This window comes from Xyrauchen texanus, chromosome 41 (assembly GCF_025860055.1).
Source record: "Xyrauchen texanus isolate HMW12.3.18 chromosome 41, RBS_HiC_50CHRs, whole genome shotgun sequence".
NCBI classification, from domain to species: Eukaryota; Metazoa; Chordata; class Actinopteri; order Cypriniformes; family Catostomidae; genus Xyrauchen; species Xyrauchen texanus.
In genome coordinates this window covers 8,012,621-8,084,709 of record NC_068316.1, presented here as the reverse complement: position 1 = coordinate 8,084,709, position 72,089 = coordinate 8,012,621, and the positions used below count along the sequence as shown (strand labels likewise).

At 37.5% G+C, this 72,089-nt stretch overlaps 1 protein-coding gene across 2 annotated transcripts; it reads right to left on the bottom strand.

Moving 5' to 3' along the window:
- Positions 1 to 24,670: 24,670 nt before the first annotated feature.
- Positions 24,671 to 41,008, bottom strand: ptbp2a (polypyrimidine tract binding protein 2a). Of its 2 annotated transcripts, none has more exons than XM_052114038.1 (14): positions 40,885 to 41,008; positions 39,619 to 39,646; positions 37,286 to 37,355; positions 36,263 to 36,447; positions 32,920 to 33,060; positions 32,510 to 32,632; positions 31,887 to 31,997; positions 31,578 to 31,776; positions 29,758 to 29,873; positions 28,230 to 28,263; positions 26,884 to 26,976; positions 26,386 to 26,602; positions 26,227 to 26,304; positions 24,671 to 26,145 (listed from the first exon to the last, which is right to left on the bottom strand). In XM_052114038.1, the coding sequence occupies exons 1-14, from the start codon at positions 40,890 to 40,892 to the stop codon at positions 26,016 to 26,018; spliced, it is 1,533 nt and encodes a 510-aa protein (XP_051969998.1). In that variant the 5' UTR covers positions 40,893 to 41,008; the 3' UTR covers positions 24,671 to 26,015. The 2 variants fall into 2 exon arrangements, with proteins under 2 accessions (XP_051969998.1, XP_051969996.1); XM_052114036.1 differs by having other exon boundaries at positions 24,677 to 26,145; positions 31,566 to 31,776.
- Between the last annotated feature and the right edge of the window lie 31,081 nt (positions 41,009 to 72,089).

Below are 72,089 nucleotides of genomic sequence, written 5' to 3'. Positions count from 1 at the left end.
TTCCTCTGTGCATATGAATGAACTGCTGTCTGTGAATCTGTTCAGGATTTCGTAATTATTGAAATTGCCCACAGCTTATTGGTTGTACTGCATTCATGTGTATTGAGAAGCTGACGTGTCCACACATGCTGTGTCCCTCTCTTGTTACATGTTGCCAAATCGGATACATCTATTTTTTGATGTATTTTGAATATGCTGCAACTTTACATTAATAATCAATTTCGCACTTGGTGCAAACATTACATCCCTACTGGAAAAAACTGCTAAAAACTGCTTTTTTTAGCTGGTCAACTAAAGCTATGTCCCAAACGACACACTACACTATGCACTTTTAAAATATACTATGCACTCAGCCATGTAGTGTATGAATTTTCAAAGTGTAGTATCGTCCCAAATGGAACACTTAATGTTTTTTTACTACATGGAAGCATTCGCCATTTAACGTCACAGCTGATGGGTGTGACGTTTCAAACGCATGTGATATGTTGTCACTAGCTTTAGCAGGTTAGCCAACATCAGTTCAACACTTGAATCTTAAACAACATACACATTTACACCGCTTGGGGGTGATGGTAAAGCATCCAACTCACATTTGTAAGGTGCTGTATTCATTGAAGCATCGCCATCTGCAACATTCTTCATTATTTACAATTGCTTTGTCAGAGCAGCAGTGCAACCATGACTCCGCCCCTCCACTACTGAAGTGTCCAACATTCCAAACTCTGTTTTGACGGTTGAAAAAGTGCATACACTGGGTACTTAAAGTACACTATGGCGTAGAATAGTGCAGAAGTGTTCGGTTTGGTATGAACCTTCAGACTGGTTTTAGCTATGGTGGTGGGGGGGTCACAGACTTGTGTTCTTATGAAGACTAGTCTTGCCAAGATACCTTGGAAGAACGAATTCTAAATGACAGGAGAACATAGAACTCATCTATTGTGAGCTTTTCCTGTTGCGCAATATCCGGGGTTCACATAGAGTCTTTCTACCCCTGCTTAAATCGGTCTGTGTTTACCGCAATTTGAATCACTGTCCCTCAGTGGCCAAAGCTGGAAGTTTTTTTTTTATGTATGGGCATGTGTGAGCTCCAGTTTCCAAAGAGTGGCACCAAAAGCAACTTATTATTTGTAAATAATGTAATGCAGTTAACAGGAATTCATATTTTATTATGTATTCCCCTAACACAAACCCCAACCCTAACTGTTAGTGGAGTAAATATATAATTTTTGACTGGCAATGGAACCTCAAAATCACCCTCACCAATGTTTAAGTGTACGCAATGACTTACTGGTTTCCTCAGAACAAGAATCCATGTCTAGTGTAAACTATCAGTAGTGCTAGAGAGAAATGTGTTCATGCTTGAATCAATGAAAAAATGCCTGATGGAGGATGTGCTTGTCAGTTATTTGGCTGAGTTGATTTCAGGGTACATAAACCTTTGGAAGCAACATGTCAATTTCCCATGTGACGATGCAAATTTTCCCAAAATTTGTGTGTGCAACGTATTTCTATCTTAGCAACATGTGCAACAACTCTCTTGACAAAACTCACTTTTGTCACCCTCAAGACACGGAGAAATGCATATGATGCAGCTTTCAAGTTGAAGGCGATTGATCTGGCTGTTGGAAAAGGATATAGAGCTGCTGCACTGGAGACGTTGGAAACAGCAGCGTGATGAATTGACTCAGTGCAAAAAGACAACTAAAGCTGAGGCTATTCAACTCCAACACCGAAGGAGATGACTTCAGTGGTTTCATGTGCACAAGAGGAGGAAGATAGTGACCGATGACTTTCTTGCTAGGCTACTGTTTACTGCTAATTTTGTATTTTTTGTTACAAGCCGTGTGTGGCAGCGGGGGCGTGGTCAAGCGCCCGTCCGGGAGAGAAAAGCGGTAAGGGCGCTTACACCTGAGCTAATGTCTAACACCTGTGTCTAATTTCAGTAAGCGTGGGGAGAGCGGCATAAAAAGGCAGCAGAGAGAGAGAGTGAGTGAGTGAGTGACTGACAGACACACGTCAGTCTAGTGTTGGTGCATAGGAGACCAAGAATTGAGAAACTTTATAAAATTGATTGTATGTAATGTATGAAATAAACATTGCTGTGGCCATTAAAATCCTTACCTGGAACGTCAAGTGCCCTGCTTCACGTGTCCTTCTTGGGAAAACTGGCACCAGTGTGACAGTTTTCAGCACTTGATGTAAGCGCCCTTACCGCTTTTCTCTCCCGGACGGGCGCTTGACCATGCCCCCGCTGCCACACCGTGTTTCGTTAAAGCCTATTTATTTTTGTTACAAGCCGTGTTTCGTTAAAGCCTGTGTAAAGTTAATTTGTTTCTATGTACCGGTAGGCACCTGCGGCTTATAGACAGGTGCGGCTTATATATGTTCAAAATAATAATTATTTTAAAATTCAGTGGGTGCGGCTTATATTCAGGTGCGCTCAATAGTCCGGAAATTACGGTACTGTTGTCATTCTTGATGACCAATTTAAGTGCTCCAATAAATATTTCACAAATTTTATCTTATTCCAATATCTTTGCTTAAGAACTGGCAATGTAACGTCTGCATTAGATACTTACCTAATGAAAGCTAGATGAAAAAGTGGAAGGGACAAAAATGGCCATGGCAAAAAGTGGTAGGGACATGACCCACCCATCCCACCAATAAAAGAGGCCTATGGACCTATGTACTCATTTTCTATCCCAACTTGGTCTCATAGAATCACAATACTATACCTAGATTTTTGCAAAAGGATTTTTACATGGCTCATTGGACAAGGCACTACAGCAAACTACTTTTATTCCTTTTCACACAAATCCTACGTAAAAAAACAACAACACATTATCAGTATAAACACAAAATCTTATGACATCTGAACATTTTCATTATAGAGCATGACTTGTAAGGTGATGCATTTTAACATTTGCTTAACATTACCAACTTTACTTAAATGCTTGTTTATGCATGATCAAACTGTGCAGTAGTTCAACTGAGAGCGTTGCACTCTCAATGCAAAGGGCTGTGACTCGACGAGAGAACCGAAAGTTTAATAGAAGCACCACAAAAAGACATGGTTTAGGGAAGGGAGGCAGGTTTGTTGATTTAACACTCCATATAGCATTAACCTTAAAAACTTCAAAGTGATGTGACAACCCTGAGTCTCCTCCTGATTCTATTGGAGCAGAGCATGGGAGTTTTTGACTGGTTTTCCCCATGTTAATTGATAATTAGTTAGAGTATATAAGAGTGTTGTGGGGTATTTGGGGGAGACGCTCTTTGTGGGATAGTTTTCTTTAGGAGTCTTACGTAAGTCCTTACTGATACTTTTCTTATTTTGCTTCTTATGTTTTTCTTAAATCCTGTAGCACAAAGATTTTATCATAGTTATATTGTTTGCTAACTCTTTGTTTTTCCTTCATGATCCCTAGACTTGTGATTATTAATTATTGGTTGTTGTGGTATTTGTTTAATTAAAATAAAACCATTTGTATTTATTAGACTTTGTTGTCTGATCCCTCTTTTATGTTACGGCTTGAAACGAGCTGGTGGACATTTCACATCAGAACTGCCGCAATGTGTGCAAGAAACCACATAATATTATTTAGCAAAAATGTCACCAGGTTGATCAGACTGGTCATATATATTTTTGTCTTTTTTTTTTATATACCTCAATTTCTTTCCTTCAAATCAAGTGTTGTATTGTTGTGAGGTTTCTGAGCTGGTTGGTTTGCTTCAGTTCAAGACTTGGAACTCTTTATTTAAATTTGTTTTTAATGAATGGGATTTAAAATAATTTGGTTGTGGAAATGCCACTGTGTCAATGCCACTGAAAAAAGCAGGTGTTTACTGTTGCACTTTATTGGAATGACCTTTAATCAATGGATAGACTACCTATGTAGACTATCACATCCAGTCTAGACTATCACTATCAGTCCCTTGGGTTCATTTTCGATTAGCATGTTACCTTAGAAGGTAGCCATCTTTGCAGGCAATATTTAACGAGTCAGCTCACTAGCTTTTGCACAAAAGCTATTGCCTTTCAATTGGTAAAAATGTAACAAAAATCATCAGGTTTGCACTTATGACAACACATATAATTATTGCCTTTTGAATCTCTCAATCTTAATATTTTTTTATGTGATCTTGAGCACATAGAAACTGAGCACATTGAACAAGCTTTTTTCAGTATGACCTCCCGTTTTCGTTTTTAAGTTCTTTTTCTCTGTTCTTTTGGCACCCATGTCTCCCAGAAGAAGTTTGGAAGAGGGAGTCTTTGCACCACCTTGGTCCATCAGCGTAATTGTTTTGTGGGCTGGGGGATATATTTAGCCCACCAAAGGTCTTTCCCTTTTGTTATCACACAAAGGCTCGACAACCCTACTCACAGTCATGTCTCTTTGAAGAAATAGTGCTGTTGAGAATTACCTCGGCCTTGTGTACCGTGGTCTCCTGTGTGGCGAGGCTTTGATCAGAGTGAATCTGTTGGTCCTAACATCTCATTAAAGCCGTGTAAGGTCTGTTGCAGCTTTGCTACAGACATATCTTGAATGATGCTACACTTGTCTTGTCAAGTGTTTGTAATTGCTTTTCCGGCAGGTCTTGACTCAGGTTTGGTGGTTCTTAACTTTACCACCATGTTAATGCTCTGACAGGGTCGATACACAGTACGGTGTGTGTTCCTTTACGCTGATGCCCCTCACTGTCTCACAGATTATAGGTACTGTCACTCAGCTTTTCACAAGATCTTAACATTCCAGTGTTAGATGACCAATAGAAAAGGTATTTAAAGAACTGTATAGAAAGAGAGAGAAGCGCTGACATTTCTGGTTGTGGGGCTGATTTTGGGGTTTAGAAGAAATATTAAAGGAACTGTTCACCCCAAAATTACGGAGGGTGGTAATTTTTCCTGAAATAGTTTTGTGTGCCCTTGCAAATTACCCTGGTTTTACTAAAATAACCATATTTTAACCTTGATATTTGTAGTAAACCATAGTACTAATACAGGAAAACCAAAACTCTGGTAATAAAAATAATAATTTTGTGATTATTTTGATTTTACTATAAATACCATGGTATTTGTAGTAAATTTATAGTAACCACAAGAGGGTTAATCTATAGTAAAACCATTGTTAATATATGGATACAGTATACAGTATATAAACCATGGTTTCTACAAAACAATAATTATTTAACTGACTTTTTATTGTTACTACAATAGTACTATAGTAAAACCATGGTTTCCGTCAAAAAACCAAAATAAATGCATAAATTAAAATAAAATGATAATTAAAAAAACAGTTAGCCTAAAACAATCATGGTACAATATTACTCTAGAAAAACATGTTTTCTGCCAAAAAAACAGTTTATTGGTACCACTTTATTATAAGAATACATTTTTTTTACATTAGTAACTGCATTAGGTATCATTAACTAACAATGAAACCCTAACCATTTTTTTCAGTATTTATTATTCTTTGTTAATGATAATTAATAAAAAATAACAGGTAGCACAATACAATAAGGTTCCATTTGTTAAAATGAGTTAACAACTTTAGTTAACATGAACTAACAATGAACAATACTTTCACAGCATTTATTCATCTTAGTTAATGTTAATTAAAACATACTAATACGTTTTAAATCAAAAGTTGTATTATTTAATGCACTATGAACTAACATTGAACAATTGTATTTTTATTAACTAACATTAACTAAGGTGAATAAATGTTGTTTATAATACATTGTTAATAGTTTGTTTATTATACCTAATGCATTAATGATAGCAAATGGAACCTTATTGTAAAGTGTCACCAAATAACGTTTTTAATTGTTAATGTTAGTTCATAGTACGTTAACTAATGTAAACATTTCCAACTTTTGATTTTAAAAATCAGATATTTAAAGTAACATTAACCAAGATTAATAAATTATGTAAAAGTATTATTCATTGTTAGTTCATGTTAACTAATGTTGTTTATGTTATCAAATTGATACTTATTTTAAAGTGTTACCACAATATTACTATAGTAAAACTACAGTTAAACTATGGTATTTGCATAGTAAAACCATGATACCCACAAAATAGATTTTTATTACCATAGTTTTTGTTTTATTGTATTATCACTATGGTTTCTCTACGAATATCATGGTTAAAATATAGTTACTAAAATATAGTTTAAAATATAGTTTAAAATCTAAAATTGAAGATGTTTTTCGCTAATAATATTCCCCTCCGCCGTAGCTCTGAAATCCCATTCATGTTTGCATTCAATTCATTCAACATTCAAATGCTCACATTGCATTTGGTCATGACACGTTTGAGAACTAATGATGTTTGACACCAGCATTTTGAGGCACTGGTCAAAATTCACACTCACATTCTGAAATGTTCCATTAGTTTGTCTTGTTCTTCAAAAATGTGTTACTCTGTCCTCAGATCAGCAGTAACTGCACTCGCATGCACCTTATATGCTTGCACGATTTAAAAGCAATACTGAATTAAATCAATTTTCATTTACAGAGAAAGGTGTTTAACTCTCCTACTGGAGACAGCTGGCATGGGAAGGCTGTCGGTGGTATCCTATATTCTGCAATTAAATGTTTGCCAGTCTGCCAGTAGGCCCTGCTCAGAATAGTGCCCAATGCCACCATGCCTCATATGAGTTGGCATCAGCTTTCCCTGTCTCAGACAGGGCTGTGGCACCATGCACCATTAAAAACCTTCTGGAATTTCCTAGATTTTGGCAAAGGCCTAATCTTTTTCAGAGTGACTATTTGCACCCAGGTTTAAATAACACCTGCCACACAGCATGGATATTTGCACCCCAATAGTCTGCTGGAAACATAGAAATGTATGACAAACTGCATTATGTGTCACTTCAGTGGTAATGCCGGTGAATCTGTTCCTTTTCGATGCGGTTTGATTCCGCATTTGTCGCACTCTTTTTTTTCCCCATTCTGTTTCCTGTCTCCTCTCTTCATAGTTTCTTTAATACTTCTTATAATAATAATACATTTTTATATAGTAATATTGTAGTAACCAGTTTGTTTGTTTTTTGTGCAGAAACAATAGATTTGATGCAATTAACAATTGTGATTGTACAAAATAGATACTATGGTTAATGTAGGAAAATCATGATCATTTTTCTAAGGTATGGGTAGTATTATGTTTTGGGTTAGGGGTTGGTGTTGTGTGTCGTTGGGACTCTAGTGAACATAATAAGCATGCGGCCTATACTGTTATTATTTAATTATGGGGGCAGATAGCATCTGCCTATTTTTATTTTTTATATTCCAAAAAGAGTGTCAGGGCCAAGGGACACTGTAGAGAGACGGTAGAGTGCAGAGTCGGGTTTCCACACCCCTCTCTTCAGGTCTTCAATCTACCCTTTGGGGATGAAGCAAGAATCGAGGATTGTTTCAGATGGTTTAGCCACTAATATCTTAGCAAACCCTAAAAGACATCAATTAACGGTCGCGTAAAGCCCTGGTACTCTTGTGTCCGTGCAGCGGATCCTGCGGGGCGGCGCAGGCAGCCTTTTAGAGCGATTGAGAAAGCAGATGTCTCTAAAGTGGTCCCTGGACAGGCACACTGATAAATGCTAATGGAAGTGATTACCTCAGATGGCAAATGGAGCTCTTTGACACAGAGTATCGACAGAGGCCAAAACAAGCTTATGGGTTCAGTTTGGGCTGTGTGGCTGAGTGACTGTTGACTGAGACATTCTGCCTAACATCTCCTTTTGTGTTCCACAGGGAGAAAAAAAAAGGGTCATAGGGGTTTGGACAAATTGGGGGTAAATATAGGACCCTAAATCCAGAAACCAAGAAAATTGGCCTCACCAATGTGAATATTGCCATAGCTTTTAAACATCCATAGAACCACTGCAAATGTAATTAGTGGATGTTTTTGTAAAGAGAAATTATGTGTCTAATAAATATTTTTCCCCAACATGAAGATAGGTAAACATTTTGATGAATGTAAAGGGTAAAGTGTGTTATTTAGGTGCTGTGACAATTTAGCATTTCTGCATAAATGATGTACTATTTATTGTTTTCCAATTTGATATACGCTGCTGTTTTTGCAAATGTTGTAACTTCTAGTTATTTGTCATTTGGTGATTATTCAGAGCTGATCTTATTCTAAATATGTTGTTTTTGGTTATCACTATCATAGTGACTTGTATGTTAAATGGTGAGGTCCACACACCTTGATACCATGAATGTGTGAGCTGTGTAAATGAAAGTAACCCTTAAAGCCAATGGAAGTTTCAAAATAAAAGTTGCTGATGTTTCTCAATATTATTGTGAAATGTTCATTGACTTTACACATATTTGTAAATACTTATATAGCTTATAGGACGGCCCAGCACTGGGTAAATATATAATAACAGAATTTTCATTTTGGGTGAATTATGCCTTTAAACACGTCTAACACAGTTCATGTAAAAGATAAATTAGACATGCTATTACAGACCATATGGAGACGCAATGTTGTATGGCACGACGAGGAATCAGAGCCAGTCGCTGCTGTGCATTTAATGACCCTGAGCGAGACAAACCCGGAGCACGTATCAACTCCACTGATCCTCTGTGCACAGCTGAATGCACACAGAGAGAGAGAGAAAGAGAGAGAGAGAGCTGTATCCTTAACCTGTAGGAGGTGAGAAATACCCTTGGGATTATCCTCCCTACCCTGTGCGCAAACAACCTGAGCCCAAAGTCGCTCTGCAGGGGCGCTCCTAGAATGCCAGAGTACCACAGATTTCTCTCTCTCAGGAGCAAACTGAATATGTGCAAGTTTCTCTCTGGCTTTTTCTGCTGGAAACAATCAATACTTCTGAATTCAACAGTTCCTTATTATGTCTGCAGCAGTCTGGTTTCCTCTACTTTTTAAAGAGTTTGGACTCTGAAAGGAGTCTTGGGGCCTATGCACACCGATGCTATAATGTGAAACGAATCGCAGACAAATGCCCCTTTCACATTAAAAACAAGGCAAATGACTGCCGTTAGCACATTCATGCCTTTATGATAGGTGATGTTAATCAACAAACATTTAACATATATTACATAATAATAATATTAATTTTATTTTGGAAATTCTGGCATCATTCACCATCATGTTGTTCCAAACCATATGACTTACTTTCATGCACCACAATTAAGGAGGTGCTAGACAGAATGTTATCCTTAGTCACCATTTACTTTCACTGCATGTTTTTTATTTTCACTCCATATTTTAAAATGATTGGTGACTGAGACTGTCAGTCCTTATCATTATGTCTCTCACATCTTTTGGATCACACAGGTTTGGAACAACATGAAGGTGTGAGAATGACAGAATATTAATTTATGGCTGAAATATCTTCTAATCTGTCAATTAGAAGAACAGTTTGGAAAACTTTCTAGTATTTATTACTGTGAAAAAACATGAACAATGTTCCACAGGCCAAAATATATATAATGCTGATTAAAATGAAGCAATATCATGCTTTATTAATGCCTACTATGGATTCTTCACAGCTATTTAAAGTCCTACATGGATTCTTAGTTCAGGGTGGTTACAATATTTTACATTTACATTTATGCATTTGGCAGACACTTTTATCCAAAGCGACTTACAGTGCACTTATTACAGGGACAATCCCCCTGGAGCAACCTGGAGTTAAGTGCCTTGCTCAAGGGCCCAACAGTGGCGTCTTGGTGGTGCTGGGGCTTGAACCCCAACCTTCTGGTCAGTAACCCTGAGCCTCAACCACTGAGCCACCACTGCCCCATATTTCCAGTGTCTAAATAATTTAGATCATTATTTCGGCACACTAAGGGTAAACTGCACCTTATATGTGTGTTTGGAAGCGTGTTAGCCTTATTTAACTTCAAAGATTGTTCTCTTTTGTCCATTAGAGAAATGTGTCTGTCAAAAGTAGAAATACTGTCGGAAACACATGATCAGCAGAGCAAAAGGCATTTACCCTCACCCTCGCCCTCATGCCATCCCAGATATGTAGGACTTTCTTTATTCTGCAGAACACAAATAAAGATTTTTATAAAGATATCTCAGCTCTGTAAGTCACAATGCAAGTGAATGGGTGGCTACATTTTGACAAAACGCACATAAAGGGAGTATAAAAGTAATCCATATGACTCCAGTGGTTACATTTCTTCAGAAGTGATATGACAGTTTTTGGGTGAGAAACAGATCAATATTTAAGTCAATTTTTGCTAGAAATTCTCTATGAAATGTGAATCACCAAAAAACAAAAGAAGAATAATCTGAAAGTCAAAGTTGAAGTGGACATTGACTGAACAGGGAGGAGAATTTATAGTAAAAATTGACTTGCATATTGATGTGTTTCTCACCCACACCCATCATATTGCTTCTGAAGACATTGACTTGACCACTGGAGTCATATGGATTTCTTCTATGCTGACTTTTGTATGCTTCACAATGTTGGCACCCATTCACTTGCATCGTATGGACCAAAAGACCTGAGATATTCTTCTAAAAATCTTAATTTGTGTTCTGCTGAAGAAAGTCATACACATCTGGAATGGCATAAGCGTGAGTAAATAATGAGAGAATTTTCCTTTTTGGGTGCTCTATTCCTTTAATGTGGATGTTTACATGGATTTATACAGTAGACACTGATATAATGCAGCACTGATGTCATAAGAGCCTATAGTTACAGAATTACCTTGAAAATGACCCTCAACATGACACAGACAAGTTAATGTTATCACAATCGCCAACACTTACCGCAACATACTATCTTAAATTGTAGCAGTAATTTAGTCTTAAAATATCTACATGTCTTTGTGTGAAATGAAGGCATTACATGACAAAAAGAAAGTGTTTGGTTTGAGCGTTGCTGCTGAAGGAGTGATGAGGTCCACTCGAGTGACAAAGGATCGCTGTAAAGTTCCGCTGTCGTAAAAGTCCCATTTAAAAAAAAAACTCAATAAATTACACATTTAATAACACTCATTGAATTAAAACCAGTTATGTAACGACAGGAACATCGCCCATTGTAACAAAGTAAAATTAATTTTTTTTATTAGAAATTTACTTGAGTAAAAAGTACCCACAAATAAAAGAAGTCAAGTCAAGTGGTTTTTATTGTCGTTCAACCATATACAGTTAGTACAGTATACAGTGAAACGAGACAACGTTCCTCCAGGACCATGGTGCTACATAAAACAACATAGGACAAACACAGACCCACATGAGACTACACAGACTAAATAGCATACTTATATAAAGTGCACGTGCAAATGTGTGCAAAAAGTACAGGATGGTACAATAAATTACTAAAAACGAACAGGACAATAGGCACAGTGAGAGACATTGCAGCTCCGACCAGTACACAGTAGTGCAAAAAGATGACAGTTTCTAAAAATGCCAAATGTAAACATAACATACTATGAGATAATGTTCTATGGACATTGAGGTAGCAGCCAGGTATAAAGTGACAATAATTAAAGTGCAACTCAGGAAATGTGTGTGTTGTCAGTCTAGTCTCTGAGTATTGAGGAGTCTGATGGCTTGGGGGAAAAAGCTGTTACACAGTCTGGCCGTGAGTGCCCGAATGCTTCGGTACCTCTTGCCAGATGGCAGGAGGGTGAAGAAGTCGTGAGGGGTGTGTGGGGTCATCCACAATGCTGGTTGCTTTGCGGATGCAGTGTTTTGAGTAAATCTGTTTGATGGAGGGAAGAGAGACCCTGATGATATTCTCAGCTGTCCTCTCTATCCTCTGCAGGGCTTTGCGTCCCAAACCAGGCAGTGATGCAGCTGCTCAGGATGCTCTCAATAGTCCCTCTATAGAATGTAGTGAGGATGGGGGGTGGGAGATGTGCTTTGCTCAGACTTTGAAGAAAGTAGAGACGCTGCTGGGCTTTCTTGGCAATAGAGCTTGTGTTGAGGGACCAGGTGAGGTTCTCCTCCAGGTGAACACCAAGGAATTTGGTGCTCTTTACGATCTCCACAGAGGAGCCGTCGATGTTCAGTGGAGAGCGGTCACTCTGTGCTCTCCTAAAGTCAACAACCATCTCTTTTGTTTTGTACACATTCAGAGACAGGTTGTTAGCTCTACACCAGTCCGTTAGCCGCTGCACCTCCTCTCTGTATGCTGACTCGTCGTTCTTGCTGATGAGACCCACCACGGTCGTGTCATCGGCGAACTTAATGATGTGGTTCGAGCTGTGCATTGCTGCACAGTCGTGAGTCAGCAGAGTGAACAGCAGTGGACTGAGCGCAAAGCCTTGGGGGACCCCAGTGCTCAGGGTGATGGTGGTGGAGATGCTGTTCCCGATCCGGACTGACTGTGGTCTCCCAGTCAGGAACTCCAGGATACAGTTGCAGAGGGAGGTGTCCAGGCCCAGCAGGTTCAGCTTTCCAATCGGTGCTGAGGAATTATTGTGTTGAATGCTGAGCTGAAGTCTATGAACAGCATTCGAACGTATGAGTCCTTTTTATCTAGGTGGGTGAGGGCCAGATGGAGGGTGGTGGAGATGGCGTTGTCTGTTGAACGGTTGGGAAGATATGCAAGAAAATTTAATGGGGTAAATGTACCCTCCGCTGCCTGTTAGTTGCTATAATTGAGAGTCATTACATCAATATTGTGTCTTAAAGGAGAATGCAGTGGATTATGTTTGATTTTACTGTACAATTGTACATATCAATGTTAGCTCTGTATTTAGCAAGAAAACCTTAAGAACCTGATTTAATCCTGTGTTTCTCATTTGAAAAAACAAACCTTATCTGTTAACTTACACATTGCCTTTACTGTTTGCAATGCTGCATTAAGGAATATAACCTCCAATGAACAAAATATTGAACAAGAAGAAAAATCAATACTGTAAAACTGTACTGTATATACAATATTGTATAACAAGATTATTGTATCAAAAAATTGCAGCATGTGCTGTTTTTACACCAGAGCAGAAACTGCTCTTTCTGCCAGCCAAATCTGCTGGTTTTACAGCTATAATACTTGAGGGGATATCTGGATGATTTTTACTGTAAACACATTTTCTAGTGTCTAAAACTAAAACTCAGTATGAACAAAAATATTGTAATCAGTTATCAGCTTCCAGAAATGCTGATTGTAAGAACACTAATGCTGATATCAGTGAGAGCAAGTACAAGGATAGGAAGACACTTTATCCTCAGCATGTTTACCCGAGGGGCTGTTTTAATTGTACCTGCTAGACAAAAAATGTCCTACCCAGAACTGCTTTTAAATAACATTTGAAAGGAATAAATCACTCAAATCGCCCTAATATTGTTCTAAACCAATTAGACTGACTTTCTGACTTTCTAAAGTGCTGAAAATATTAATACTTTATTTCCAGGTTTAAATTAGATTTTGAATACCAGATTTTCAATGTGGACTCAGACTTATGAACCCCACTATAGTTCTTCCTGTACTACTTTTGTGGCTGAACTGCACCTTTCACTAGAAACATCCACAGAAGCATGAGTCAGAATAAAACTAAGGATACACAAACAAAACAACAGCCAGAACATAAAAGAAAAATCAGCCAATATGTTTTTCCTTCCCAGTACCATGAGGACTATAGAGTTCTGTGCGTGAGGTATTAAGCTTGTTTTTGCCCAGTAACACATTCTTCAGGGAGATTAGATGAGTTAAAGTGACCTCACCTCCTGCATTGATGTCATTTTCATTGATGGCAGAGTCATCAGAGAGAAGCCACGACTTATCGGCCGTATGCAATTATGCCAATAATCTGTTCATTAAATGAATCACTTTGCAGGAATAATGAACATAATCGCCAATTAGCTGCAATGCAAGAGACATACCCTATATCTGTGACCTGTGACAGTTGACTTTAACATTCTGCATGTTCTGTGGATCAAAAATATGAAAATGTGAACAGTGAAACAAACCATGGCAAAAATGATCAGGTTTTTTTATATTCTAATCTTGGGCTATATACTGCATACATATTACATTAAACATATTTATGTTTACAAAATGTATGTTAATACATAGATTACATTGAAGAATTTTAGATTTTTTGACTATGATTAGAAAACACTTTTTTCTTTAAAAACATAAATAATAATGCCTCTGAAAATCATATACAGGGGGGCCACTTCATGGAAATGTTTAAAACTGATGCTTACCATGGTACTGTTTGATTACCATACTGATATACAGTGGTAGCCTAAAGTACTTCAAAGAATACCTTCAAAGTGTCCAAAATTGTCCAAGTATCACCGTGGGTTTTCCATGGTATACTTTTCTGATAATACCATAATCATTTTTTGTTAGGAAAAGATGGTTCATGAGATCAAAATTTGTTTACACGCTGCTGTTAAAATATAGATTGAATAAAATATGAATCAATGACCTCAATAGTCCAGACCACATTATGTATTATCTAACAGGCGTGATTTTGGAGAAACATAAAAACAAACTCTTGCTCTTCTGCCAAGAGAAAACAGACGGCGTGATGTGCTGTCTGCATATTTAGAGTTAGAAGCGCTACTCATATATGCTAATACATAGTAAAAGCTAACATTATTGTAAATTCGGTCCGAGACATCTTACCTTCAGCGATGAGAGTAGAGCAGCACTTTTGCATTCTGCTGCTGGTACTAAAGTTGAACAGATAAAAAAAAAGAAAATTCACAGCTTTGTGACTGCACCCTATTGACCCTCAGTAAATTGCCATGCTGGAACGGGTTTGGTTATGCACCTTCAGAATTACTCTCTGCCTACGTTCAGAAACATAATTCTACAGAGAAAGCTCAGGGTTGCATGATTTGTGTTTTTGGTGACCTCTAATAAGAAATACTATGCAGAGGTTTTCTCCCCAGCCTCGCTGTATGATTAAACTACAGTACACAGAGACGGTAAAGATACAGAAGCTTGGAACGTAACCTCTGGAGGAGATTTGAGAGCAAGAATTAGTTTTGTTAAGACTCTAAATTTGCTGAACTACTTATGTGAATTGCCTTTTTGGAAAAGAATAAAGAGACTTTTGAATTACACCACACAAACGCAGAACAATTTCTCTGTGCATAATGACCTCAATTAAGTACAGCACAGTAGGACTTTAAATCTGTCAATTATAATTCATTAGAGTGGCAACTTATCAACTGCTTATTGTTAATTTAATTATTAGCAGGGGTGGGTTTTAACACGCTACATTTACTCCGTTACATTTACTTGAGTAAATGTTGGGGTGAAAATCACTTTAAGAGTAGGTTTAAAAGTGGGTACTTTTTACTCTCATTCAAGTAAATTTCTAATTAATTTTTTTTACTTATACTTCTTTACAATGGGCGGCATTCCTGTTGTTACATTACTGGGTTGAATTTTAATCAATGCTTAATTTATTGGGAGATTATTGAATGGGACTTTTACGACAGCGGAAGTTCACACAGCTGCGCGCGCCGTCACAGACTGTCACTCAAGCCGAGTCATCACTGCTCCACACAGTAAAAAAAGAATAGTATCGTCATGCAATGCCTTCATTTAACACCAAGACAAGCTGATATTTCAAGATTAAAGTCACAGCTCCAATTTAAGGCATCATGCTGAGGTAAGTTGTGGCTCTAATGTTAATGCAGACTTTTCTATGTCATGTGATTGTCATGTTCAGGGTGATTCTGTAACTGAGCTCTTATGACATCAGTTTTTAAGTGTACACTTTTAAATCAGTGCAACAATATATCAGTGCGCTTTGTCCCGCATGTCATGAGCAGTATTTACGAATTTACCCCATGCCCTCACATGGATACTGGAACTATCGCAGATACTTTGGGCTAATTAACTGAATAAATATGCTGTGGGATGTGACAAAAGTCAGTAAAACTTTTTTGTGTTTATAAATCTTAATAAAGTGATACTGCAGTTTACATACCAGAGCCAAAATCACAAAGTCAACCAGTGATGAAGGGGGAGAGCAGCGATTAAACACTTACATTTATAATGCCATGACCGTGTTGATTGTAACATATTGTATAAAAAGCACTGTAACGTCACTATACAGTATGTATTTAATTGTAGGATATACAGTATACTAACGTTGGTCATTAAACAACAAATAAGCTTTTGAAGCACAGTATTGTGGTGGTGGCGTAGTGGGCTAAAGCACATAAATGTTAATCAGAAGGTCGCTGGTTTGATCCCCACAGCCACCACCATTGTGTCCTTGAGTAAGACACTTAACTCCAGGTTGCTCCGGGGGGATTGTCCCTGTAATAAAGTCTCTGTAAGTCGCTTTGTATAAAAGCGTCTGCCAAATGCATAAGTGTAAATGGAAAATGCTGGATATTTTTAAATTAACTACATTATGCTACAAAAGAGACAACATATGCATGACAACATAAATAAAACACAATAGAATTAATTAATAATTGCCATAGGTTTTTTTCCCTCAGTTGCTTTATGTGTTCTCTGCTAAAAGCAGATCTTACTTTAATATAGACGGGATCATCACAGACATTAGTAATATAGTGACCGAATCAGACCAGAAAACAAAACAAACGTCTGTAACTCCTGAATGAGAGATGTTTACGGTGAGATACCGCTGGGTGTGTGTGCTTGCCAATCACACGTCAGACAGGTTGGCATACGAGGATGAATTATGAATAAAATATATTTAAATGTCAGTGAAAGTCAAATCTGGCAACATTTCTGCTGACTTCAGACACGTACACACTTTTCCTGGCACTTGGCATGGATCAAAAGCAACTTTCACAGGTGTTCTCCATTTACCGCTATTGCTTCTTTATGCTGATGATCACCAATATGCCAATACTGCATCAGTACTGAGCATTGCAGATCATCCGAGTTTCATAAAGCAATCCAATCAAGTGTTTACATGGCAACAATTCTCTATTCAAATGTATTTGAAAAGTTTTACACCACCTCTTACAATCTGAATGAAATTGAAATCAGATGGGGCCAATTTAATCCGACTGATGTGGTTACATGAGACTTTTTTATTTGGATTGAGCTTCTAGTCCGATCACAAACGGATTACCAGGGTCCATGTAAATGCTGCTACTGAGGCCTCCAACACATTAAGGATGGGAAGCTTAAGGATGGGATATCACATCTACCGGGAGTCTATGTTCTCATGCACTCAAACATTTTAACGCCATCTGGAATTATCAATGTCAAGGAGTCATCACAATCCATGTTATCACACTGAAAGGAAACCTGAAATATAAGCTTGACCCTCGATATTGATACGAAAGTGGGAAAGCCCTCGGGTGAAAATTCCACCCAGTAAAACAATAATCTGCAGCAATAATCTTCATGTAAGATCTCATAACTCAGCTCACAAGGAAACCATTGACGTAACTGAAATAAATAGACTCATAGGAAACATAAAGCAAATAAATAAATAAATTGCTAATCGTTTTCATCTCAACCTAACCAAGTTATGTGCTCCCGTACAAAAATACCGCCCTCAAACCTTCTCGTAAACTATTTAAATAAGAATAGGGGGTGGGGTAATTTGCATATAGATAAAAGCCAGTTTAATATTGTAAATTACCTTTTTATACAGCAATCTTACAGAGTTTGCTTTAATCTTTGAATAAACGGCTCTTTGTGATTCTGTGAACCTGCCGTGAATGGGAGGGTGGCGGCGGTGGAGGTTGTTGGGGTGGAGGGGTGTTTGAAGGAAGAAAATTAAGATATCACAGGGAAGGGTTTCCTATTCATAGTGCATCTCCCTGTAATTAAGAGATTATTTACACATGCACACTCCTGTCGTTCGCTCCCCGAGCATCTCATTAGTGCTCTGACCTCTCCACCTGCTTCCTCTCGGACCACAGGAAAGGAGGAGGACGTGGGCACCAGAGATGGAGGAAGCTATTGATATGGGGTGCAAAAAGGGGGGAGACAAACCCAGCGGCTGAGGCCTGCATTAGAAATTAGCATGCATAATGCCACTGCTCTTCTCAGCTTACTGTGGAGGTAGGTTGGAGATGGCCGAGACCCCGCTGTGGCACAGAAACATCCTGATTTTTTCTCTAAGACATTAGCCGATGGACCACCGCTTACGAATATGGCAGAGCATATCTGCTCCAAAATGAGAGAACAACCGTTAAGAGTGCGTGTGACTAAGTGATGATCTAATTGCAGGCTTCAGGAGAATGATTACAAGATTTCCACATTTTGAGATGGAAATACTCACATTAAGTCTGACACTTCATGGCCTGGAGTCAAAAGCGTAAGATTGCGATTAAATCCAGGTCTCGGAGGACAGAGATGGGCTTAACGTACAGTGTATAGCCTACTTATGGAGAGGCAAAGATACATTTGATTTAGGTGCAATACAAGGAATTGATAGCCCTAATTCATAGTAGCACCATATTTGATTTATGACAGGAATGATGGACAGACTAACAGTCTCTTCAATGGCATGCACTGTTTAAAACTTTGAACCGACCACTTTATTAGGTACACCTGCACACCTACTTATTTATGCAATTATCTAATCAGCCAATTTTGTTGTATTAGTGCCATGCTAAAAATCATGCAGATACGAGTCAGGAACTTCAGAAAATGTTTACATCAACCATCTGAATGGGGACAAAATGTGATCTCAGTGATTTCGACTGTCGCATGATTGTTGGTGCCAGAGTGGCTGGTTTGAGTATTTCTGTAACTGCTGATCTCCTGGGAGTTTCACGCAGAACACTCTCTAGAGTTTACTCAGAATGGTGCCAGAAACAAAAAACATCCAGTGAGCGGCAGTTCAGAGGCCAGATATGCCTTGTTTATCAGTGAGGTCAACAGAGAATGACCATACTGGTTTGAGCTGACAGAAAGGCAAGTTTAACTGTCAAGTTATGGTGAGTCTGTGCCCATTGCAGCCTTAGCTTTCTGTTCTTGGCTGACAGAAGTGGAACCCGACATGGTCTTCTTCTGTTGTAGCCCATCCGCATCAAGGTTCGACGTTCTGAGATGAAATATACTTCAGTTTAATTGTTTGTAAAACCTTTCTTACATTAACGGTTGCAATGCAACAATTTACACAAGAATGGTTTTACAAACTATTTATGAATTAAACTATAGGGACAACAAAAGCATGTCCAGAGCCACTGCTGCTACACATACCAGTGCAATACTGCACAACAGTCTGTTTCGGAAGAACACATTCCAATCATTTGTTTCATAGGGGAATTGATTTTTAATGATAACTTTTAAGACAGACCTACCGTGAGCTCCAAGGTTGCTTTATCGATGGTACATTTTCCTGGTGAAACCATCGGTCACCAGAGTGTAGCGGCAAACAAGCAGTGCAGTGATCGCTTATGATGCACCGCGAATGAAATATTCACAGTGATGTACCTTTCACTTTTTGTCCAAAATTCAAATACATTTTTGCTTTAAATCAAAGGTTGTAATCTTGTGTTTAACTTCAGGGCTGGTTGGTTTGGTTCATGGCTTATAACTATTTAAAAAAATACTTTTATAAAATCCCTATGAAAAAATGTATTGGAAAAATACTGAAAAAGTGGGCAGGCACTCGGGCACTCTATTGGTGTGGTAGCAGTGAACCGTTATTAAAAACCAAAGGATGATGATATCAATCTCAGATATAAAAAGAATAATTTCATAAACTCTTTAGTTAAAGATTTTAGTCCTGATACACATTTATATGCCTAAATCCCACAATAAAACAATTATCAGAGGTAACTCAATAAATTAACATCATGGCTGGGCTGGTTATCTGGCATACTAGGCATTTTCCCGGTGGGTCAACACACTTTGGGGCCGATCAGGGGCAGACTGGCTATCGGGAGAACCAACAGGGCCGATGGGTCGGCAACGAAACGGGCCAAGATAAGCAAAATGAGCCGTCGCATTAGGCAGGACGGACCACAAAACGGCACCGCGATATGCAGTAAAGGACAGCAAACTTTTGGGCCTGTTGCTATGTAAAATCCCAGGCCGATTTCTCTTCCCAGTCCAGCCCTGCTTAACATCACTATACTTTTACCTAGAACATGTTGATACTGTTCTTCAAAAACAACACTTGAGTACTTGGAAAAATCCAAGTACTCAATCTGAGTGTATTCAATAAGCATTCTATTTTCAGTCTTTAATAAATCATTAAACAGAAAATTCACCAATATCCAAAAATGCTGGATAATCTGAATACAATAATCTGCTTTGTTGTTCTTAAAAGTGTCTAGAAAGCAGTCTTGTATGTGTAATTCGATCTAATATACCCTAGGTTCCACACAATGCTCCTCTTCTAACTACCTTAGAAGTCAAAGAGAACCAACAAAGACATACTTTTGTAAAGATATTTCCAACCCTCCCCGTGATTGGCGACAGCATATGATAAACCCACAACACAGACACATTGGGATGAGCTCTTCGCCATTGAACTCACAGTGTGAAATAAGCACATCATAAAAAGGCACACATGCCTGCTGAAGAGAGAGAAAAAAACACATCCAATCTAAATCGATACTGTCATTATCAGGGGGCCCGAGCTGAATTAGATGTCACACACCAGGGGCAACAGAGTTGACGCACGCTTAGATTACGAGAGCAGGTGATGTATTGAGATGGTCTGGCCCTTCAACAGCACAGATTTGCCTGACTGCAGAGATTATAGATTAGCAGTTATACTCGCACAGATGATCAAGCAGAGAATTTAGTAAATGGAATATGAGATCAAAGCAGCGGGCATTCAGCTGTATCACCATTAAGGGAAGGCAAACAGGAGAGCCGACAGACTGCTTAGAGAAACAGTCAAATCATTGCCGAACTTGTAAATCCACTGAGCGAATTACAGTGATTGGGGGGTGGGGCTTGAAATTGAAAAAGGAATGTTACAAATTGGAAGGAAGAGAATGCTGACAATTAGCACAAAAGGTTATTTTGAATCACCCCCCAGCTTGAAAAAGCATACACAACTCATGTAGGCACACAATAGAAGTCTATGGGGCAAAACATATTATAAACATCTCTTTAGTGAGTGGACGATTGCTCTTGCTGGATTAAATTCTGGCTTTGCCTTATCGACGTAATTCCAGTAGGAACAGTACATTTTTGGCATCCTTGCACGTATCATGGGAAAGTTACAGGGTTTACCGTCATTGCATTGTCATGACATGAGTTGAAAGATTGCATAGATAATGTTAGTATCACTCGTCTTATGTGAACACATATTAATATATACGGCAATACATTTCCTCTCAACTTCCATTGTAAGTGTATTACTGCAAACGTGATTTTTGTTTGTGTTTACAAACAGAAGTCAGTATCATTATCAACAGCATGCCACAAATATAAAGGGACAATTCTTTTAAGCTTGAATGTTCAAGATATTTTAACCATAGATAGTGAAATGCCTTTTTGGTTTCAGTATTTTAATATTTTGTTTCCTTAAAACCATATTTGAACCATTACCTAAAGGCCTCTAAACATTTAGTCCTGAAATTGCAAACATTTATCATCAGACACACTTTGATAGACTGAATTCAAACAGTGGTAAATGGGAGCAAAACTGCTAACTGACACTTAACTTGGTTCTTCATGTGTAAATCATTCTTTTTTTCTCTCTCTCTCTTTGCCAAAGGTTTTATTCTAGGCAAGAAAGGTTTATATGGAAAACAAAAGGCCATGGGAGAAGAACGGCTCCCTCCCCCCAGTGCCAGCGTAATGGCGGGTGGATACAGATGTCTGGAGCACATGATTCACGCTCCAGACGAGGTATTGATTTGGTCTGGGTCCCTGCTCTGATTTATTGTGTCATTTTTGTTTATAAAGGTAGATAGAGAACACGAGTGTTTCGATTTAAGTGTGTAAAATAAAAGCAGCGTGGAGCAACGGTACCGTCTTGCTGGTGATGAATTGCAGTATCCGGAACCCAAGTTGGATACAGGCTAGAGGATTGTCTTCATCAGACACGGCAAGACAGGACGTCCATCACAGTACAACCATTCAACACAGACTCAATAACGGCGAAAAGAGAAAAAATGGTGGAATGAAGGAATGCTGAGGGGTGGAATTTCAAAACTTTTGTTTTAGGCACGGCAACAAAACTTTAGACCCATGTGGTTCAAGGATACAAGACACAACCTTGAATGAAAACATAAAATCTTAAGTATTTGTTCACACTGCATTCAATTCTGATTTATCAATTCCAAGCTTAAGGAGCCATGGTGATGAATTGCTTAAACTGCTAAACTCATGAGGTGCATCGAAAACATTAGCATCAGCATTGATATATTCTGCACATAATCATGCATATACTGTGCTCTAAATAATTCAATTATTCACTACAAAGCCAAATGCCACACAGTTCCCTATATTTTGACAGGGAATTCTTTTGGCAAGCCAAAAATATATATACATACTGTATATCTATATCTATATATATATATATATATATATATATATATATATATATATATATATATATATATATATATATATATTTTTTTTGGAAGACTGAACAAAGACTTCGTCAATGATAGAGGCAATTAATCTAAGATGCAAAAACTATTTAGAAACATGACAATTAGATTTAAGACCATTTTGAAATAATTGAACTGCCCCTGATTGGCTATGGATTTGGACATGCACATTTTGGACATGCCTTCCACAGAATAAAGCTAAATTTGTTCAACTGAGGATACTTTTAATATGACAAAAAATGACATTTGCAAAAAATATAGAGAGAAGGATTATAATTAGATTGAACCGATTGACATTTTTATCAAATTAATTACATGATATGCCAATTAATTAATCGCATATATAAATATTTGCTAAGCCCCTAAAATAACAATAATTCCATATATAATGATTAAATACTAATAGTTATATTTAAATAAATATAAACTATTTCAATTATTGAAAATAATAATATAGATTCCATTTTGTTAACATTAGTTACCATGAACTAACAATGAACAATATTTTAACAACTTTTATTAACCTTAGCTCATTTTAATTTTAGCATGTACTAATACATTTTTTAAATCAAAAGTTGGGCTTGTTAAAATTAATGTACTATGAACTAACAATCAGCAATTTTATTTTTATTAACTAATATTAACAAAGATGAATATATGCTGTAAACTATGTATTGTTTATTGTTTGTTCATAACAAACAATGACCTAATGCATTAATTAATATTAACTAATGGAACCTTATTGTTAAGTGTTACCTAAAAGACAATTCAAAAAGCAGCTTTAGTAGGCAATATATTGTTTATTTACATATATTTGAACATAAGTCTATCATTGACCTACAGTTCACAGCTATTTATTTTGCAATTTAATTCGTCAATCAGTCAGAGATAGAGTTATTATGAGGGCTTGTCTAAGGATGTGTCAATGTACACCTTCGTCTGACGCTTTTGGAGCGTCTCGGTTGCATCGCGTCATATTCATACCATTTTTAGGTCACTGTATCAAGTTAAACATAGTTTGAACCTTAACAAAAACACATCTTGAGATCCCTTTGTTCATCAAACTGTGTATGAATGCAAGAATGTGTTTTCACCATGTGCTGTCTGTTGTCTGTGAGTGTAGTTTATTCTCTGTATAAGCGCATTGCCCAAACAGCTGAAGTTTTGCTTACTGCCCCCTGGAGAAAACAGGTGATACTTCAAGCTTGAATTGCTCAGATGGAAGAAATATTCCTTTTTACGATCTGGGGACATAATAAATAGCAGGGGGTTTTAATGCATTATTTTTTATATAATTAAATCGCACTGAATTAACACGTTAAATCGACAGCCCTAATTATTATAGCAGCTGGCAAGATAGAGATGAAGAGAAACTAAAAAATGCACTAAGAAAAATTGCTTGGCACCTCAAGATCAACTAGAGTCCTCCAGTTCAATTTATTACAACCTATACTCCCCAAAGCCTAGAACTTCGTAGTACAATACACAAACATTTGTATATTCTAAAATCAGAGCCTTAGCCAAAACCTTTGAGGTACCGCAAACCATGTCATTCCACAGAGGGAAAAATCTGAAGAATACACTAGTCATGGATATATTAATGAATCAAGAAAATTACTATGGTGATTTATTGATGTTCTGTTTTTGTATTTAATACTCTGTATATGTTTGTTTTGGTAATAATAACTTTGTATTTGTTGATCACTAGATGGAGGGAGAATAGATTATCCAGCTATTTCAAAGCCACTCCTTCAATTAGAGGGATTGTTTGTAATTGGGGATGTTTTTTAAATGTTGTTTGATGTCTGTTGAAGGCTCTGGGGTTGTCCGAAGTGTTATGTATTTTTAATCAAATACAATTATAGATTTATTTTGGTTTAAGGAGTGTGTTGCACCTTTCATTAGAAAGTATGGCATTTAGATTTTTTGCTTGCACCTCTTTTCAGCATTTTTGTTAAAACATGTAAGCACACCATTCCAACAGCGTTATTTGCATGAAAATTTGCCATTTGAATAGTGCACATTTCATTGCAAGGATCATTGATCTTTAGTGCGAAAGGGCAGAAGAACATGGAGATGAATGTGGGCTACAGCATCATACCTGAGAGACTGATTAGCTGCTACAACTAAAAAGCAAAACAAGAACTTAAAATCTAGAAATGATGGATGGGTAACAAGCGGAAAACCTTTACTTCACATTTAAAACATCTTGATTTGTGTCTAAATCTGGTTAGTGAAAAGGCACTGACACTTGATCCTTTCCAAAAAAAAGTTTCCCACCCTTAAAGAGAATATGGTGTCAAAGGTGTAAAAAGGATGTGACTGAGCAAAGAGTTAAAGTAGGCAGAAGAGAGACAAGAGAGAGTGAATAAAGAAGTGTTTATTGAGCATGCCACAGGAAAAAGCAGAGAACAGGAAAGACAAATAGAAAGATCAAAACAAACTAATAAGCACAACTAAGCTTCAGGGATTTGTTAGAAAAATTCACTTTTAATTGTGCTGCTTATCCAAACTATTCCAAATCATACATTCCTGGAGATGTAAAAAAGTAAACTAAAAAAAGAAAAATGTACAGAACTTTTTGCACCGCTAAAAAAAAAAAAAATCATACATGCTGTTCTCCTGTGATGTTCAAACATCTTGGTGGAAGATGTGTGGAAGAGAATGGCGAGATTACATTGCCAAACAATATCACCATCATCAGCCAGTCCATGGACTCCTGCCAAAAGAAGTAGTAAACTAAAATGCTCCACAATCTTGGGAGTAAATTAAGACTATAGGCACATTAATTTTTGGTCCTTTCTGGTTGTCTTTCCAAATCATGTTAGGAAGTAATGAAGGCCTTCTCAAATCCATGATACTCTAGATTGACTCTCTGACATAAACTTTTGTTTAGGACCAATAAAATGTACAAAATAAAATAAATTCTTATACACCTTGGAGAAAGAGAGAAGAATGAGCAATTACAATGCATACAAAATGTTCACCCATTTGTTTTTGTTTTCCTTTAAAAGATGCTACGTTTAGCTGGATTGGTGGGTTACGACCAGACCTAACAGCTCATAATGGCGCCCACTTGAAAATCTAATTTTTTTTTGTGGACATTTCAAATTAAACAAATTTAAAATGCAAAACAACACAAAGCAAAATAGAAAACCATTGGAGAGGCTTTTACACACTTTACACAGCAGACACAAGGAAAAAGATAAGGATTTTTGTCAACAAAACTTTACGGTGTAATATTCTCACCCTCAGAGCCTGTGTCTCAGTTGTGGATGAAGTACGAAAAGATTTATGCAAGTTTTGTAAGGCACATTCTTTTCCTGCTTACTATAAGAGGTTCGGACTTTACACCAAAATACCTTTCTGCCACTGAAGAGAGTATAAATGTCTCAACCAGGACAATGGCATGAGGGGTACAAATTTCCTCAAAAACAGTCAATATTTCTGTTTATCATTCTTTCAACATCTTCAGGAATGATACGTGAAAATTGGAAAAAATCTCAAATTGTGGTCCCCCAGTGTACTTCAACAGTCGTACAGGTAACGCAAGACAACACACGTTGGAAGCAAGACCTCTCCGATTCCTTTAGATGGTTGACTTGGAAAAGGAGACCTTCAGGTGGTGGTTATTACCCATGTTGTAATTGTGGAGGTCGATCAGGCATTGAATGGCTTCCTCAATGGTTGTCATCTGAATCAGAGCCATTTTGTGATCTCTGTAGACCAAGAAACCCACATCAAACAGTTACACAATTTGTTTATAGAAACATCTTTACAAAGAGTTAGCAAACACTTACTGGAAAAACTTGAAAGCTTTCACAGTGGCACCAGCATTGGAGAAAAGGACTTTGAGGTCTTCTTCAGTTATGTCTTGCCTTCAAACACGAGAGAAAATTATTTAGCACCCTGATAACTGACAGAAAGATTGATAATGGCCGAAGAGAGCTTTTACTCACGGGATGTTTGACAGATGTAGTGTGGCAGAAGGAGGGAAGATGTTCTGGAAGTTCTTGGAGCCAGGCTTTTTAAAACGATGCAGTGGAGAGTTTGTGAAGTCCTTGGTGAGGCCCTGGTCGTCCAAACCGTCCCTCGGTAATTGAACAGTCTGGTGTTTGGACATTGTCACCCGAATGATCTTTGAATACATCTTCTGACCATTCAAATGACTCATTGCTGAGAGTCCAAAAAAAAAAAAAGACATTAGTTGGTATAATTTGTATGCATGAGTCTTACTAAAAAAAACTATTATATTAATCATTTATAATTTCATTGTTGTTAGAGAAACCTGTTTGAAAACAATCAATATTATTTTCAATCCTGTCTGGTGATCCTAGTGATGCAGAACCACACTTCACATGACTGAGTCAAGAACAGGACTGAATTTGACTGGCAGATAAACGGATCGTTTAAAGCACAACACTTATTTCCATGGCTGTTTCAGCGCACACTCTTACCAAGCTGAGCCTGATTCATATCGGACATCTGTATCAGCGCGCTGTCTTTCTTATTAAAGAGAATCTTCACACGCTGCACGTCCCCATACACTCCTGCAAACAAAGCAGCCAGCAAAGAAGCACAAAGGGGAAAGAGGGAAGAGTCAGACTTGGGGAGTGGAAAGATAGACTGACAGACTCAGATTTCGTTTACCAAAATGAAGAAAACCTTACAAGAGGTCAGAAGACACAGATACACCTTCAAATAAAAAACTAAAAAAAAACTAAACCAAAGATCACATGCATTAAAAAAATTCAAACCTTCAAAAAGGCAGAAAGTAAAAAGTTATGCAAAAGACTTGCACTCTATAGGACAATTACTGGTAATGGTTTTGAAGTCAACATGAAAAAGGATTTACAACCCATTTTACTTCTGTAATGTGACGCATTTCCAAATTAAACGGAATATTCGTTGAGAAAAAAAATTATAATTGTAGGAATTTTTTCCATTAGAAATTGACTAGATGAAGAGCAAATGCCAGAATAAAGCCAAAAATTTGCAGTCAATTGTGGAGGACTACAATTTAAGGACCCCACTCCGAAGCACTGCCAGCACCTACTTTGAGAAGGGTGACGAAATCTAGTTTTAGTTAAAATAAATAAAAAACAAAGTTCAACGTTTGAAATCAAGCTGCCTTGTGCTATTGTGTAGGGCAGGCCATTGCTTAACAAAAATTACCCCATAGTACCACTTAGCGAAGTTAGCGTCCAACCAGTCGTTGAACGTGAACACCACACCGGTGTGAAAATAATGATATCGTGACAAGTTTAGCGGTTACTGAGATAATAAGAATAATAAGTAATATTCGGCTGGTCATGTGAACTTAACATGGGTGGACCCTCTCCATGTTGAATAAAACAGCTGATATGCCTGGAGTCTTCATCTCGTGAGTGGTCATAATTTTATAAATGCGTTTCATATTTCCTATTAATTTATTTATAACTTAAAAAAATATTTAATAAACATTTAGTGCATCTTTAAGAAAGTTCTTAGGATAAATTATAAGATGTTTTTAAAATTATAAGAATTTTTTTTTTTTTTAAAAGTGCAATACATTATAAAAAAATACAACCACATTCTTAAGTCTTTTTAGGAATACAAAATATTCTTAAAAGATAGTGTATGAAGAAAATGGTAATAAAGAATAATTTCATTTTGTTTTTGAGAAACCCGCACCAGGAACATGTACTGAGAAAGTAAAAAGGGTCTCTTTAGATTTCATGTTGACCAAAGACTAAATGTACATGAATAATAAAAATAAGAATTATTGAAACCAAACAGAAAGGTAGAGCTAACGAGAACATACCGAAGAGGGTAAACAGACTGTGGGGCGTAACCATCTTTAGAAGGAGAGAGGAGCAAGCGGACAGAGAGTAGAGTCGAGGAAGAGCAGAGATGAACAGATCATCCATAACAGAGGGTGGTTTCCCGCAGAATGGTGAAGTGGTCATGGATACATGGTTCAGGATGGTTAATTGGGGGGGTCCGGGGAACATTTGTTCAAGCAAAAAAAATGAAGCATGTACAACAAGGTGTATTGTGGTATCAAAAAGGGGCAAAAAAAAAAGAAAACAGGTCATGGAGGAGGGGGAGAGAGAGAGAGAAACAAAATTTGGGAATAGAAAAGGGGTGAAAATGCAGAATATAAATAGGGAAGGGGACAAAAAATATAATACAGGTCAGTACACAGGAAATGCAGGCGTTTGGTCAGAGAATGGCTGCTTTATGCTTTTCTACATTATAAAAGCAAATAATTGTGCCAAATGTAGTAACCCAGTACCGGGGTAAAGATAGATTCATAACCAAAATAAAGAGGAGCATCTGACAATGATAACAATGATAAGAACAACAGCAGACTTATGAAGTTAAGAGACATGCAGGAGAGCGTAGACCATGGAAAGCATCACAGTTTAAAGCAATTTGTACACAGCATTGAGTTTAAAAAGTTTCTTTATGATTGCCATGCTTCTGTGGACACGAAAACCACCTTTTATAGTTATGGTGTGAACATAAAAAAAGCACAATTGACACCACAGCAATACATTAGGGGTGATGTGTAAAGAACACTGAAAAAAATTAAATTTTATCAGATGAGCAGAATGGTGGTGCCACGTCCACGATTCATTAGCATTCAATAAGTGAGAAAGTTTAGACAGAAAAGAGAAGAGTGGGTGAAAAAGAGAGAGAGAATGAGACTATGTAAAAATTTTAGGGTGTACGACCAGAAAGATGTCAAACTAGACAAAGACAAGCACTGTTTTTGCAAATATAATTTATGAGATTGTTTTGGTTTTTTAATTGTAAACAACATGTGGGTTTAGGAAAGACCAAAATGGATGAATTTCACAAAGAAATGTTTGGTTCATATTTCACTTACTAAATCAAAAGAAAAAATAAGAAATTAGTCTACATTTTGGTTTGTATAAAGAAAATAAAAAATGTTTTGCATTGACATTATTTTCATGACTATTAAGCACATTACATACACTTCTCAGTACTCACAATGCTTTTTTTTTTTTTCCAAGAATAGGGAAACAAAACAGGCTTAATTTTCTTTATACAGAAATGTTTCTTCTATTGATTTTGGGAGAGAAATATAACCCTCCAACTATAATCTTTTGTGAGATTCACCCAAATGTGTAATGAGGTAAAGAGCAAGTCTACAGGCACAATGATTCCAATCTTAAGCACTCTTCCGTAATAGGTATACAACTTTGTTTCTGGAGAAACTGGAATTTTCTTTTCATCAAAATCTTACACGTCTAGGACATGACATGATAGAGAACACAAAGGATTAAATGTGATGGAGGGGTTGAGATGTACAGAACACTGACCTCTTCATTTAGATTGCTAACAAGCAGGACCCCACCGGCCCCCGACTGACCCGACAGTGCGACTCTTCCAGCAGCGGCCGCGGCAGCAGCAGCGGCACTCAGCGGGCTTATAGCACCTGGAATTACACAGGCAAGAAAGACTTGGTTATCTGCATATCCCACAGCAGTGTTTGAGTGATATGTGATGTTTTTTTAATGGCTGATATTATGCCGAAATACAGTATACAATATATTTAATACAATTCAATGATAGCATATGTATGCACATTTTATGAAATTATTAAATATTTGAAATGACTTATATTTACTTTATTTTTTTAATATAATTTAAATTATTGAAGATCAGACTTCTGTTAATCAGCTGAGCACGCAATTATCTTGTCTATACCTATATCTCAAAATGACTAAATATCAGCCTATCCAATATATTCTAGTCCACTAGCCCGTATGACTATTTCAAGCAAACTATGATGCAGTTCCTTAGTGTGCAGCTTTCACACCAATTAAACAAATTGACCTCTAACATCAATTAAACTCAGGTCTGCACCAAAATTCCCAAATTAACTGAAAACTAATTATTTTAAAAGTAACGCTAAAACTCTTAAAATTCTAAAACTAGGAAGAAATATTTAACATGCAGTAGCAGCAACAAAACTGAAGGTGTTGTGCACATAAAATGAGTGCACATAAAATGAATCCACATAACATCTGCTGAAACAAACTTAGAAAATCTGGAGGCTTCAATTAACATTGAACATGGGTAGTCCTTGTTTTTTGGGCAGAAACATAACACAAAATTGCAATATGTGGTGTCAAAATTAGAAAGTGGCGTAGTCAGTAGTGTAGTCATCCCCAATCACCCTATGTCTGATTTAGCTGTGACGGCCAATTAAATCTGTATTACACACAGGTAAAACATATTAGTTCTTATCTTAATGCAAGAGGGACCAGGTTAGATGATGTGGGATTTTAAAACCTAATAATTTTAAGCCTAATATCAATAAAATACCTGCCTGATTACGTGGCAGGGGAAATGTCAAATTGCATTTTAAATTAAGAGGCCTTATGAGTAGATCTCTAAGAAAAGGTCAGTGAAGGCACTCAGAGACATGGGCCTACGTGACATTTTATGGTTCTTAAGAGAACATTCCAATTATATTCAGTTTTTCATAAACACAGCTTGTAAAGTCTGTGCAAATTAATGGCACTGATTGAAATACTGTATACATTCAGTGGCACTCATCATGAACAGATTATGTTTTTGCATGACAAGAACCATACATCTAGGCACCGTTTTCACCTGGTATTAAGATGCGTTTTCAGTGATACAAACACAAGTGGTAACAGTAGATGCATTTAAGACACATGGTGGAAACAGGAATGCGTTTCGCTGAACACATGTAATTGAATCACCGAAAACGCATCTTAATACCAGGTGGAAACAGGGACGTAGAGCTGGTAACCTTATTCAGAACCAGTTTCATACTGGAAATATGATATTTGGTTCCATTGACATCTCTTTGAACGTCTGTATTCTTCCGCCAATATGTACTAAAATACTCAACAGAATGCCTTGCTCTGCTGTTTTAGCGATCTTGTAGGAATTGAACGGTATGAATGAGAAAGACTGGGGAATCATATAAAATAATACACTAACATGTGAAATAATACAAAAACAATACACAGACAAAACATCTTTCTATGAAAGAGAAATATTTTTTTTTAAGAATCCCAACTCTTGAAATGTGCCTGTGGAGAATCACAATTGTAATACACACATAATAGATAGTAAAAAAAGAGGGAGGTACCTGGGATCTTACCGAGCAGGGAGCTGGAGTCTTTACCCAGGGCAGCAGCCATAGAGGAATCCAAAGCGGGCTGCCCATCTCCAGCAGGAAGTTCTGGCCTGGTGTAATCTCTACTCTTATCATTATTATACTTTACATTCAGGTTGATGAGTTTTGAGTAGTCTATACGAAGGGTACAGCAAGCGTTGTAAATGTTCTGACCATCTAAGGCCTAGAAAAAGAGAGAAAAAGAGCAAGATAGATAGACAGAGAGAAGATGTCGACTTCGTAGGGCACTAAAAACGTGCTTGGCACAGGAACTCCTCTGAGAAAGCAACCCACCACTTTAGCTTGCTGTGCATTGGCTGGATCGTTGAACTGCAACAATGCCTGAAACTGATTGTTCTTGGTGAATGTGATGATTTTCATGACGGTGCCAAACTTTGAGAAGATCTATTGACAGAGAAAGCAGAGCATTGAGAGGAGCTATCAACAGAGGGGAAAAGACATTACAAAAAAGAAGAATTAACACATACGGCATCAACTGTCACAATTATAAATAAAAATGTCAAAAATGTAAGGTGTGAAGTGTGTAATTTCTGCTCCTCTATCAACACAGATCGAAACTGCAAAAACAATGAAATTTTCAAAAAGGTTTCTTAAACGGTCCCCTCCATAAACCATTGGTCGAAAAACATAGTCCCAGCCCAAACTCATGCCTTTGATTGAGCCAATGTTGCTATGTCGGGCTGATTGGGGTGCTCAATAAACAGAACCATGTTTTGACATTGCCACATAGTTTACACTTTTAGGGAATATCAACATTTCAAATATTCTTCATTTCAAATGGCTTCCTTGCAGTTAAATCTGTATATTATGCTAGAATAGTATTTTAACATTGAAAAAATTACACACTTCATGGCCAAAAGTTGTAATAGGCTGATCTGATCTGTGGCATTCCTCACCTGTTGCAGGACATCCAGGGTGACAGGGTAAAACATGTTATCAATGATTATCCTCAGCACTGGACTGGAAGGTGTACCTCCACCGATGACTGAGTTGGACCCTGATGCTAAGGTCCCACCTGACTGAAGATTGGGTACAGCACAAGTTAACAAACATACTGGCCAAGACTACATGACCACATTCATGCCCACAAACTACAGAGCACAATGACCCTCTTTAGCCAAGTAGCTCCATCCATAGCTAAATTTAATTGGTCCAAAAGCTCCTCTATATGGTTTGATATTTAACATCAAATATGTTTTGATTGGCTGTGTTTGTCACTTCTTGCAGTACTTTTCCTTCAGTGAGGGAAAAAAAAAAGCTTGACAATGGAAACTTGTCATGTTGTGCCTGGTGAGGACAACATTACCTGGTTTGAATTGTCGGTCTTGAGTTCTTTGTGATTGGAGTATTGGATGTAGACAGGCACATTACGGAGGTGTGGTGTAACAGCGGAGTAATAATTGACCATTGTCATGGCAGCTTCCTCTGTGCTCAACTCCAGAAATGCCTACAAAGAGGATTTCAGTGGGTGAAATGCAAATATATATTCTAAAATATCGCTGCAAGCAGCAATTAATGGGTTCAAGCTATTAAGGTCCTTTACGTACATATGCAATCAATATTAAGTATTAATTAGACCGTCCATCAGCACCTTAAACAATAATAAAGTCCCATTCTTTTCAGAACAATCATGTTAGGAAGCACAGACATATGGCATTTTTTTTACATTCATGACTGTTATAGCACCACGAAGAGGCAGAGGTGTGACATTTTTCCCGTCCTCAGATTGCCATCCTACATAAAAGTTGAGCATTTGGGGATATCTCGTTCCACTCAAGAGTTAAAACCATTTAAGTAAATGTGGCCACGGGAACATTGAACTTTTTGGTGTACAGTTGCGACGATGAATACAATTTTTGGGGGGATAATTATTGATATTTGAACTCCAGAGAATCTCTCTTCACTTGTTTGGATCCGATCGGGTGTACGGCCTAGAACTACTTTGAAAAAGTAGTTGGTTTTTTTTTATATAATCTTCAATATTTAAAGGAGCCCTACTATGCCCCTTTTTACAAGATGTAATATAAGTCTCAGGTGCCCCCAGAATGTGTCTGTGAAGTTTCAGCTCAAAATATCTAACAGATAATTTATTATATCATGTTATAAATGCCTCTTTTTAGGTGGAATCAAAAACATGCTGATTTTGTGTGCATGTCTCTTTAAATGCAAATGAGCTGCTGCCCCCGCTCCCTTTCTGGAAGAGGGCTGTGCCTTTACAGCTCGTGCTTCGGATACTACAGCAACAACAAATCAGAACCAATATGACTGACAGCATAAATACCGGAGTTCAGCCATATATGCAGGGTTTTTCCTGCATAGAAACTTACTAGGCTGCCGCCTCCGTGAAATTTCGTGCCACCTCTGGCTGTCTACAAAACTCTTGTGGGTGTCTTCAGGGAAAACACTAACAAGCGTTGTGTCTGATAGAAACACAGATCACAGCTTGGCGACATATCTTTATCCTTAATTAAATTTAATATAATACGGGAATGTGACATGTAAATAAGCACAAACACCAAAACTGTCATTCTCTATGCGGTCAGAGACGCTTCATCCAGTCGCAGAAGTGACCCAATCTGAGCGGGAGTCGAGACCAGAGAGATTTAAAGCGCCGCTGGCTGATGCGCACTCTAACACAGAGACGCACATCTCTCACACCCGCTGTCTGCAGCTCGCAACATGTTGCATCATTGATGAGATCAATCTTATGTGAAAACTAACCCTAAATTGACAACATCAATAATAATATATATATATATATACTGGTTTTGGATAGACTAGATTGACAAATGCTTATCAATAATACTCTTCCGGCAATTTTATTTTACAGTGTTCAGTGACTAAAATGTCAACAGTTTTCATTGACTAAAACTACATTAAAATGCCCAGACACTGTCAATTAAACTTAAAAAAATAATACATGATAAAACGTAAAAGGACATTTGACACCTAAGACTAAATTAAAAAACAGCTGACAAAATTAACACTAGTATTCAGTTACCAGGTCATTAGGAGTGTATAAACACAAAGCTAATGTTTACGTGTTTTTAACATCACTTTTTTAATCAGTATGGTACCACCTCCGCCTCATTTTGAGCCAGGAAAAACCCTGTATATGTAAGATATATATATATATATATATATATATATATATATATATATATATATATATATAATGTATTTCTGGTCTCTGTGAATACAATCAGAAACAATGGTAACTTTAACCATGGAATCAGCTAACAAGCACATTCACAAAATATAAAGTGTGATACATCTTCAGGATATAAAGCTGGAACACGAATAATTGGTACTGATCCATGCTTGAGAATACATTTTTATATTGACACTCATTCACAAAGCAGTCCGGTGTAAAATGATTTGCACAAACATACACACATTGTTGTATGTTTTGGGGCACATTTCCCTTAAAAACAGATCTTGTCCACTGCATCGTCAGTGTCTTTGATACCGAGTACATGAAGACACATATGTTCACTTTTGCAGCCAACAACAGAACACTTATGATGCTTACGAAGCTGAGACATTATTCTTCTCACTGTAGCTGCTCCAGCGCGGAAACAAATGGCGGACTGTGTGTAGATCACCCAGGGGAGAATCTATGATAATAGGGTGGAGTCTGTCACCAGTCGTGGGCGAGGCTTGCTATAACGTGTCATCGCATTAGAGCAAAAACGAAAACGAGTGGATGGACTTTTAACATTGTAGGGTGGTTGTGTACACACACTGCTGACTCACATTTATGTACAAACACCACGTAAAAGTTAATTTTGCATAATAGGTCCCCTTTAACAAAGGATTTGATTCACACCAATGCTTCTTGAGGCAAAGTTGTTCAGAATGAGAAAATCTATCATAGACCTTGATGGCACATGGACAAGTTCATCGCACCAAGGGTTCAATAGTTTTTTTTTCATTATTATAGTGCCACCAAGAGGCAGAGGCTAGCAATTGTTTTGGTGTCCTCATAATGAAACACATATGTATCAAATTTGGTGATAACATCTCATTCCATTCATGAGTTATAACCACTTTTTAGTAAAAGTAGCCATGCCAACTATGTACATTTTGGCTTACCATTTGACAATGAATCGAAAGTTCAAAATTACTTTATCTTTTTATATGGGGACTCTGCTAAATCTTTCTGCACTGGTTTGGTTCCAATTGGGCAAACGGCGTAGGACTAGTTCCTTTTTATATATTTTTTTAAACAATCCAAAATAGCAGGAAAACGAAAGGGCAGTGCAAACATTTTATGGTATTCAGATTCACCATGATGCAAGGAATTACAGAAAATAATTTTGTTCTTAGGCCTTACGGTTCAAGAGTTATGGGACAATATTTTTTATTTTTTTTGTTTTGTTCACTGTAGCGCCCCACTTTTGGCCGATCGGGGCGAGTCTATGCATATGGCTAGCCAGCCGGGGTACTACAATTCCCGAAAGTTTCAAGTCTCTAGGCCTTAAGGTTTGGTCAACACGATCAGTTTTAGGACAGAGTAATAATAATCCTTACAAATACAATAGGGTTTCAGTCCTAAAAATTAGTTGAACCAGAAATAACAAATCTCTCTTTGAATACACAGCAAATTATGATTCAGCTGGCTGGTAGATCACAGCTGGCCAACACACCTGGTTTTTGCCTTTCAACATGAGGATATTGGTGACCTTTCCAAAAGGCAGCCCAAGGGCAATGATCTCAGTTTCTGATACATCGTTGGGTAGCTTTCTGATGTGGAGAACACGGGACGGCGGAGCGTCGCCAACTCTGTCTTCAACTCTAAGCTTTTTGCTGTCACTGCCATTGGATGTTCCATCTGCCAGAGGTTGCCAGTAGGAGACATGATGACCATATAGGGATGGGATTAAAAATGAAAATGAATGAATTCCTAGAGAAAATTCATAAACCTTAATGCCAACATCTGGACAATATTGTTAAGACCATGAAACTGGGTAAAATACAGATAAAAACTGTATTAATCAAAAAAAGCTTATTGTTGTGGCGAGCAAATCATTTTTGACAGAGGATCGGATGGTCCTAAATATGTATAAACTACATTTCATATAACATTTCCAAAGGCCAATTAAAAGGGACTAGAAGACAAAGGTTTCTTTAGTTGGGTTAAGTCTTTCCTACACTGAATAGCTTACAGGAAACTATTGTTGAAGAAGCTGTAATAAGATTCACAGTGCATAAAGTCACAACTCTGGTCACATGCTTGCAAGCGTGGGAGCACACCTACAGGAGAGCTAAGGTTATTACTAGATAGGATCATCTCAGCTCTACTAATGCAACACTTTCACGCTGTAACATCTGTTACACTTCAATTTTGCTCAAAATAAGTTTACCCCAAACACAATTTTTTTCCATGGAACGCAAAAGGAAATGTTAGGAAAATGTTAGCCTCAAGTCACCATTTACTTTTATTGAATCTTTTTTCATACAATGAAAGTGGATGGAGAATTAGGCTAACATTCTGCCTAAAATCCCCTTTTGTGTTCCATGGAAGAAAGGATTTGAATAACTAGAGAGTGATTAAATGATGACAGAATTTTTCTTTTTTGGTTAACTATCCCTTTAATGCCCCTTTAATCCCCTTTAGCTCTTTATAGCTGAGAAAATGTCTTGAAAAGAAGAAAATCATATACACCTACCACTGATACTGCTCAGCCCAGAACTGGGGCTGTTATACATGCTGCCGGAGAGCAACTCATCTGATCCTCTCTGTGGAAACACACAAAGAACCCATGAAAGATAAAATCCCGCCCTCCAATAAAGATGTTCCCCCTTCACAATCCCCTCAACCAAACAATGAAATACAACACTCAGTGGACAGCTTAAGGAATCAAGGTGCATAAAACGCACATCCACGCATCCCTGGCTTTCGCCCTTATTTTTCTAGATTGTTGCTTTAATCTTGTAGAGTCTAAGAGCCTAGCAACCCGCTGGCGCGATTGGCCCACCGGTTGAAGTGCAGCTAAAAGTGACGGATGGGACGGAAGGTGAACTGTCGCAAACAAAACTCCCTAATAGGTTTGTCTCCGGTCTGTGTCTCACACAAATTCCACTGAATTGTTCTTTATGGATGCCACTTTTATGGCACCAATAAACTTGACGTTGAGCTGCTTCTGGCCATAAAGTCTACAACAAATAATCAAAAGGAATGGAAAAGTTTCCCCACATCAAAATGGCCAAAACTACTAGAACGCATTAGGAGATGGTAAGGCAGCCTTAACAGACAAAACCAAGCATCAAAACTTATTAGAAAGGGATGAAAAAACTTTAAAAACTGAAATTGAACGCAACAAGATTAAATGCTGCTTTTTCCACCTGCTTTCCCAGAAAGACCGGTTAACATCGTTTTCCCAGGGAGGAAAATTCTGTTGTTGGAGAGCAAACCGAGTTAAAAGGCCGGTGTTCAGAAGGCATCTCTGAAAAAGAACAAACTCTTCTCTAACTATCTTGGACATAAACCACCTCCATTCAATTACTACCAGCCTAATTTTATGAAAAGCGGAGATGGAGACCTGTAACAGGCCTGTATCTAATATATAAGGGACAATTCTACATTTCCTCACAACGCTTTCCTTTCAGTGAAGAATCAGCCACATAATATCCAATAATATGCTTAAATGACTGGCAATTCTTTGTCCATTCAAAAATAAATTATGTCTGCATTACCCAGGGCTTTTTTTGTCTTTTCTAGTGGCTTTGATGGCACAAAATACACAAACAAGTTTTAAGACAGGAACAATAAATGCTAAACCCCATGATGACAAATGATGTTCATGAAAGCAATACTAAAAAGCATCTACTATGAATTTGGAAATAAACTGACATTTAAATTGGCTAAGTTTTACAAGAAAAAGAAGCATAAAACTGAAAAAAATTAAAGTTTGATGCCAGCATTAGGGCAAGTCACCAGCCAACAATATTCCACAGTTTTTTCCTTCAGCGATGCAACGCAAGTTCATAAAGGTCATGTAAAAAATACACTCACTGAGCACATTATTTGGAACACTATGGTCCTAATAAGTGCCCGATGTGGTCTTCTGCTGTTGTACCGTATCCGCCTCAAGGTTCGACGTGTTGTGCATTCTGAGATGCTATTCAGCCCACTAAAATTGTACAGAGTGGTTATCTGAGTTACCGTAGACTTTCTGTAAACTCGAACCAGTCCAGGCATTCTCCGTTTACCTCTCTCATCAACACGGTGTTTCCATCCACAGAACTGCCACTCACAAGATGTTTTTGACACCATTCTGTGTAAACTCTGGAGACTGTTGTGCATGAAATTCCCAGCAGATCAGCAGTTACAGAACTACTCAAACCAGCCAATCTGGCATCAACAGTCATGCCACGTTCTAAATCACTGAGATCAAATTTTTTTACCCATTCTGATGTTTGATGTGACCAGTAACTGAAGCTCCTGACCCATATTTAAATGATTTTATGCATTGCACTGCTGCAACATGATTTTCTGACTAGATAATCGTATGAATAAGTGTACAGGTGTTCCCTATAAAGTGCTCAGTGAGTTTATATTCACAAAGAAAGAGTGAGAATTTTTAACAGGATGGTATTTAAAACTAAGAAAACAAAACAGTGATATTTCAACAAGCATTGGTTACACAGATTAAAATATGCCCTAAACTGAACTCTAACTGTGGTGGAGGAGATTCCAGTATTGTTCTAGTAACCATGGGGTCAGATTTCAGTTGTGGTTTCAACTTTGTTTAACCAATACAACAGTCAAACATCTATTATAAATACATTTCCACAACAAAGGAATTAAATGGTAAGACATACAAGTTGTTCATTCTGATCATATTTATAGTAATGCATATAGGGTACAGTACTGTTGCTTTTGTAAAACTGCTGTTGCACTTATACATCTCTCATGGGATTTATAAAGCAACCATCCATGCATTATCCATCTATCAACCAGACCGCATAATCTAAATAAGGGAAACTGAAAATAGCTCACCTTTACGCCAACTGCAACATCACCAATGCTGTTAAAAACAGAAATGAAGATTTTGACAGACAGATATTAAACAGTAGGGACATATATGTGAGATTTAGTGCAACAGTTAAGCGTGCATAAGAAAAAACCGTGTTTAAATAAATCTAATTTCAGACTCAGAATGAATGCATTGGAGCCTGTAGAAATCCTTTAATCTAAATTATTTAAACCCCCACCATTATTCAGTGAAACAATAAATTAAGATGATGAACAATTTTCATAATGTCACCCCTCTATTCCTGTACTCCAATTACAGGCCAGACTAATACCCAAACATTGCTGCCTGGGTAGTAGGTGGGAAGCACACTAAGTTTTGAGATAAAGCTGACAAAAAAGCTGTCTAGGTAGGCAGTTTACTAGGTTTTATTATGCCTCAAAATGCTGTTTAGGTACGCTGTAATGTATGGTTTGAGATTAAGACACACATAATGCTATGTGGGCAATTCTTTAGATTTTGAGACACATCAGGTATCAAAAATGTTTCAGTATTTAAGGTTTTGGGACTAAAAGACAACCTTAAATACTGTCTAGGTAGACAGCTCACTAGGTTTTGATATTATGATGCCCAAGGCTGCTCACTGGCTTTTTGGTTTCATACTATTTGGCTGGCCATCGCTGATTGTCTTCGGCATTTAACCTTTTAAGGATTTCTGATTTGTTTTAGTCATAAAATTGGAAAAACGAGTTTTGTGACAACGAAGGTGAAGTTTAAATGAATCACAATGGAATATATTTCGGTGTATTTACACAAGTGTCAATGTAACGACGTTCTGCTAACAAAACAAACAATATTCAAACAGAAATAAAACACTAAATGGGCACAGAGGGAAATAATATTCGAGGATTTTCTAACTCTGACTAGTTAGTCTGCAAATGTTAAATATTAAACAAGAACCGTTAATATTGTTTGATTTTGTGCTTGAAACGTGAGCAAACAAACACAGCTAGTGAAGCTAAATTGCTAACACATGTTTGCTAGTTTATCTCGTTTTAAGTTATATTTTCCCCATTTCAGCGTTATTCCCCAAACTATACTATCATAAAAATGTTATAACATCCTACAGAAGTATTAAAATGGGGTTTATAAAAAAAATAATAATGTTGTGTTTGAAATCTTCAAGCGCTAGCGAGTTAGCCTGTTAGCGCTGAAACAATTGTGATAGTTATAATTCAAATTTAAATAATTGTTATATATAAATATAAACGAAGAGTGCTTTTAACGCTCACCCGTCCATTTCTGGCGACCTGTGTTTAAAATAAACCGGCTGGAGAGTGTGTTTGTTATTCCTTCTCACTGGCTCAGAAACACACAAATACACAACAGACAAAATGGAGGCGGAAACTAAGAGACACGAGGAGGAACACACACACACACACACACACACACACACACACACACACACACACACACACACACACTCACACACTTACTGTATAGTCGTGTACTACTGTAATACAAAAAATAATATTATCTTTGATACATAATATACACAAACACACTTAATTTAAAATACACCTACTGTAAACCAGCAATGCATAGAATATTAAAAAATAATATGAGACACAAACTGACGCACACGCTGGTTGTTATATCATGGTGGAGACTTTACATATACACTGGCGGCTAAATGTTTGGAATAATGTACAGATTTTGGAAAGAAATTGTTACTTTTATTCACCAAAGTGGCATTCAACTGATCACTATGTATAGTCAATACTTCAAAATGTACTACTAATTTGAAAAAAATTAAATAAATGACTATTTCAAAGAGTTCTCATCAAAGAATCCTCCACGTGCAGCAATGACAGCTTTGCCAATCCTTGGCATTCCAGCTGTCAGTTTGTTCAGATACTCAGTATCATTTCACCCCACACTTCTGGTAGCACTTGCCATAGATTTGGATGTATTATCTGGCACTTCTCACGCTCCTTACAGTCTAGCTGATCCCACAAAATCTCAGTGAGGTAACACTCTTTTCCAATTATCTGTTGTCCAATGTTTGTGTTTCTTTGCCCACGCTAACCTTTTGTTTTTGTGTTTCAAAAGTGGCTTTTTCTTTGCAATTCTTCCCATAAGGTCTGGTCCCTGAGTCTTCTCTTTACTGTTGTACATGAAACTGGTGTTGAGCGGGTAGAATTCAATGAAGCTGTCAGCTGAGGACATGTGAGGTGTCTATTTCTCAAACTAGAGACTCTGATGTACTTATCCTCTTGTTTAGTTGTACATCTGGCCTCCTTCATCTCTTTATGTCCTTGTTAGAGCTAATTGTCCTTTGTCTTGAAGACTGTAGTGTACACGTTTGTATGAAATCTTCATTTTTTTTTGGGCAATTTCAAGCATTGTATAGCCTTCATTCCTCAAAACATTGATTGACTGACAAATTTCTAGAGAATGCTGTTTCTTTTTTTCCATTTTTTTACCTAATATTGACCATAAGACATGCCAGTCTTTTGCATACTGAACAAACAACAACCTGGAGCTGAACACGCTCAAGACGGTGGAGACGAATGTGGACTTTAGGAGGAACACCCCAACATTGTCCCCCCTCACCATTCTAAATTTAGTGGCAGCAGTGTAGTCATTCAGGTTTCTGGGCACTACCATCTCACAGGACCTGAAGTGGGAGACACACATTGCCTCCATTGTGAAAAAGGCCCAGCAGAGGTTGTACTTCCTTCACCAGCTAAGGAAGTTCAACCTGCCACAGGCGCTGCTGATACAGTTCTGCTCAGCAGTCACTGAGTCTGTCCTCAGCACTTTAATAACTGTCTGGTTTGGTTCATAGGTGGGGGACTCGAGTCGCAAATTTAAGGACTTGTGACTTGCTTTGCTAAATGAAGAAAATGACTTGGCTTGACATTGACTTGAGAAGCAGTGACTTGAGACTTGACTTGAACTGAATGACTCGACAATAACTTGAATGCTTATTATTATTATTTTCAATAACTTATTATAAACAGTAATGAAATGCATTTAAAAAATATTGCAAAATCAATGAACTCATATGTAAAAATGTAAGCCCACCAGCAACACTGATCTGCATCTGCGCAGTTAATGCTGCACTCACAACACGGCAAAATGATTGTCGAGTTCCCAAAATAATCTCCTTTGGCTATAAAGATTTCGAAGTGAATAAAAAAAGATTTGCCAGATGCACAATATGCAATGCAAAATTACCTGATACAACCACCACAACCTCGAATTTCATCAGACAGTTGAAAAACACAAGTAATATAATATAAATAATTTCATTATCCAGAAAGATTCATATGTAAAATTACTGTTCAAATTTTTGAGTGTTGTCAGTGAATTAAAACGATTCACGATTAATCTCATGTTTTGTAGTGCGACATGTATGAAATGACCAGACATTGCCTCTACATATGTGTGTGTGCCTTTGCTAAACCTTCTCTACAGTCAACAATATACCATAACCATTTGTTGGCCATATAAAAACAGACAGATTTACATCACAACACTTTAATTAAATGTGACAAGTAGTATAAAATGTACAGAATGAGTTGTGACAAAATCCAACTGCTCTAATGGTGATTATGACTTCTGAAGGCTTTAACTAAAGCCCTTGAATGCAATACCTGTATTACTATTTTATATAAATATATCACTGAAGGGAACTGACTGTTTTCAGAAAAGTTTCGATGGCATTTTCTTTTCAACTTACCTCCGTATAATGCCTAATAAAGTTGTGTTTATGAGCACAGGGCTGCTTTGTGTACAGGCGGTACCAGGGTAACAGCTATATTTCTGCTGCATAAGCACCACCTACTGTCAGAGCGATAAGACATACATTTTCATTAAGACCGTCTGCCATTTTTGTTAGATCAATGTAAAAATCTAACCGCATGTTTACACAGCATACAGTGTTATACATTTTTACCGGTTAATTCTAAAAATATAAACAATTCGGATAATAAGGTATCTAGAAGTATTCACAGTATTTTAACAATAAAATAATGTGCATGTTCATTAACACAATTTACTAATGTATATATATATGTTTGTATACATAGTATAACACATTACTGTTATACAAATCATGTAAAAAAAAAAAAAATATGTAAAGATATGTATATAAGTTCATCTTTTCAAAGAAAAATTTAATATTTATGGAGTGGTGGTGGCATAGTGGACTAAAGCACATAACTGTTAATCAGAAGGTTGCTGGTTCGATCCCCACAGCCACCACCATTGTGTCCTTGAGCAAGGCACTTAACTCCAGGTTGCTCCGGGGGGATTGTCCCTGTAATAAGTGCACTGTAAGTCACTTTGGATAAAAGCATCTGCCAAATGCATAAATGTAAATTTATTTAAAAAAATTAACCTTTATTTTAGTACTGTGGCTTGACCCGACTTGACTTGAAACTCATCAGTTTTTGACTTTCTTGAGGTGAGTCACTGACTTGACTTGCTTGATTTGTCTGCACTGCACTTGAGACTTGACTCGAGACTTGATGGTTAAGACTTGAGACTTGCTTGTGACTTGAACATGTGTGACTTGCTCCCACCTCTGTGGTTCAGATATGAAATCGGATATCAGAAGACTACAAAGGACAGTTCGGTATGCTGAGAGGATTATTGGTTTGCCCTTCAAGAACTGTACACTTCCAGAGTGAGGAAAAAGGCTGGTAAAATCACTCTGGACCCCACTCACCCAGCCCAAAACCTTTTTTGAACTGTTGCCCTCTGGCCGACGCTTCAGAGCTCTGAACACCAGAACCGTCAGACACAGGAACAGTTTTTTCCCTCAGGCTATCCATCTCATGAACAGCTAAAACTGCCCCATTGAGCAATAATTACGTATGTGCAATTCACAGTTTAGTCTTTTTATATTTATCGAACACATACAACCTCTAATAATAATCTGATTAAAAACTAATAGGTTTTTAAACCTTTAAACTTGCATGAAGATGCTACTAGTCAGCGAAAGCACTAGCAGATGACCTATTGCCCTCATTACATTAGCAAAGACAGAGCGGGAGGGAATCAATACAGAGCATCATAGAGTGAAGCTAAGCAGGTAGAAAACTAGGGTGACCAGAAGTCGGTCCCAGTTTTTCGAGGTGTCCCGTAATTTCTCGAAAAAAAATTAATAATGTCCCGGTTTACAACTCAATGATTTTGTATTTTTAAGTAAATATCCTCAATGTCCTTCTTTGTATCGTGTCTGGTATCGATTGCAGGGAACAGAAGATATTTTATTGCAATGCACGATGATTTGACGATACCTTCATTCTAGTTTTACAGCAATCCGCTCCGTTCTTGGTTACCATGACAACGACTTGAGCTTGGCGCTCTCTGCTGCTCTTTGTCATCTTCCAACACAAATTAGAAATGCCAAAATGAAAATGCCTTTTCAACAAGCCAATCTATTTCTTTGCACAACATGTGAAAATTAAATTGAAATGTTTTGCTGTCACTGTAAATGTTCACTATTCACTTTCCCATGACCACAGCGTCAAATAAGAGATTGCAAGTCAAAAACAATAGCTGTTTTTGTCTTTCTTTTTAATAGTACAAGCACTTAAATGTGGAAATGTATTTTAACTTTTAAAAATCCAATGTAGCCAATTTTGTGTAAAATTGTGTAGGTGACAAGAAATTTCAAGCACTGACAAGTCATATCATTATTACAATATGGAATTTGTACATTTAACAAATATTTAAAATGTGGTTAAAATCGATATATATATATATATATATATATATATATATATATATATATATATATATATATATAAATAAAATAACATTTCACATACTAAATTATGTTGAATTTAGCTACATATTGTAATTAGGGCTGTTGATTTATCGGGTTAAAAATATGATTAATTATATATAAAAATATGAAGTTAAAAATAAATGCAATTAATTATTGTAGAGCGGAGGAGGGCGGGGCCGGGCAGGAACAACGCACGCCCGGTCCCCAATCAGCCTGATGGGGATGCGAGGGATAAAGGCGGCCGGTGACGACAGTTCGAGAGAAAGAGAATTACAGGCAGCTGCTCTGTGTGTCTATGTTTGTGTGATGCTACAAAATCGTCCGTGTGACTCATGTGTACCCTAAAAAAGTTTTCATTTATCACTTAATGTCATACAAAGTCCAGTAAACATAAAAAAGTAAATAAATATTCGGTGTGACCACTTTTGTCTTTAAACCAGCACCAATTCCCTATGTACACCTGGACATGGTTTTTCTTGGTTGTTGGCTAATATGATGCTCCAAGCTTCTTGGAGAATTCACCACAGTATCTATTTGTCTAGGCTGTCTCAGTTGATTCTGTCTCTTTATGTAATCTCAGACTGACTCAATGTTCAGTGGGGGGGGCTTTGTGGGGACAATGACATCTGTTGCAGGGCTCCCTGTTCTTCTAATCTAATCTTTTCTATTTGCAAAAGTAATGTTTGGGAGTCTAAAATGTATTTTTCCTATTGACACAATAAAGCTGAAGATATAAATAATAGATAGAAGAACTGTGGCGAATTCTCCAAGAAAAAGAAGTATTCTTAAATATGTATTATGTGTTTTCTTCTACTGTAATATCAGTAATAAAATTAAGTTGGTCTTATTAAAATGACGATTTTTTATATTATAATAATTACTTCCAAACTGTACATTTGGGTGTCCAGCTGTACGACCCACGTTTCAAAAGCCTGCTTTCCATATTCTATATGTATCACTTGATATAAAAACTAAAACTAAAATAAAAACTAAATGTAATGAAAGACTACAACTAAACTATAAAATATTTGAAAAATAAAACTAAACAAAAACTAACAAGCAAAATGAAAACGAACAAAAATTGGAGCGAAATCTTTAAAACTTAATAGAAATAAAAACTATTATAACCTTGCTACAGTGGTTAAATCCATGTCTTCAGAAGCTATATGATATGTTGTTATTGTTATAGCTGTTGTTCTCATTAAATAATATTAAGGATATAAATGCAAAGTGAATTACCTAGCTTAATTTAGATGATTATGCATAACGCTAAATAACATTTCACAAGTCAGTCAAAACTTCTGTAACAGGCGGTGAGATATTATTGACTGTGACAGACTTACATCATGGTATTTGGGCTCCATGCTTGATGCCCTGGGTGAAATTAAAGTCTAACAGCTTATCTTAAAGAACCTTGGATTTAATTAAAAATGACATTTTCCCAAACACTTGGGTCTAGTTTTGCGTCTGAGGCTGCCATGTTGGAATTAGATTCCAGGATCCCTCTGAGCAAAGGGGAAATAAGGAAACTGTCAGCTGATCACCAAATCTGAACTGTTTATCATTTGGGTCTTGGCACATAACAGCTAGATGTTTCCGGAGTCTGACACCCAGTCTCAGCCATAAAGCAGGTAACATTCCTTTTAGCATAAATCAGGCAGGGGAAATTATTTAAGTGCCAAGTGCATTAATAGGAGTGTCGTTATCATTAAACTGATATTTAATTCTTTTCAGCTATAACATTAAGGCCAGGGTTGAGGAGTAAACGGAAGTTGAGGAGTACATGTAACGGGATTACACATTTCAAATACAAAATTTAATTAACTGTATTCCACTACAGTTACAATTTAAATCATTGATAATTAGAATACAGTTACATTCAAAAAGTATTTTGATTACTGAAGAGATTACTTTGCATTTTATTGTCATTTGTTTCATTTAATATTTAGTCCTTTCAGATGGAAAACATTTATAAATGTAAATGATGCGATCCGAAGTGCATTTGAACAGTGGTGAAACACTTTCTTATGATGTGTTACATTCATACGAGCAGACAGAGAAGTAATCTGAAGTAAGTCTGAAGTACATTTGGAGCAGAAGAAATAGAAATAAACCTTGTGTAAATTGTTAGCTTTACGCTAAGCTAAAATGCTATTTCTAGCCATTTTACATGCACATGTTACAACAACAACAACAACTTACATTTATATAGCACTTTTCTCAAACTCAGAGCACTTTACATAGTATAAGGGGAATCTCCTCAACCACCACCAGTGTGCAGCATCCACCTGGATGATGCGACGGCAGCCATAGTGTGCCAGAACGCCCACCACACACCAGCTATTGGTGGACAGGAGATGGTAGAGTGATGTAGCCAATTCAGGGATGGAGATTATTAGGAGGCCATGATAGATAGGGGGCCAATGGGGGAATTTGGCTAAGACACCGGGGTTAAACCCCTACTCTTTACGAGAAAGTGCCCTAGGGATTTTTAATGACCACAGAGAGTCAGGACCTCGGTTTAACGTCCCATCCGAAAGACGTTACCAGACACGATAATTTTTTTAGCAAGAAAATTCACGTTGGATCCTAATAAAGGTTTTCTAGTAAGACCTTTGATATTCTTTATTATGAATTACTTATGGATAACCTCTTATTATTGGACACTTTCAGCAGTGGAATAAATTACTTTAGGTGGCAAATGCACCTGTGAATATGAGAGTTCCATAACAAAATTGGTAACCGAATACATTGTTTTTGCACAGTTCTTCATCCACCAACAGATTGTATATTGACCAACTAGACATGAACAAAAAATACTTAGTGCACATTTATTATTAGTACTTTATTATACAGTGTCTATTAATCATCCAACAGAGGCCTGACACGGATTTTCCAACACAGATGTGCCACTGTCATTTTTGTCATGCATGATGTCATTCTTCTGATATTATAATGGGACTGATGTAGTCAGGAGTGATGTGTAATGTGACCCAGTGTTGTGAAATGTGTTGTGGTCTCTCTGAACTGACAGTCTCAGGTCGAGATACACACATAAGTTGTCAACTATATGTCAGCTGTCTTGTCATATCCTGTACATCTATGTAGTCACTTTCCATTGAAATGAGAGCTGACCAAGATGCTTGGACATCATCGCAATAATTCATAAAAATTAATAGATAGACACTTGGAAAGCAATGGTTAGGGCACAGTAATGTATGAAATTATTTTAATATCCTCGACAAATTAATTTGACCTGACTGAGAGTTGTCAAAATCCTTCACTGTAAAAATCCTTTTCTTTTATGCATTATTGTTATATATGTATTTATTTATTTTGGTCTTGTTTTCCAGTAAACTATCTAAACACTTAAAACAAGATACATTTACTTGAGAAGCAAAATTGCTTAAAATATTAGGATGTGTTTTTAGAGAAAATGTCAAATTAAGTCTATTTTTCTTAACACACTGGCAAATAGGTTTTTCACGTTTAAAGCATAAATCTAATATATTTTAGTGAGTTTGTGCTTATAACTAGAAAAACAAAACAATTTGTCACTACGGTAAAAATAAATAAACTTAATTAGATACTTAATAGAGACAGACTATTCTCTGAAGAACAAATCTTATGATCTTGCTTCTCAAGTAAATACATTTAGTTTTGAGGATATTTAGATATTTTTTTTTTCTTTGTCTGGAAAACAAGACAAATATATTGATTAAGAAAAACATTTTGGTCACTTTATATAAATCTATCAAAACTATAGGTAAACCATTCTGTTCAAGCATGTTTGGTATGAAACTTCAATCATGACTAATCTATAATAAGATAGGTCAGATTTATAAATTAATGGATTTAATAGACCTATAGACCTTTTCGTCCGTTCGTCACATGACTCATGACCATTCTACATTAATGACAGCATGGTGCATGCCATTTTCTTTAATTATCAAAGCAGCACTGCCTCTGCAGTATTAAAACTGATTTCCATTTTCTACATATGTGTTGTGCGTTTCACCTGTACCAGAACAGTCTTTCCATCTCAATGCAGCTGTGCAAAATCAATGTCTTGATAGCACCAACACACACTAAAGTTCCAATTTTGCACACTATTGAAAATCTTGATGCCTTCTTTTGGAGAGGCCAAACACAACCCCACAGCTCTGTTTGAGCAAAAGTTGTGTGTTTCTAATAGTGCACACTTATGAAAATGGTTGTGAGTGCATTTAAAAATTGAAAGGCATGCAGGTATGCACCATTACCAAGTATGTGTATTTGTTCAGTGGAACCTGACCATTTTTGACTTCTGAATATGTTTATTTTTTAGTGAAAGTCAAATTGAATCAGAAATTTTTCATTCTGATCTGGACCACTTTCATATTCTGATCAGATTTTATCAGATTTTTTGCAATGTGAACAGTCAGTTTGAAATTCATGCAATTTTTCCTGCCAACTCGACACATGCGTTGCACGTTTACATGAATGTTCTACAACGATTATGCTTAATAAGCCGACAATGTGAGTGACTCCAGCCAGGTCTCCTAAGCAACCAAATTTGCCTGGTTGCTAGGGAGGGTAGAGTCACATGGGGTAAACTCCTTGTTGTCGCGATTAAGTGGTTCTCGCTCTCAATAAGTTGTGCGTGGATTGCGGAGATTAGCATGAGCCTCTACATTCTGTGAGTCTCTGCGGTGTCATGCACAACGAGCCACATGATAAGATGCACGAACTGACTGTCTCAGAAGCGGAGGCAACTGAGACTTGTCCTCCACCACCCGGATTGAGGTGAGTTGCTGTGACATCATGATAACCTACTATTAGCATTCCAAATTGGGGAGAAATGGGATAGAAAAATAAAAAATAAGCCTACAATGTGTAAGGTCATTTAAATACCTTAAAAGTGTTTTCTTTATCAGGTGGGTTCATAAAAGCTTAAGCAAAAGCCGATCAACACAGGTAGATTTTTGTCCATTACCTTGATTCTGCCTGGCACATAAACACCTTTACAGGCATTCTTACTTGCTTATCCAATATATGTAAGTGTTGTGTGCATGACTGTTTACGTTTCATAATCAAAAGCATAGAATAACCCAATGATTTAAAATCTCATGTAAACACGGTTTTCTTGCATTATCTGATTTTTTAAATAAGCTGGATTTTGGTAGTTTCATTTTGGTGTGCATATAAACGCACTCATTGCTTGCTTGAATTTAATATAATATATATGAAAATAAAATACTATTTAATAAGGCAATTCAAAAAGCAAATTATTTTGGTCGAAGATGCTCATGTACGTTTGTCACATAATTGTAGATATACACAATTTTTATATATTATACACACATATTTCAAAACAATACAAAAATGGCAAAAAAAGTATAATTTCCAAATAAACATATATTTTAATACATTTCTGTATCACATGCATGGATACATATATTAGATGAAAGTTATAGAAAATGAGTCAAATTTGCACATTGTCTTTAGAATGTACACTAATGAGCCAAAACATAATGACCACTCACACGGGAAGCAAATAACGTTGATCATCTCCTAACAAGGTCACATGTCAAGGTCTGGGTAGATTAGATGGTAAGCGAACTATCAGTTCTTGTAGTCAATATGCTGAATGCAAGAGAAATGGGCAAAAGTAAAGACCTGAGTGACTTTTACAAGGGCCAAATTGTTATGGCCAGATGACTGGGTCAGAGCATCTCTGAAACAGCAAGGCTTGTGGGGTGCTCCCAATCAGCAGTGTTGATTATCTACCGACAGTGGTCCGAGGAGGGACAAACCACAAACCAGCAACAGGGTGTTGGGTGCCCAATGCTCAGATGCGCAACGGCAACGAAGGCAGAAGGTCTACTGTGGCACAAGTCACCAAAAACTTTAACAATGGTTACAGGAGGAATGTCACAGTACACAGTGCATCCCACCCTGCTTCATGTGGGGCTGCGTAGCCATAGATCGGGTCAGAGTACCCATGATAACCCCTGTCCACAGTCGAAAACGCTTATAATTGGCATATGAGCAACGGAACTGGACCTTGGAGCAATGAAATAAGGTTGCCTGGCCGATGAGTCCCGTTTTCTTTAGTATAATGTGGACGGCCTGGGGAAGTGATGGAACCAGGATGCACTGTGGGAAGATGATATGCTCTGGGCAATGTTCTTCTTCGAAACCCTAGGTCCGGCCATTCATGTGGACGTCAATTTGACAGGTGCCAGGTACACCCCTTCATTTTAATGGTAACCCTGATGGCAGTGGCCTTTTCCACCTCACAACTCACAGGTCTCTAAAGATCTGCTGCTAATGTCTTGGTGCCAGATACCAAAGGACACCTTCAGGGGTCTTGTAGAGTCCATGCCTCGGCGGGCCTGCGTTGTTTTGGCGGCACACAGAGGACCAACAACATATTAGGTAGGTGGTCATAATGTTTTGGCTCATTGGTGTGTCACAAACAAATAGTGGAAGAAGATATGCACATATTTCCTGATATATATGAACTATAATTTTAAATACATTTTCAGATTTATAAGTTGACCCATTAAAATAACTATTTTTATTCTGTCATCTCCCATCAGACATATTTGCAACAATTCAAATTTCAATTAATTCAAATAATATAAAAAGCTAAATCAAAAAGCAAAATATTTTGGTCGAATAGTTTCTGAAACATTTAATTAGACTTTTGAGGCAGAAAGACCTGGCAACATTGTTGCCTACTGAGTTTAATTATGCTAGTTTTCAAGCTGTGTGGGAGACGTGCAGCACGGCTAACATGGGCTATTAGGCAACATGCATGTTGACATCTATATCAATGTTTATGATAAACAAAATATATACCAAGCCAGCTGATGGTACAAATTAAAACCAGTAATCCAAAAATATGTATGCTTCCACCATGTTTTCTGTGGTTATACAATATCGATAAAATGACCTCACATAAATATCTTCTAGCCATTCTGTTCAAGACAAGATGTTGGTTTTTAAAGCAACGAAAGCCTGTTGTAAATGAATAGAAAGAAAAATGTGGGATACAGGAACATACCCAAATAGTGATCACAAGGTCATATATGATCAAATATCCATGTGCTAGTGTTGCAAATGAGACTATTGTGTTGATTTGAAGGACATGTTCACAGTTTCCTCTTTACTGATAAATGCATCTGTGTGGGAACAACAAAGCATGTCAGTTGCATTTAAGAAAAAACAACATATATTTTGTATCTTTTACTTATATATTAGTATAAAGAGGGAATTAAATGTTTGGGACAAGAGGGGGAACAGGATTGGCAAATGTTGCAGGCCACATTCAAACTTCTGTCGCCACATAAGCACCAAAGTGCAATGTCATAGCCGTGGCCTTGCGGTATAAAATGGATTCTATTAATGTTACATTAATGTTACTGCTATCAGTCCATTTTGAGGGTCATCTGAAACTTAATTGAAATGTGTTTCTCACATTTCCTAACTACAGCAGGCCCGATGGCACATTTCCAGCAACAAGAAATGAGTCTGTTCACACTGAATGTGGAACTGCAGCGGGATGTGTACAATCAAAGCCATTCTGAACACATTTGATATTGAATGTACTTTTTATGACTCTTAGATTTTGGGCCAATGAGATTTCACTGTAGGCAGGGCTAACATGTGCAATGCCACTGAAATAGAAACCAACCGATCAACAAAATGTCCTGCTGTTAGTCACAGCTGGCTCAGATTTGTATAAGATATAGCTTTAATCGCTTTAATTCACTTTTTCGCTTGACGCTTTATCGCTTCATGCCTGGTTAGGAAATAGTTGGCCATGAAATTCATTTAATTTGGAAACATTTCTGTAATCTGCGATAGCACCGCAGATGGCCACCTCGGTGTGGAGCTCTCCAATTCTTTTGTCGTTTTTGTTTGTTTGTCCTGTGTTTAGTAATCTTTTTCCAGTCAGTTTTACCAGGGACAAACTGCCCAAATACAGACAGCACATGACATGCCCCACCAGAGACAGGAATATACTGGATCACTGCTACACAACAATAAAGGATGCATATCGCTCTGTCTCATGTGCAGCTTTGACCCACGTTGACTCTCTGATCACTGTCTGGTTCATCTTCTTCCGACCTACAGGCAGAAATTAAAATCAACAAAGCCAGTTGTAAGGACTGTAAAGATTGGACCAATGAAGCAGAGCATGAACTACAAGTCTGCTTCAATTGCACTGATTGGAGTGTTTTTGAAGCTGCAGCTACATACCTGGATGAGCTCACAGATACTGTTACATCATATATCAGTTTCTGTGAGGGCATGTGCATCCCTACTAGGACATTTTTATCATTCAACAATGATAAACCATGGTTCACAGGTAAACTCAGACAGCTTCGTCATGCCAAAGAGGAGGCTTACAGGGGTGGGGATAAAGTCTTGTACAATCAGGCCAGGAACACACTGAATAAGGAAATCAGAGTGGCTAAAAGAAGTTACTCTGAGAAGCTGAAAAACAAGTTTTCAGCTAACAACCCTGCATCGATGTGGAGTGGCCAGAAACAACTTACTAATTACAGGACTCCTGCCCACAACCCTGTGGTGGACCAAATACTGGCTGACGACCTGATTGTGCTCTACTGCAATCTCACACCCCACATGCACTCGGACCTTCACTTAACACAAACATTAATACCTCCTGCAACCCCCCTCCTCCCCCCTCCCGCTACACAACCTGCACTCAAGATCTGTGAAGATGATGTGTGCCGTGTCTTTCGGAAGCAAAGGTCAAGGAAGGCTTCAGGCCCAGATGGTGTCTCACAAGCGTGCCTTCATTCCTGTGCTAACCAACTGGTCCCAATCTTCACATAGATCTTTCAATAGATCACCGGAGCAGTGTAAAGTCCCATGCTGCTTCAAACGCTCAATTATTATCCCTGTCCCTAAGAAACCAAAAATCACAGGACTTAATGACTACAGACCTGTCGCCCTGACATCTGTGGTCATAAAGTAATTTGAGAGACTGCTGTTGGCCCACCTGAGGGACATCACTTGACCTGTTCTAGCTCCCCTTCAATTTGCTTATTGAGCAAACAGGTCTGTGGATAATGCAGTCAACATGGGATTGCATCATGTCCTGCAACATCTGGACAGACTGGGGACATACGCAAGGATCCTTTTTGTGGATTTCAGCTCGGATTTCAACACCATCATCCCAGCTATTCTCCGGATTAAGTTAAACCAACTCCCTGTTCCCATGTCTATCTGTCAGTGGATTACCAGCTTTCTGACGGACAGGCAGCAGCTTGTAAGACAGGGAAAATTCACTTCCACCACCTGTACCATCAGCACTGGTGCCCCCCAGGGATGTGTGCTCTCCCCACTACTCTTCTCCCTCTACACCAATGACTGTATTGGCCTCATCCGAGATGACGATGAGTCTGCATATAGAAAGGTGGTTGAACGCCTGTCTGTCTGGTGCAGTCAGAACAACCTGGAGCTGAACACGCTCAAAACGGTGGAGATGATTGTGGACTTTAGGAGGAACACCACAACATTGTCCCCCTCACCATTCTAAACAGCACTGTGGCAGCAGTGGAGCCATTCAGGTTCCTAGGCACTACCATCTCACAGGACCTGAAGTGGGAGACACACATTGACTCCATTGTGAAAAAAGGCCCAGCAGAGGTTGTACTTCCTTCGCCAGCTGAGGAAGTTCAACCTGCCACAGGGGCTGCTGATACAGTTCTACCACCCCCCAAGTACAACCTTTTTGAACTGTGGCCTTGTGGTCGACACTTCAGAGCACCTGAACCGCAAGGCACAGGAACAGTTTTTTCCATCAGGCTATCATCTCATGAACAGTTAAATTGCCCCATTGAGCAATAATTATGTGCACTACACAGTTAAGTATATTTATATTATCAAACATATCCACATCTTCCATTACATACATTGCACTGTACATAATATACTGTATTTTTGTTCTTTATATAACGGATTTGTAATAGATTTGCACTACGTGTGTGTATGTGGGTATGTATGAAGGTGTGTGTCTGAGTATATTTACGTTTATGTATTTGTATATACGTATATGTAAACTATTTATTTTTAATATTATTTTTTTAAAAAATTATTATCTATGTCTTGCTGCTGTTTTTGTATTGTTTTTGTATATTTGTGCACTGGAAGCTCCTATCACCAAGACAAATTCCTTGTATGTGTAAGACTAAGTATGTGTGCCTTTTTATTATCCATGAAGCTGAGACAAGGGCATTTTGGGATGGAGGAAAATGGAATTGGATCCATTTTTCTAAATTTGATCAAATTTCCATGATTCTCAAGTCTCCCTTTTAGACGCTCATTTGGTGCCATGCAAAGCCCAGATCTGGCCACTTCCAACGTAACATAATCGTGTTTTCTCTTAATGTGGCCACATAATATTGGCACAGCTGCAGCTCCAGGCTGCCTTATGATTATGAAAATGAGATGAAACAGAAAACAACAAGATGTCTTCTGTCTCTCGCGGTCCATCACCTTCACGGCGGAGATGCTGAGAACTTCACCAGCCAATACATCTGGCCCCGTGCTTCCAGATGTTATTGTTCCCAGCCATTACATCCCTCCATGTTGCCTTTTATCATCTTTAAAACGCATTTGCCTGTGGTGAAAACCAAAGTGAGCAGAACAGTGTGTGTGAATTTAACAGTTGATGAGTGCTACGATGAGATGAACAAGAAGTGTTGGCTCATTCCCAACAAGCAGAGCATCAGGACAAATCTGGACAGTCCCCATTTTAAAAGCCATATCCTGTGTCCCAACTGAGTAAGTGGGGATGGCATTTGTCACAATAATTAGTCTTTAGTTGGATTGCTATAAATATTTTAAACTGACATCGCTCGTGTGTTCACAGGAGAATTTCCAATTGTATCGCGTACATGTCAGTTCTCAAGAGAACATCCGGCCACACATGTGACAAGCTCAAGAACCTGTAAACGAGATTCTTGCATGAACATGCATAGGAGAGCTGGGTAGAAGTGAAGCATTTTGGTTAATTAGGACAGAATATTTGCTATGTTTCTCACCCAAAGCAATAGAATAGCTTCAAAAGACATGGATTAAACCACTGGAGTCACAAGAATTTCACCTACTGTTGCACTTGTGTACATGGTAGTGTGACAATAAAGTGATTTGATTTGATTTGATTTGAATTACTTTATGGCTGCCGTTATGTCCCTTTTGGTGCTTGAAAGTTTCTGACCTCATTGACTTACATTTTAAGGTAAAAACAGCTGAGATACTATTCAAACAATCTTTGTTTGTTTTCTGCAGAAGAAAGAAAGTCATACGAGATGGCATGATGGTGATTAAATGATGAGAAAATAATTTTGGGGTGAACCATCCCTTTAAGTAACAATAGTGTGTGGGTTATGCAGTTCTTTCCCATACAAAAATCTGATATATGGCAATACATGTAAAAAGACATATCCAACATACTTGTACATATACTGTGTAGGCTACGATATATATTTGAAAAATATAAAATGGCCATTTTCATAATTGTAACATATTTTCCCAAACACACATATATGACAAATATACAGACTTCCATATGTACAGTATGTATACATATAGTATATTAGATGAAAATGTTAGTAGAAGCCATGTTTATCGCTTCATGTATGCACATTGACTTAATATACACTGCATGTACAGTATAAACAAAAAGGAGAATTGAAAATATGTACATACTGTATATCCCCATGAATAAGCATATATGACCATGGATCAGATTTCGGATTGCGTTTACCAACAAACAGAATGTTCAGTACTAAATACTACATCTATAAGAACATCTGCCCCCTCAGAATATTGAGAGATAAGTAAAAACATGAGGAAAGACAGTCTCCTAAACTGACTTTGGGTTTGCCAAACTTTTGCTTTGTGCTAGATTTCAATATCAACATGAGAGTTAAGAGCAGAGACATTATTTAGAGGGAGGAGACGAATCACATGAAGAAAAATAAATGAGAGAAATCGTAACACATGTAGCGCTCAGTATGGCAGATTTAGGAATGGAAGTTTGTTTACTCATGTGCATAAGCTGGTCCATCCATAAACAAAGTAGTGTGATTTTAGCTAAACAAGCTACATTTATGACCATTGTAATAGTCATATTTTGTTGCTTATTTGAAATACTGTATATTATTGAGACAAAAGGTTTTGGAGATTTCAGTCTTATGTCAAATAATGGTCAGGAGTGTAACTAAGATTGCTGCAGAGTAAACTGACTTGCCTTAAAGTGACTTTGGTTAAAGATTTGGTTTGACTGTAGTGTGTTTAAAATTCAGATGTCTCCAAGCCATTTTCAATACAGTAAATATATATATTATTTAATTTTTTTCTTCTGTTGCTGTGTCATTTAGTCACTAAGCACTGAGCACAACATTGTGATCTTCCCAAGATTAGGTGTTGAAGACTTCTATAGAGGTTTAAGTGTAAAAAGGGAGTGCTCCAACAATAATCAAACATAGTTAAAAAACACAGCACAGGCAGGAAATGCGGTACCAGCGTGCCACGTATGAAGCCGACATGTCACAGAAAGGAAATTAGTTGTATCCAGTGCATGTAAAAGCAAAGCTCGGTGGAGACAGAAAGCCCAGTGAGTAGATCCAGACAATGCGGACGTTAGATGAGGCCAGCGACCCAGCAAGACCTCACTAAACTCGGCAATCAAAGATGAACCAGGGCTACAATAGCTCTCATCACCGAGCTACAAGCTCTCACAACAATACTTCCTGTGAATTCTGTCCATCAGTTTCTTTCCATTTTAATGAGGAGTTCTAACTAGATGTGACCAGATTCCAATGAGTCATTAGTCTGTCTACATTGAAAGTGAACATTTTGCGTGAATTGGCACAATAAGAGCCAATCAGAATATATTTGAAGTAAAATATATAGTGCTACAGAAATAGAAACCATCACAACCATGTTTTAATGATAATTTGATACTTTATTTCATACTTTATGTACCTTGAAAATAAAATTTCCAATCTTTGTAGAACAGCATTCTTCCACTTGAGAAACATTGCTAAATTACAACACATGCTCTCTGCATTCATGACCTCAAGACTAGATTATTGTAATGTATTACTAGGAGGATGTCAAGCAAGTTCAATAAATAAACATCAATTGGTTCAAAATGCAGCTGCCAGAGTGCTGACTAGAACCAAGAAATATGATCATATTTGCCCAATTCTATCATTGTTACATTGTCTACCTGTTAAATTTCATTTTCATTTTTAAATACAAAGCTTTGAATGGTCTATCCATTCAAATCCAGTGAATCCAGTCAGGTCTCTTAAGCAACCAAATTGGCCCGGTTGCTAGGGAGGGTAGAGTCACATGTGGTATCCTCCTCGTGGTCGCGATTAGTGGTTCTCGCTCTAAATGGGGTGCGTGGTAATTAGTGCATGGATCTCAGAGTGTAGCATGAGCCTCCACATGCTGGGAATCTCCATGATGTCATGCACAGTGAGCCATGTGATAAGATGCGCAGATTGACTGTCTCAGATGCGGAGGCAACTGAGACTTGTCCTCCGATTGAGGTGAGTAACCTAAGTAGTGGGAATTGGGCATTCCAAATTGGGGAGGAAAAGGGGATTAAATAAAATATATATATATTTTTTTATCCACAAAAGGAGGTAGATCCTCACTCAGCTTAAGTCTAAACTAAAGACTCATCAATTTAGCCAGTCATACACCTAATTTATCATTCAACTCACAGTTATGCTGCTTTAGTTAGGTCTGCCGGAACTAGAAACATCCATCATGATCTATAACTATGCATAAAATTGAATGGCATCTATACTAATATCATTCTTTTTTGTTTCCATGTCTCAACCTTGGGATTCATATCCCGAGGTTTCCAGAGCCGGCCAGATCCAGCTCCGTTCCTGCTTGGTGTCGGACTCCACTGCTACGTGTTGCTGAAAGATGATGATAAACTACAGTCTTTTGACTTCAGAGAATGAACTGATGCCAACTCCAGCTGTAAGACATCGGATATTTCATATACCACTGCCTGAACCTTGGATTTAGGATTGACCTCACCGAAATTACCTTCAGGTTGAACTGTGATGCACCTCATTGATCTCTGCCTGCATCACCTTTGTCTAATGATGGACTACACTATTGAAATGGAATACATAGGCTATTATTAAATTGCCAACAAAACCCTTCAGCTTTTTTTGAGTTTTGTATTCCTTGCCACAGTGGCCTTCAGCTGCTCACTGGGGTTCTAAATACAATTATGTTTTAATTATTTATTTTTATACACAATTTACAATCATATTTAATCACACTGCAGAATGATGACTCTAAGACATTATACATATTACAGTTTCATTTTCTGTTAATGTATGATTTCCTCTAAATCTACTTTGAAATGATGTGTGTTGTGAAAAGCACTATACAAATAAAAATGACTTGACTTGATTTGGAAGTAATTTGCTTCATTATTTTCAACATACATTTTCATTGTATGGAAAAAAGATGCAGTGAATGTGAATGGAGAACATCTTTTGTGTGCCATGGAAGAAAATATTAATAGAGGTTAAGAACAACATGAGAGTAATTAAATGATGACAGAATTTTTGCTTTTGGGTGAACTATCCCTTTACAAGTGCTTTCTCTTGTTGAGAATTATTTACACATGTTTACACAGTATTTGCATAACAGCTTAAAGGCATGAAACATGTTTGGTCTCAAATGACACAATTCATTGACTTCTGGGCTTCTCAGTGTTTCAGTTTGTAGATAGATAAATAAATGCACTTTATTGATCCTAGAAATTAAGGAAAACTGCTGTTTCCAGTATACTGGGTATAGCTGTGGAGTGGAGTGCACTTTCACCTATGGGCGTCACTGCTGAGGGCATTTTACATGTGTAACCCGGACACACACACACACACACAAGATGAGACAGTCACAATGTAAGTCAAAAACTGCTTTTATTGTTAACAATAAAAGCAGGCAAAAGTACAAACGGGCAAATCCAGTGAAGAGTTGTCGAGGGAAGCGTAGGGTCAAGAGCCGGGGAATCAAAGAGAGTAAAGGGGCAAACCCGGAGAGTAGTCGAGGGAGCGAGGGTCAAAGCCGGGGTAAACAGGATCGAGAGGCGGGTAATCTAACAAAGGGAGTAGACAGGGGTACTAGGGGAACGAGGAGCTGGCAAGCTAAGGGGGTAATCAAGAGGAGTTCAAGAGGAGATCAAAACTAGACGAGACTAGCGGGGGCAAAGACACGGGAAACTAAATACAATAACCAACACCCGTGAAACGGATGTGCTGTGGTATTTATAGGGGAAGGTGCAGGTGTAAACAATGAAAGGTGATGAGACGAGTGCAGGTGAAACGAATAAAGGGGTGTTTGAGACAAGTGCAGGTGGTCATAATGTTCTGGCCATAGGAGCGTGCATGTGAGCCCGAGGAGAGAGACCTGCTAACGAGCAGGAGATCTCGAGGGAGCAAAACGAGCATGAGAGCTCGAGGGAGCAAAACGAGCGTGAGCTCGAGGGGGGCGGAACGAGCGTGCGAGCTCGAGGGGGCGGAACGAGTGTGCGAGCTTGAGGAGTGAGTGTGTGTGCGACGAAGAGGGGATGGGGCAGCGGAGCGGGGTTCGTGACAACATGCAGTGGGGTAAAAGGTCAAAGGTCAATTATATTTTCCTTGTGACAGGCATACAAAAAACACAAAGGCAGCAGAGAGAAAAAAAGGCCTATTCCATTGCCAAGTAAGAAAATAAAACTTTGGGTTGAGTTGATCTGAACCTAGCTAGTTATCAAGTCACATCTTAACAATGGTTAATTATTCTTTATATACATTTTTATTTCAAATATATTATTTGACATGATTGTTTTAATCTGTATACATTATCAATACACCATTTTTTTTATACAAAAATATGATTTATCACCCCCAATAATAATGATATAATATTTAATTAATAACTATTTATTTTATTGTATTTATAATTAATATAATTATTAGGGCTGTTGATTTAATGCGTTAATTCAGTGCAATTAATTTGACAAAAAAGAATAAGTTACGCAATTAATCTCACCATAATAAGGAAGATTCCTGAGAAATGCAAGCTTGCAGTACCACCTGTTTACTCCAGAGGGCAGTAAGTGAAATTTCAGCTGTATGAGCAACGCACAGTTTATACAGTGAAGAAAACACTTCAGTAGCCAGAACATACTTTACGTTCTTGCGTTCAAAACACTTGAAGAAGTGCAAATCCGAACTAAGGGATCTCAAGATGTGTTTAAAGATTGAGTATTAAACTATATTTAACTTGAAACAGTGAACTAAACATTTTATGTTTATGATGCAACACACCCGAGACGCTACACAAGCATGTCTGATGCTGGTATAAATTGAAGGTCCTTAAACAAGCCCTCATAATAAATCTCCAACTGATTGACAAATTCACTTGTGTAATGGATTGTTGTGAACTGAGTGTCAATGATTGACTTATGATCAATAATATGGTAGTGAACAATACATACCATAAAATACATTGTATACAATCCAAAGTTTAGTGCAAGGATCGCTGAAAATGTCTCTTAGAAACTTTGGGCATTTTTCTTGAGAAAGAAAGTATGCACGCAGATCATTGAAAAGGTGTGGTATTCTTTCAAGAGCTGGACCAAGGGAGAGGAAACGTGTGTTACCATGCTGCAGTAAGTTCTGATAGTCCACAAAAAGCGAGTATGTTTCATATGACAGCTTCAGATTTGATGTTGGCAGAAGAACATGTTGGATTATACAATTTCTTGATCAATTTCGCAGTGCAGTCAGCCAACCGAAAACTATGGCCATGCATGACAGAATGATAAGCAAAAAGTCCTTCACTTGATTGCACCTTGTCAGATTCTGAACTTTCCGAGCTTCATAAAAAACACTTAACACTTGTTAACCAAGTTAACACTTGGTGTGGCACACGTGTATGAACATACTGCATGATTTCGGTGCGGCCTCAATGGGTGATGGAAAAGCAAGCTCCACAAATCTCACACCTCACTTTACTAGGCTCTGTCTGTGACTCCTTTTTTAGAAATGTAAACTCTTTTTGAAGATCCTCATTAAATGCACATGCAAGCTTCCTTAATATTTTTCCAGCCGCAATTTCATCTGTGTGCTCTTTTAAACTGACTCTTCAATCAGTTCATTAACTGGACGTCTTTTGAGAGGGGATTGTGATTTTATAGTTTAATCCAATCATGTACTTCAACTAACATGGTTTGATTTTATTGGTTTTATAAGCTGTATCCATGGCTACCTTTGATTAGAATACTCACGTGACTGTGAAAGCCGCATAGGCGATACAGAAATGTTAGGAGAGGGAAAATATGGGACAAAACACTTTTTTTCAGAATAAGTCGGGACACTAGAAAAAGTGCTTAAATATGGGGATGTCCCAGGAAAAAACGGATGTCTGACCACCCAACCTATCCCTTTAGGACAGTATGACATTTTGAACAGACTGTATTTTTATCCCCTCATCAATGGAAATGAGGCAATTACTCTGACTAAAGCCTACTGTTGAACTTCAGAGCTACCATCTAGTTAATTTACTTGAATGTTTCTGTCCTTATTGCCATTTCATCTTCTTCATCATATAAGTGCTGATGTATCATAAGAAACAACATGATTCCTTTGGAAATAACATGGGGGTGTAATAGGGATGACCACAAATATCAAATTAAATTAGATGGCATTGTGTGCATATAAAAGATGTAGCTATTTTATTAATACTCTTCAAATATCCGTCTGAGGACTACTGTGAAGAAATCTCAAGTTGGATTCTCCACAGGCAGTATAAGTTACTCATAAGCCATTCCAATAAGGAATAGCGGACAGAGAGAATGAAAACTGTCTATTGATTAATGTGCCAAAATAACGAAATTTAAAGAGGAAGCAGACAATCTCCCATTGTGAGTCTTAAAGTGGAGATCAGAAAAGGATACACAGAGAAACTGTGTTTTGTGTTTTCTTCTCAATGTTTTATTTTTAGAAATAATGAGCTCTAGGCCCTGTTCTCTTCAAACTTGAGGGGGATCAGGACTGGAAAAAGACAAACTTGTGACACAGTCTTCCATGCCAGTGAGTGCACTGCGGTGATGTTTACACAGTGCAGTAGTTCTTTCAAGAGACAGACTGCTGGAACCAAAAGTCAGCACTGTGTTTCACGGTTCTGTCCAGCGCCGCAGAAGCCAGCGATTAATCAAACATCCATCTCGAACTGGAAGAGCTGAGACACTTTAATCAGTCCACATACTTGTGTGTTTAGCTGTAATAATTTTACTCTATCATGCTAGGACAGTTCTTGTCGTGATTTAAGTGTGGCTCTTCACTGCCAGTAAACACACAGGAACACATCTCTCTCTCTCTCTTTGTCTCTCAGCTTATTTTTATTCCTTCAAAAGAAAATAAACCCTCAGAGGCAAAGTCACACAACAGATAAGGCACTTTTGCACACAGTGTTTCAGTGCAAAATGCTGAATTTAATAAAGATGATCACCTGGGATTATTGCTACAAAATGTTCTAAAAAGTTACTAACAAGCACCATCTCCCATCAGACATTTTTCCATCAATTCAAACGTGCTTACCTTTTCCTATGGCACGACTGATTCTGGTTACTGTCGGGAAACCAGGAAGTCATCAGGATCACATAATCAATGATAAGCTCAATTCTGAGGCTGCATTTTCCCTCTAAGATTACATTTATACTCCATGGATGGTTAGATTTAGGGTTAGGGCGTACAGTATCGTTAACAATAATATGCATTCATGTTGACTATATTTCATCATTTAAAAAAAATAAAAATAATATTAATAATATAAAACTCTGTTTACAACTCACCACTTTGTGGACATTTAGCAAGGAAGCTACATTTACATTTATTTATTTAGCAGACGCTTACAACATGAGCGATTCATATTAAGGAGACAGTAACATGAAAAGTGCTGCATTACAAAGTTTTAAATGCATTAGAAAAGTTCTTACCAAGACAGAGATTACAGTGTAACAGTATTTTTTATTTTATTTTTCATTTTTAGTGTATGTCAATTGCTTATGAAAAAGTTATGTCTATAGCCATTTTTTTGAAGACAGAGAGCTCACTAGAGCTCACTATGTCACATATATTCAAAAACACTTCAAGCTTTGGCCACTGGGGGCAGTGATTCGAATTTAGTTTCTGAAAAAGCTGAAACTTTTTTCAGAGCTTTCGACCTACTGTTGCCAAACTCACAAGCTGTGTCACAAACAAACACACTATACACTTACAAAATATACTATGCACAAAGACATGTAGTGTATGAATTTTCAAAGTTTAGTATTGTTCCAAATGGAACACTTAAGGAATGGAGAATCACATTTTCCTTGATGTTTATATATGTGTTGCCCAGTAATGTGAATAAATGACAACAACATGACACAGGATAAAATTATTATAAATTGTTTTTGTTTTATTCCAGACTGTACTTGTAACAGCAGAGTGTAAATTATGCAGTATTTGTGGAATTTGGAACTCAGGCAGAAAAATTATCTTATATGGATAAACAGAAATGAGAGTTGTTTTGTACAAACAACAAATGAACAAAGACGGAATAGACAACAGTCAGCATAGACAACGGTCAGCATAGACAACGGTCAGCATAGACAATGGTAGCAGCCTCTTGTCCTAAAGAAAACATACATAAAAAAATATAATATTTTTATGTATGACATAAGGCTGCTTCAATTTATCATCTTAAAATCCACAATCCCGGATCCGGGATCCGGGATTTAAAATTACGTCAGTAATAATGTACTTCCAATTTTAAATGTATGCGGAGGAGTTATGAGCTCATATCTGGTACCATTTGAAAGCTTAGAATGTCTACTTTCTTGAGATATGCATCACTTTGGCATTTGTTTTACACTAAGTAACTTATTTACAATAAATTACATAGTTCCACCCATCAAAAGTCGTGTCATAATTATGTGCGTTTTTGAATACGCATATTTCTCATATCGCTCAAATATGACGCACATGTACAAACCATGTATCAAATGAAAGCTCTCATTGCCAGTAAGAAGTTCCAATAAGTCTTTTTATTGAGGTATAATCACATATCTAATACACTTCGAATGAATCATGAAGTATACAATCATACAAGTAAACATACAAGTGAAATTATTGAATATTTGCCGTGCTACTCGCACTAGACAGCACAGTTAGCCACAAATGCTACATAATCCTTTACCTTAGGTTATTCTCTGCAAAATGAGCCGTTTTTCAGTGTTTTCTGTGGTTGTGTGCCCAAGTAATCCCTCGAGTGCAGAAACACCACAAAGTAATGTTATATGATATTCAACAATCCAGGAAAATATGTAAACATCCGATCCGGATAAAGCATATATTGCCGTAAAGCTTAGACCCTCCGCTTTCCGGCAATGTCTCTCAAGATCAAATAGACCAATCAGGGGCTGTGATATTGCATCCTGACTGTGAAGTGATCACTCGGTAGGTTACGTCGCAAAAACACACAGACGCGTCTCACCAGACACCTGAGCGCATATTTACCACTTTCAACAGTGTTTTATGTAATGACAAAGGGTTTTCTGTAAAATTACACTGGGATTTTGCATTTATAGCACTGTATATGGGTATGGGGAGACTTTAGATTTGGGTAGGCGGAAAATACACCAAAAAAGGTAATATTCCTCCCTTCAAATAAATTGAAATAGATATTAAATAAAACATGATACAGACAAAATTCCTTTTTCAGGTATTTGCTGACATCTATTGGAAACAGACAAAACTGTCTGCTTGCTGCTAGGGTTTACAGGGCTTGAGTTATACACTTTCAAAAATGAATTTATATAAAAAAAATCAAAAAGCGCCTCTTTTTTTAGGAGGGTTATTACTGTTCAGACAACATATATTTAATTTATTTTAATTTTTAGCAGTGTTTTATGCAACTTCAAAGGGTTTCCTGTAAAATGACACCAAAACTGTGTATTTAGGCCAAAGTATGTGGGAATGGGAAGCTTTTTAATTTGGGTAGGCCAAATCCAGGCGGAAATCCCCAAAAATGGCAAGGATCTTTATCCAAAGAAATATCAATAAGAAAGAAATATGCACTCACGCATTTAATTTTTCTGTTCTAATTAAAAAAATTTGAGCACTTCCCACATTTAGACATTTAAGCACTCATAGTATTGAATAAACACGCTAGTACCACTTTTGAAATTAATTAAACAAACGAAACTTACTGTTCAATATCACACTGGCACATGTACACACTGACACACGGCATTTGATGAACCCTTCTCACTCTGTGTTCAGTAGAAAACAAATACAAAAACTTCCTTTAACATTTAGCATGAAGTTACAGAACATTATTACTCCATTAATTTGAGGAAAATACACTTTTTAATGAACACAAACACTTTTAAAACAAATCAAAGTAACTCTGATGTTTCACCTCCGCTCAGAAATACGCACAGCGGGCCCATAGAGCACGTTTATCTCCCCTCTTGATCAAACAAGTAAAATACCTTTAAACACCCTTCTCCATATTTCGATGTGCACCTCAGTGCAGCTTCAGTATGTGTGTGCGCCATTTCACCGTGCTTTGGAAATGACGTGTACGTTCTTTTCGGCTCATGTCAGTGTCGATTGTTTGTGAACAGTCAAAATACGATTCCAGCTATCTATTGAAGGATGGGGCAGTTAAAAACACTTCAGAAATGTAAGTAAATCAATTTATTCATGAATATTTCAAATGTCATGACTGTTTGATTGTTTTTGGTGCTGATTGTTAACAGTTGTGCTTGAAATGAATAGTTTAATGTATTTGAATGCAATGTGTTGGATGCATGTTATGTGTAAACACTGCAATTTTGTTTTATAATGTTGAGGGGCTTTTATGTTCTCTTCTGACTGAGTTTGCTGAATTTGGGGGGCTGAATGACAGAGGAAATTTAGGTTGCAGTTTTAAGGAGGCGCTTAGGCCAAAACCATGCGTTTCAGACAGAGGGCCAAAAACAGGGTGGATTATGATCATATATTACTAAATTGTGAATATTCTGGTGCAAAAATACTTTTATAACATTATCATTGGACCTCAGGAAAGATAATCAAATGATAAAATATAGCACTTCATGACCACAGAAGCAGTTGCTTTTTAACAGCTGACTGAAGTGATATTTCAAACGCATGTGATGTGTTGCCACTAGCTTTAGCATGTTAGCCAACCTCAGTTTAACACTTCCATCTTAAACTATGTACATATTCACAAAGCTGGGGGTGATGATAAAGCATTCAAATAACATTTGGAAGGTGCTGTATCCACTGAAGATTCGCTAGCTGCTGCATTCTTCATTATTTACAATTGTTTAGCGCAGCCAAGTAACTCCAAGTGCTTGAAGTGTCCAACATTCCACATTCTGGACTTTTACGGATGAAAAAGTGCATCATCCGGGTACTTAAAATACAATTTTTGCTGCATTTTCAGTGAAAAAATACTACTCACACTACTTACAATACAAAATGGCATAGAATAGTGCAGATGTGTGTGGTTTGAGACACACCTACTGTCAGATTGGTTTATTTTAATTCTCTAACCAACAACAGTCCAACTTGACCATGCCCTTAATGTGGTGGAATAGTGGTGCACCATTTTTAAATTAAGTCACTGTCACAGTTACTTTTAAAAGCAAACACACGTTCTTTCTGTGTAAAGAAGGCTCATAGAATATGCCTTATTTTAAAGATATAGCGCCATTTGCCTGCCTTAATTAACAGTGCACTATTAACCGAATTTAAACAATGGTTAGAGGCAGCAATTCATTTTCAGAGAGAAAAGTATTACAATCTGGCATATATTAAGAAGTTAATAATTCTATAAAGTATAAAAAGTGCATGCAAATAAATAACGGTAACATTCTGTCATTAGTGATTTTCCCCTTAAGACATAGGGCAGATCAATAATGACTCTTCAAAATGGCTCTGTCTTCATCCACACATTATTAATATGAACTCCTGAAAAAATGCATTGGCTTGTTCCATTCCAGATCGAGTCTGAGGTCTATATGGAAATGACCTGATACAGAAATGATTGAGAGGAATCTGTGTTATTGATGACAGTTGAAATAAACAAATAAATGGATAATTAAACAACTCTCAATGTCTCAATTAATCAAATGCCGCCCATGTAGAAGACTGGAGTCCATTCTTCAGCTCAACTCAATAGACTCTTCTCTATATAATAACATCGTTCTTTAATCTGTGTGATTAAAAAAGATGAATTAATGCCGTGTTGCTCTTTGATTAATGAAGCTTACAATCACAATGGTTTGAAAAATGTAAGCACAATTGAATGACAGTTCCACCTGAGTTCACACTATTACAACATGGTTACAACCATATTTTTATGATTCACTATGGTAAGACTATAAAAATTATTTGTATTTTGAGCTGTCGGGTTCGATTTGACATGAAATCGCTGGCTTGTGACACACATCCTTGTGTCATTACGTCATGTCCGCACACACAAGAATGAAGTATCGGCTGTCTCATGTTCCTGATGGAGAAACTAACTATGCTGTTCAGTTCAGTCAGTCACACTCTTACAGTTCAGGACAGCATCACTGCAGTCTAGATGGATGTTTATTTGTTATCCGTTTGGTGAAGTTGTTTACCTGCTATATTGCTTGGATATGTTTTCTGGTAGGGTTGTTGAAGCTTGTATTGCTTGTCATGCTTTTATGAATCAAACATTACTCATGTGTTAACCGAACACAATGTATCTATGTTGTCCGGTGAAGTTACTGTGACATGTTTAATATGTACTCTATGTCTGCTGAAATTGACTTCTTGTAACTGTTATATTGCATATTTAAAAAAAAATATTTTTACGTTTAATAAAGTATTTTTATGCCCATCATTATTGAATCCGCGAGTCAGGGCCGCTGCCAGGGGCCTTCTGTTCCCCGAGAACACAGCGGGGCGCTCCGTCAGCCAGGGGCCGGACGACTGTCTCTGATCCACCCGAGGAAGTGAGGCTGTCGTCCATTAGAGGGTGAAGGAGTGGCCGAGGACCAAGCTATGGCATATCGGAGAACCGGCGAGTAAGTGTTTTTCTCCCTCTCTCCTCTCTCTCTCTCCCATTGCCACTCCGCGTTTGCCTTTTCCCTCTCTTTTAAATTTTACAGTTTCTTTTGCTGGGGCTACTGCACAGGGAGTACCCCCTATTCTAATAATTATTGTTTCCCTCCACCTGTCCCCACCTAGATTCAGGAAGGCGAGGATGACCAGCTGGCAGATGGGGCATAAGGCAAGCCCTCCCCTTAGGGATGGGGGGTGTATGTCATGCATTGGGCTCCCCGACTTGAGAGAATGAGAGAGGAATGTGACAGGGTGGAGTGTGGGGCTGAGTCGTGATTCTACACATCCGGCCCCTTATCAGGCTAATCAAGCCTCTGAGAGGGATGCGGAAAGTGGTGCGACAGAGAGAGAGAGTTTACGGCCAGCTGTCCATCATATGTGTGTGTTTGTGTCTTTTCATTGAAGTTCTTTATTAAAAATATTATTTATATTGTCAAGCCGGTTCTCACCTCCTCATTTCCATAGCTCCCTTTACATGCTTATAAAATATCTACAAATGCACACACTCAATAAATGATGTGATGTAAATGAAACACTATAATCTAATTCATTCTGACAAGTATTTGCAAATTCCGCTGCCATCTGAAACAATTATACAGAAGTAGCACCAACAAGATAATGGCAGTGGCCGCACAAGCCTCAGGAGTCTGTGAATGTGATTAAACAGAGGTTGTTCCCTCTGTTGCTTTAGGGGCCTGAATATACTGCCTGCCAAATAAACAAATGCTTAGTTTAACTGAGTGGCCTTTAACAGAAGAGCCTCCTGGTTTACGATTTGGCTGTTGGAAATGTCACTGTAAAACTGTGGTGTCTGCTCTTGTTTATCAGTCCATCTTGAGACGGCAAGCGTTGAAACAGGTTTGCTGGCCCCGTGGCTAACGGGCTAGTTATGGGGTGGCCTTCTATTCGAAGCTGCACTGCAATCCAGATTGCATGCTGACTTTTAAAAGCATGGCTGATTTCTTTGTTGCCGCAATCATAGGAATATCATAGGAACAGTTGGAATAATGTACAGATTTTGCTCTTATGGAAAGAAATTGTTACTTTTATTCACCAAAGTGGCATTCAACTGATCACAATGTATAGTCTGGACATTTGAAACCAAATTTCAGAACTTCTTAAAACTACTTCAAAGTGTTCTTACAAAATCCTCCATGTGCAGCAATGACAGCTTTGCAGATCCTTGGCATTCTAGCTGTTAATTTGTCCAGATACTCAGGTGACCTTTCACCCCACACTTCCTGTATCACTTGCCATAGATGTGACTGTCTTGCACCTTACAGCGGGTAGAAATGAAGCTGTCAGCTGAGTACATGTGAGGTGTCTATTTCTGAAACTAGAGACTCTATATTGCATATTTAAACATATTATTTTTACGTTTAATAAAGTATTTTTATGCCCATCATTATTGAATCCTCGTTTTATGTTTTAGTTATCATGTTATTGTGTGCATTGCATAGACATGCTATTGTAGTAACTGAGGTTGGACAATAAAATATAAAAATAATAAAGTCTTCTATTGATTGCGTATCAGCCATTTCACGAGTTTAACCTCTTAAATTGAAAACTGTACTACAATTTAAATTTGAACAGTAGAAAAAACACTTGAATAATCATGATGTACTTATCCTCTTGTTTAGTTGTACATCTGGCCTTCGACATCTCTTTCTGACCTTGTCAGAGCCAGTTGTCCTTTGTCTTTGAAGACTGTAATATGTACACATTTGTATAAAATCTTCATTTTTTGGAGGGCAATTTCAAGCATTGTATAGCCTTCATTCCTCAAAACAATGATTAGCTTATGAGTTTCTAGAGAAAGCTGTTTCTTTTTTTTTTGGCATTTTTGACCTAATATTGACTGTAAGACATGCCAGTCTATTGTATTCTGTGGCAACTCAAAAACAAACACAAAGACAAATTTTAAGCTTCATTTTTGAACATAATAGCTTTCAACTGTGTTTGATATAATGGCAAATTATTTTCTGTACCAAATTAGCAATTTTGCATGATTACTCAAGGATAAGGTGTTGGAGTGATGGCTGCTGGAAATGAGGCCTGTCTAGATTTGATCAAAAATGATTTTTTTCAAATAGTGATGGTGTTGTTTTTTACATCAGTAATGCCCTGACTATACATTGTGATCAGCTGAGTGCCACTTTGGTGAATTAAACTACCAATTTCCTTCAGAAACAGCAAAATCTGTACATTATTCCAAACCTTTGGCCACCAAAGTATCACGATAGAAAGTGTACAGCTCTTATACGAACAGTCAATATATCAAACCAATTTTCCTCTGATGTGTTTTGACATTTGTTTACATTAGTAGCGGTTGTCATTCGTCAAACAAACAGCTACTCAAAGAGTCTTTTCAAGCACATAGTATGTTTATTTTACGTACATAAAAAACAGTCAAATTGTCACCAGAGTAACTCGATAACAGTTCACAGCTTGTATATGCACTGACATCATATCTAAATGTGATCTTCCC

Bases quoted from the DNA above. Each gene is read 5' to 3' on its own strand.
- ptbp2a (XM_052114036.1), bottom strand. The intron at 37,356-39,618 runs GTGAGCTATTTT...GTGTTTCCACAG, and splicing joins ATGTTGCAGTTGGCGTAAAG to AGAGGATCAGATGAGTTGCT. The intron at 29,874-31,565 runs GTACCTCCCTCT...GTGTAATTCCAG, and splicing joins CCTGCTCGGTAAGATCCCAG to GTGCTATAAGCCCGCTGAGT.